Source organism: Sus scrofa, chromosome 14 (assembly GCF_054392235.1).
Source record: "Sus scrofa isolate SSC_HxYL_T2T_F1_AM1 chromosome 14, Sscrofa_HxYL_maternal_Yorkshire_Landrace_v2.0, whole genome shotgun sequence".
NCBI lineage: Eukaryota > Metazoa > Chordata > Mammalia > Artiodactyla > Suidae > Sus > Sus scrofa.
Genome location: NC_139396.1, coordinates 58,708,237 through 58,779,833, shown reverse-complemented (window position 1 = coordinate 58,779,833; position 71,597 = coordinate 58,708,237). Strand labels below are relative to the sequence as shown.

Here is a 71,597-nt window from a genome sequence, read left to right as displayed (position 1 = left end):
ACAGAAAGGTGGGCAAGACCATGAAAGTGTTTAGAGGTTGGTGAATTGCTTGACGCTATGAACCAGGAAGGGTGAGGGCGTGAGTGCCTGGCTGCTTGGTGAGTAAGGAGGATTAACGTTTATGGAGCCTTACAATAAATCAAGGACATAACCTGAGCTGTGTCAAACACCTGACACTCAGTACGACTCTAGCCTTAGCCTCACCTACTTCCACCATCCAGGAAGTTGGTACTGTCATCCACCCATTTTACAGATCAGGAAACTAAAGCACAGAGAGGTCGAGTAACTTATCAAAGGCATAAGGGGAAGAAGTGGCAGGTTTGGGATTCGAATGCAGCCAGACTCTGCATCTAAGCCCTTAGACAATCCTGCAGCAGCCTAGGAAACACTGGCCTTAGGCATCAAGAAGGTGTTCTTGGTCAAAGGCAAATCACAGAAGGTTTGTGGAGCACAGCGACCAGCCAAGGAACCTGTGGGAACTAGGTTAGGAACAGTAGTAGCTTAGGACATGCATTGGCTAAACTGAAACAAACAAAAAAAGGAGGTTCAGGGCAGGAGGTGAGGACTCAGTTCTGTGAGAGGTCAATTTAACTAGCAGTCAACAGCTCTCCTGAGAAGTTCTCAGAAGCGGGAGAGGAGAGACTGACAACTTGGGGGAGAAAATGAGAGAAGCAGTGAGATGCTCGGGAAAAGATAAGGAGGATCTAAGTAAATATTTCGATGCGGGGGTGGGGGTAGGGGTGGGGGGTGGGGGAGCCCAATAATTTTTTTTTTTTTTTTTTTTAATGCCCAGACCTCAGTATGGGAAAATCCATAACCCGGGGTTGTGGAGTATGGGTGGGGAGAAGTCAGATGGAAAAGATAGAGGTATCAGAAGGAAAGGCTAATGGAACCACACGGGAGACATTAAAAGGCAATAAATCTGGCAGCCTGGATGGTATTTGCCCAGGAATTCTGCAGAGGATGGTTAACCCTTAGAAACCTGCTCACCTGGGGCTGGAGCTGGAGGGCACCCACGCAGGCTTCCAACAAGGGGGTTGGATGCATCCTGAGGAGAAGCAGATGGGAGAGGAGATGTGTTTCTAGGCTGACTGCAGGGAGTCTTTGGAGGCAGAAGGGAGCCCTGAATTGTGGAAGGCTGGGCTGGCAAAGGGGCCCCATCACCTCGGCCACTGGGGAACGTTCTCCGGAAGAGTTAATCAGCCCGTGGGAAGGGAGAACCACAGGATATAATTTATTTACCTACTCCCTGACAAAACCCTTCCCAGAAGACTGTGGACGGTAATTCTCTGTAATTATATCTCCTGCGAGGTTCTGTAGGCTCTTAGGCACGTTAACTCATGAGTGCTCACAGCACACCTGTGGCGTGAGGTGGGGACCAACGTCACCAGCCAGATGGGGGAAACTGAGGCTCCCCATGGGAGGAGCAGTGTTAGAACTGTGATTTCCTGTCATGGCTCAGGGGTAACGAACCTGACTAGTATCCATGAGGGTGTGGGTTCGATCCCTGGCCTCGCTCAGTGGGTTAAGGATCTGGCATTGCAGTGAGCTGTGGTGTAGGTTGCTTGGAGCCCATGTCACTGTGGCTGTGGTGTAGGCTGGCAGCTGCAGCTCCTATTTGACCCCTAGCCTGGGAACTTCCATATGCTGCAGGTGTGGCCCTAAAAAGCAAAAAACAAAACAAGACAAAAACAAACAGAAAACTGTGATTTCCTGAGTATCAGGTGCTTAAAGGGAGGGGAGAAAGGGACTAGTCACCATGGTCTGGGTTCAATTTCTCTTTTTCTCTTCGTGATTTAAGGAAAGTCATTCAACCTTTCTGGGCAGTGGTTTCCTGATCTACAAATGAAGGGAGTTGGGTACAATGGACTGAATGGTTCCTGGCTCAAAAGCCTGTTTGCTTGGAAGTTTTACCTCCCCTGGGCCACTGAGAAATATTGTTTGTTGTGTGATGCCGAGGATGGATTTAGGTTAGACTGTAGGCTGAACTGCCACATTGTCCATGTGAGCCAATGGCTTTCAGAGGTGCATCCAAGAGGAAACTTTGCAGCGAACTGAGGCAATCAGTGAGGGACAGCAAAGTGGGGATCCAGGCTGGTTCGAGGACTGGAAGATGGATTGGTGGGTTTCAAGGATGGCTGCAAAAATTCCCTCACAGTTCTTTGCATTGTGTTTTTGCTCCTCCTCCTCCCCAAGAGGATGGGGACTATTTTCCCTCCCCTTGGACTTGGGCTGACCCTGTGACTTGTTTTGACCGGTAGGATGAGTGGACGTGATGCTGCAGGCCCTCTGAGGCTGGACACTCAGAGAGTTCTGTTCTGTGTTCCAGGAGCCACAGAAAGAAGCTCTGACTTGACTGCTGACTTTTGAGAACACGTGTGAAGGAGACAGGTAGGTCTCAGCCTTTAGCTGTTACTGCCAAGCTCCCCATGTATGGAGGAGACTCTTTTGGGGAACCTCATCTCTCAGACCTTTTGCCCCCAGCCCACCCACCAGAAATAACAGGCTGGGCTTCTTTGATGCAGTTACATTTTGGGTGGTTTGTTTCAGAGCCTTGAGTAACAAACCCATCAGAGTGGATACTGGAGGTGTTTCTGGTTTCAGAAATCCTGATTTTTCTGGCCTTTTGATCTAAATGCTGATGCCTCATGCTCTTGATCCAGTTGGCTGGAGACACTTGTAAGCTGTGTCCTTTCACCTCTAAGAGTTTCAAATCCCCTGAATGGATGAATAGCAGCCATGGAAGTCCTTCACGAACCATGAAGCAATCCTAATGTTATTGTTTTGTTTTGTTTTTTGCTTTTTAGGGCCGCACCTGAGGCATGTGGAGGTTCCCAGGCTAGGAGTCAAACCAGAGCTGCAGTTGCCAGCCATGGCCACAGCCACAGCAACTCGGGATCCGAGCTGCGTCTGCAACCTACACCATAGCTCGAGGCAACGCTGGATCCTTAACCCACTGAGCGAGGCCAGGGATCGAACCCACAATCTCATGGTTCCTAGTTGGATTTGTTTCTACTGCACCACAAGGGGAACTCCCAATCCTAATGTGTTGATATGACAAGGGTTATTATTATTTTTTTCTTGCCTCCTTAATGATTGGGTTAAGGAGAGGAATTTAGGTAAAGGGTAGAGGGAAGTTAGAGAAAGGAGGGAAAAGAGAGATGAAAAAGGGGACCACGAATTTACTGAGCACCTACTATGGTGCTAGGTACTGTGTGATCTGCTTTACATCTATTTTCCTGTCCACTCAACAGTCCTATGAGTGAGACATTATTCCCATTGTACAGATGAGCAAAGTGAGGCTCAGGGAGGTTAAGTGGCATATCCAAGGCCTCACAGCCAGGCTGTGACAGAGTTAGGGTGTGATTCAAGGTCTTGGATATGACCATATATAGTCTGTTCTTTACACTGGCCTGAGCTTGTCTGAAGAGAGCTGGAGAGGGGTGGTATAAGATCTTTTTTTGTGTGTGTGTGTCTTTTTTTTGGGGGGAGGGGAGCATACCCAGCGGCATATGGAGGTTCCCAGGCTAGGGGTCAAATCGGAGCTGAGGCGCTGGCCTATACCACAGCCACAGCAACGCCAGATCTGAGCCGGGTCTGCGACCTACACCACAGCTCACAGCAACATTGGATTCTTAACCCACTGAGTGAGGCCAGGGATGGAACCCGCAACCTCAATGTTCCTAGTTGGATTCATTTCCACTGCTCCTCGATGGGAATTCCGAGATCTTTTTTTTTTTTTTTTTTTTTTTTTTGGGCTGTGCCCGCGGCATGTGGATGTTTCCAGGCCAAGGACTTGAACCCACACAAAGGCAGCGACCCAAGTTGCTACAGTGACAGTTCCAGATTCTTAACCCACTACATCACAAGGGAACTCTGATGTAAGATCCTTTGACTTCTGCTTTACCTTTGCCAGAATCTGGTTTGGGGGAGACAATTAGAAATCAGGACCTTTTCTGTTCAGTTCCACCTCTGACTTTAGATCAGACAAGGTCCTTGTTGGAAACAGAATTCATCCCAGATGATGCAACCAGGGGGAGTTTAATATAAGAGCTATTTATGGGGGATGAGTAGGGTTAGTAAAACCAACAAGGGATGCTGAGGTTCTCTGGGGCTGGCGACAGTGGGAGCCATCACAACATTTAGGGCTTCAGGTACCAGGAGGGAGGTGTATGGAGCCATCGAGGGCTGGGACCATGGAGCTGGGCTTTCCAGCATGAGCTTCATTCATGGTGGGTCACTTTCAGGGCAGGGCAGGGCAGGGAATACATACCCTGGCAGGACCCCTCTTAATCCACTCTGCCGCCTATCAGCTGCTGGTGCTGCCCATAAACTGAGCCCAGCCGGAAGCCAGAGGACAAGGAGCTGGTGATGTATCTGCAGGGGTCACCCTGGGTACCAGGCAGAGCAGAGAAGATGCAGCATGCATCTCTGTGTGTGGCAGGGCAGAGAGTAGAGAATAAGGGACACAGATTTTGGCCCACCTCTGTCCTTTTGGACCCTCTGACTGGGAACACATCCAGTGACCTTGAGACTGTTTTCATCAAAGAAAGGGGACTCTTGGGTGCCTTTCAGTAGGTGCACTGGGAATTTCCTGGAACTGCCGCGTGCTCTCCGAGCCCTGCACAGAACACTCTCTCCACCTGTCAGCACCCAGATAGGCTCAAGTGTGTTGCTGTCGCACTTGGAGAGGAATTTGGAGTGTGTGTGTCTCCCAGCCACTCTCCAGTCCCCCTTGAATGGGAGTCTTATTTTAAAGGTAGTGCTTATTTGCTTAATTTGCTGATCTTATTATCAATCGCTGTGTGACTTTCAGGATGTTGTGTGACCTCTCTGGGTCTCAGTATTTTCATCTGTAAAATGGGGGATTATATTGAGAACTGAAGATGAATGTCTGTGTATAGTATTCAAAACAATGCCACATGCCTATTAAGCATACAGAGAATGGTAGTTTCTTTTTTTCTCCTTTATCTCCTCTTCCTTCTTCTTCCATCACAGAGGACAGACAACGTGTATCAGAGAAAACAAGAGAGGGCCTAATGGGGGTATTCTTTTACCAACTTGGAGAAGCACAAAATAACAAATAATGGATTTCACAAATCACAGGACCCTTTCCATGTGTTGTGCATTGTGATGGACTCTTGATATCTTTGGTTTCTAACTTTCACAGAGCTTTGGGAGGTTGATATGTCCATGCCTTCTGTGCCGATCAAGAAACAGAGGCTTAGAGGCTGAATTTGCCCAAGGCCACCCACATAGGAAAGAGCGGGACCAAGATGGAAGCCCAGGTCTTGCTGGGCTCGGGTAAACCCTTTACTGACTACCTACGTCATGCTAGTGGAAGAGGGCAAAGCAATAGGAGGCAGGGGCCCTGCTCTTTGGATTTGAACATGACTGTTTTTTCAGCTGCATCAGAGGCACATGGAAGTTCAAGGGCCAGGGATTGAATCTGAGCTGCTGCTGAGACCTAGGCCCCAAGTGAAGCAAAGATGGATCCTTAATCCACTGTGTGGTGCTAGGCATTGAACCCACGCCTCCACAGGGACCTGAGCTGCCGCAGAAACAATGCCAGGTCCTTAACCTGCCATGCCACAGCAGGAACTCCTTGAACGTGACTTCGACAACAGAGCTATCAACCCCAAGCCACCTCCGTGATGCTCCTCATGATTAAAGATGAGTCCTGGGTGTCCCCTTTTTATTTGAGATAGGCCCATGCTCCACGTATTGAATGGCGGAGGAACCAGGAGACGAGAGGGACCACAAAAAACAGAAGGTGGTAGAGTTCCTGCTGTGGAGCAATGGGACTGTGGCGTCTTGGGAGCACTGGCTCCGGCACAGTGGATTTAGAATCTGGTGTTGCTGCAGATTTGGCTTAGGTTGTGATGGTGGCTTGGATCTGATCCCTGGCCCGGGAACTCCATATGCCTCAGGGCGGCCAAAAATGAAAAGAAGAAGAAAAAGAACAGAAAGTGGTGCTGGGGTAAGCCCACTGGCTGGCATGCAGTCATAGGAATAACTCCTCAGACCTATACCTGTCTTTTTAGAATCCTGTCTTTAAAAAAAAATTACCATATTCGTTTCCTTGGGCTGCCATAACAAGACATCACAACCTGGGAGTCTTTAATAACAGAAATTCATTTTCTCACAGTTCTGGAGGCTGGACGTTCAAGATCAAGGTATGTCTGGGTCAGTTTCCTCTGAGGCTTCTTTCCTTGGCTTCCAGGTGGCTGCCTTGGCACTTTTTTACACGGCTGGGCCCACACGCCCTGCTGTCCCCCAGTCTCCTCTTCTTCTAAGGACATCAGTCAGTTTGGATCAGCATCCATCCAGAAGACGGCATTTAATTTAGTCACCTCTTTAAAGGCCCTGTCTCCAGATACAGTCACATTCTGAGGCCCTGGGGGTGAAGGCTTTAACATATGAATTTGGTGGTGGCAGCAGGGAACACATGCTTCAGCCCATAACAAATGTTATTAGAATTATTATTGTTTTCATAGTTCCAAAATTATATGAGGTTGCACCTTACAACATTGCTGATTATCAACTCTTTGTGACCCATAACAAGGATGATTTCCTTTGAAGCCTGTCCTGGCTTCCCTGTGGGGGACAAAGGCACTCAGACCTCCCCATGGCTGTAGAGCATCACAATGTCCTATGGGAACACCAGCCACAAGTGTGCCAGAAAAACAGTGCATGGAAACGAGAAAACCAGTTAGGATCCCTCAGGTCTAGAACTGGCTCTCTCTTGGCTGTCACACAGGCTGGTTTTCTGGGCGGCAAATCTCCTTCCTTGTCCTTCACTCGCTCACATAGGTTGTGTACAGTGTGGATCCAACCTGTGTTTCCTGCCATTCAGAGGTTCATTGCCAGGGGTGAGGGAGATTAGTTAGGAGTTTGGGATTAACATATACACACTACTGTGTATAAAATAGTCAAACAACAAGGACTTGCTGTAAAGCACAGTGAGCTATACTCACTATCTTGTAATAACTTATTATTATTATTATTATTTTGTCTTTTTGCTATTTCTTGGGCCGCTTCCATGGCATATGGAGGTTCCCAGGCTAGGGGTCGAATCGGAGCTGTAGCCACTGGCCTACGCCAGAGCCACAGCAATGCAGGATCCGAGCCGCGTCTGCAACCTACACCACAGCTCACGGCAACGCCGGATCCTTAACCCACTGAGCAAGGGCAGGGACCGAACCCGCAACCTTATGCTTCCTAGTCGGATTTGTTAATCACTGCGCCACGACGGGAACTCCTTGTAATAACTTATGATGGAAATGAATCTCAACAAGAATATATATAGATACATATATATATATATCTGTATATATATGTATAACTGAATTGCTTTGCTGTACACTTGAAACTAGCATGACATTATAAATCAACTATACTTCAATTAAAAAATGCATTTAAAAAAAAGAGGAGTTCCCATCGTGGCTCAGTGGTTAATCTGACTAAGAACCATGAGTTGCGGGTTCAATCCCTGGCCTCACTCAGTGGGTTAAGGACCTGGCTTTGCTGTGAGCTGTGGTGTAGGTTGCAGATGTGGCTCGGATCCCACATTGCTGTGTCTCTGGTGTGGGCCAGCGGCTATGGTGCCAATTAGACCTCTAGCCAGGGAACCTCCATGTGCCGGAGGGGGGGGCCCTAAAAGGACAAAAGACAAAAAAGAAAAAAAAAAAGAAGTTCACTTTTTTGTTACATCCTTCCTTTCCTCTACTCCGAATAATCTGTGCTCTACAGAGGGTAGTGGCTTTCAGGGTCTAAGCATCTTGCAAATACACATAACTTCTTTAAAGGAGGTGTGGCCATTATCCCCACTTCACAGAGGGGGAAAATGAGGCATTGAGAGATTGCACCACTTCCCTGATTTATACATGCTAGTAAGCGGCAAAGCTGGGCTTTTAACCAGCTGTGCTTGAAATGCTGTTTAGCTGTCTTCTAGATGTCATGCTTTTCCCCTCTGTGCTCCCTAGCCTGTGGCAGGAGCAATGAGTCCAGCTGGGGACACTGGAGTGCAGATGTGATGAGATCCAGCTCAGACAGGTCACCAGGCAGGATCTTCTTTTGCCAGTGTCCATTCAAGGGGCAGAACTGTGTATCTTAGACCAGGATTTCCTCCAGTGCTTGCAGTCTCTTGGGCGCCCTGCGTATCTACGGCCTCTTTCCTAGGGGACTAGAAGTGACAGCTGGGACCTGCTTTGTGACGTGACATCATGGGAATCTGAGAGTGCAGAGGCTCTGAGGTTAACGCCGTGATAGTAATTACTGGCCTCAGAGCATGATGGGAAGGATGGATGAGACAGCTCAGGGAAAGAGTCTGGCATAGGGCCCAGCACTTAGAAGGCACCCAGTGTGGTAGAGATGGCTGGTATTGTTGATTGTCCTGGAATCTGTCAGTTCCTAGGATGAGAACACCAATTCTATGTTTTGGGGGTAACTGATGGAACTTGATTTGCAGGAGGGGTGGGGGGAGGGGTGGGGATGCATTGGGATTTTGCAGAACATGTATTGCCGGCCAGGCACCCCAGGGAACACTTGACATATATCACGTAATCTTTGCTAGCAAGTCTAGGGACCATGACATCTGTGTAACAGATGAGGAGACTGAAGTTTATTGATAAACTTGCTCAGGGTCACTTAGATAGTAAATGGTGATATTGGCTGCCTTGTGGTTTCCTGGTTTCTCCTTCTACTTCTCTCCTCTCCATTCTCAGAATACCAGCCACAGTGGGGAGGGTGTAAATCTAGGTCATGTTATTCCCCTACAAAAATTTCTTCCATGATTTCCCAGGGCAGTTAAAGTACAATTTAAACCCCTCCATGTACCTTGCAAGGCTTTCCATGATTTGGTCTTCGCTAAGCCTTTGGTCTTTATCTCTTGCTTCTCTTTCCACACACACAAAGGTTAAACTATTCTGGTATTTTTTTTTCCCCCTTAACTTTGTTCATTGTATCAGTTGGCTATTGCTGCATAACAAATTATCCCAAACATAAGGCTAAGTCATCTGGGCATGGCTTAGCTGGACAGCTATGGTTCAATATCTCATGAAATTGCCTTTATGATATTGGCTGAGGCTGCAGTCATCTAAAGGCTTGACCAGGGTTATGGGATCCAACTGCAAGATGGCTCATCACACAGGTGATAAATTGGTACTGGCTGTTGGCTGGAAGCTTTAGTTTCTCCCCAAGGGTCTCTCTGTGGGATGTTTGAGTATCTTTAGGACAGCGGGCCAGCTTCCTCCTAGGTAAGAGAATCTAGAGGGAGCAAGGTAGAAGCTATAATATCTTTTATGACCTACCCTTGGAAGTCACACTCCATCCTTTTTGCAATATCCTATTGGTAATGCAAGTTGGCCCTATCTTATGTGGGAGGAGGCTTACACATGGTGTGAATACCAGGAGGCAAGAATCACTGGAGTCACCGTCTTCTTAGCTTTCCTATCCCCTTTTCTTTCTTTTTTCAGGTGGGAGGGTGCATCTGTGGCATAAAGAAGTTCCCAGGCCAGGTACTGAATCCTAGCCACAGCTTCCACCTCCTTTAACCCTCCACAGGGACCCAAGCTGCTGCAGTAAGATTCTTAACCCCTTGAGCCACAGCAGGAGCTCCTCCTATCCCCTTTTCTTTATTTCTTACTCATCCTGTAAACCTCAGCTTTTGAGCCCGTCTCTTTCAGGAAACCTTTTTCAGCTGCCCAATTTATTCCACAACTATTTACTGAACATCTATCAGGTTCCAGACACTGTTCTAAGTACTGGGATAGAGTAGGCAGAGGTCCTATTGGACCTATCTTCAAACATATATTCACAGTCCAGCCCCTTCTTCGTATACCTACTTTTGCCACTGATATTTAATCAACTGTCATTCTTTGATGGTTTGCTATAGTTGCCTCTTAGCTTGTATCCCTGCTCTAGGCTGTTCTCAACAGCTGGAGAGATCCTCCTAAAGCCTATGTCAGAGCAGGTCCCTCTTCTGCTCTAAATCCCCCCATGCCTCCCATCTCATTTGGAAGAAACACAAAAATCCTGACATTGGCCTGATTAGGCCCCTTCTGATCTCTCTGATCTTGTCTACTACTTCCTCTCTCTGTGCTTCTGTTACACTGACCTCCTTGCTGGTCCTAGAACCTGTAGGCACACTCCCACCTCTGCCCTTTGATCTGGTTATTTCCTTCCCCAGCGATGCTCTTTCCCCCAACTGCTGTGAGACTCATTCCTTCATATCTTTCAAGCCTTTGCTCACAGGCTTCCTTCTCACGGAGGCCCTTGCTGTCCACTCCATCCAACACTGCAGCCCTCTTCCTCCCCATTCGTCTTGCCTTGATCTTGTTTTTATCATAGCCATTGTTGCCTTTCCAGAAGCATTTAATGTCCTTACTTACTGTGTTTATTTTTTCAATTATATTTCTTTTCATATCAAAATCTAAGCTCCATGGACATTTTTGTTTATTTTCTTCATCAATATCCCCAGAACCTGGTCTTGTGCCTACTACATGATAGGCTTTCAAAACATTTGTGGGAGAAATGAATAAATCAACTTCTTCTCCCTCCAAATTGGGTGCTCTTTCCATCACCTCTGAATGCTGTTCTGAGTGCCATTTTTTTTGTTCAGTGGGGATGGATTATATCATCTCAGTCAAACTTTTAGCTTTCTCAGAGGGTCCAGTGCAATAATGGACAGAAGAGCGTCATGTAACAAAGTGTTATGCCCATGACCATGACAATGATTACTATTATTCTTTCCCCCAGTCGTGGAGAGGAGCAACCTCCCCACTTTGCTCCCTTTTTGTGCTTTTCAGTACATCCTTCTGGCTGGTTTCTGTCTCCTTTCCTCCTTTTTACCAAGGGAAGCCATGTGGCTGCTTCATCATTTATAGTGGTGGCTGAATAATCAAATTGTTATTGGTCTGGAGGGGGTATGTGTTGGGGAGAGATTTTTGCTAAATTGTTTCTCTTTGGAAAATGTTCATCTCCTGCCCAGTTATGATTTATTTCTGCTGTTGGCAGTCTTGCTTTCTGGAAATTAATTCTTTGGCATGGAAAGCGAAGTTGATGGTGGCAGGGTGTATATATTGTGTGGAGTTCCTTTACGACGTGAGATCTAGATGAAGCACTGGTTTGGGTTTTTTTAGGTATGGCAAGAGAGAGAAGGTGATGTGGGGGTTGAGAATCTCAGGGTGCCCCATATGGGCTCCCAGCCTCTGTCTGAGCTGTAGAGTTCTAACCTCCAGAGTCCAATGGGCCTATGTGCCTGGTCATCTGCTATTTGTGTGAGCCCCTTCACTCCCAGGATCACCTTTGGAAGGTGTTCATGTCCACATTTTGCAGGTGGGAAAATTGAGGCTCGAATTGGTGAAGGACATTGTACCTTCACATGGTTATCTATTGCTCAGACAAGCTACCTCAAATTTAGTGGCCTAAAGACAATTACTTTATTATGCTTATAGATTCTGTGGGTCAGGAATTTGGACAGGGCAGAGCTGGGATGGTCTGTTTCTGTTCCATGATGTCTAAGGCCTCACCTTGGAAGACATAAATGACTGGGAGTAATTTGAACATCTGGGGCGTGGAAGTATCTAAGGCTGCTTTCCTCACATGTCCGGCCCTGGAGCTGGATGACCCAAAGACAGAACTCACCTGGGACAGGTGACTGGAACAACTCCACACAGCAACTTCCTGTAGTTTGCGATCCCTCACACCATGGTGACTGGGTTCCAGGTCAGACTATCTTGAGACTGAACACCTGGAACAAGAGAATCGGATGGAAGCGGAATAGTCTTTTAGGACCTAGTCTTAGAATAGCCTGTGTCACTTGCTAGAATGGAATCCAGGCCTAAAAGCTGACCTGGAAAACCAATGCAAAAACAGAGAGAGGGTGTTTCTGGAGGAACGATATCCCCCACCCCTACCAACTCTGCCAAAGTCTATTTATTGAAAAGGCCACCCTTTGGAGACCCCAGTCCTGTGAGATGGAAAAAGTGTTATCCATTACAATTTTTTGTTTTTTTGGGCAGTAAGGAATAAACTCCAATTCAGTGGTGATCAGGAACAACAATGGTGTAATTCAGGCCAAGTCTAAAGGTTTGGGAATCAGGGGGCCAGTAATGGAAGTCCGAGTCCAGTCCAAAGGCCCAAAAACCAGAAACACTGATGTCCAAGGACAGGAGAAGACAGATGGTCTAGTTCAAACAAAAAGTAAATTTGCCTTTCCTCCACCTTTTTGTTCTATTCATCTCAATGGATTGGATGAAGCCCACTCATACTGGTGAGGGCCATCTTCTTTACTCAGTACTGATTCAAATATTTTTCTCTTCCAGAAACACCCTCATAGACACATTCGGCTCTCTGGGCATCCCTTAGCCTAGTCAAGTTGACACATAAAATTAACCATCACTCCACCTAACTCTGAATCATCATTCCAACTTTTTTTTTTTTTTTTGTCTTTTTAGGACCATGCTCTCCGCATATGAAGGTTCCCAGGCTAGGGGTCGAATTGAAGCTGTAGCCACTGGCTTATGCCACAGCCACAGCAACGCCAGATCCGAGCCGCGTCTGAGACCTACATCACAGCTCATGGCAACACTGGATCCTTAATCCACTGAACAAGGTCAGGGATCAAACCCACATCCTCATGGATCCTAGCTGGGGTCGTTAACCACTGAGCCACAACGGGAATTCCCTCATCATCCCAACTTTTAATCTTTTTTTTTTTTTTTTTTTAAGATAAACAGAGGAAATAAGCAGGGGAAAATATATCTGCTGGGGGAGAGGGGTACAAAATAAATGGAATTGGGCATGGAATTCTAATTGGGTACCCAGAGATGAAGAAGGCAGGGTGCCCAATCTGCTGACAGATGGCTTCCTTGAGGCTGATGAGAGTGGTTTCATTCCCGAGCTAAGTGAGTCTGGTGATGTGACCTTAGGTGCCTGGCCCAGAGAGGGACAGAGACAGGGGCCTCATGGATGGGGCCTGAAAATGTCCTCGAGAGGGGTGCAGGTCTCAGGCAGGGCCAGCTCTCCTGCAGCATAGCCCCCCGCAGAGACTGGATGAGGAGCCTAACCCCCCTCTCCTATTTCTCCACTGCTTCCCCAAAGCAGAGAACAAGCCAAGCCAGTGGGTGTTTTCCTCCCATGGGAGGACCCCTTGCTGGGGCATCTCTCCTTGGTCCTAGTTGGCTGAGAGGGCCACACACAGACACAGAGCTCTCTCTGAAATGGACAGCTAATTGTCTCCAGGCCAGGGAGACCTGCAGAATTAGAGTTTTCCGGATTGGACCGGGGCAAAGAGACCTTGCCCCCGCCCCCAGCCACTCTCATTTCCTTGCCAGCTTTCTAGAAATCCAGGTCAGTTTCAAGGCCTGGGGCTGCAGCCTGCCTGAGCATGGGGTCGCTTCCGAGGTCACTAGCTGGACAAGCAGGTCAATTTTAGCAGGAAACCTACATGTAAGTGATGCTGGCTAAGTCAGGATTCTGCACCAGGGGGTTCTGGCCTCTGCAGTAGCCTGTTTTTTCCCCCTCATTTTATACCCGAAGAGACTGGATCCTCCAGAAACTAACATTTATTAAACAAGCACACTGATCTACGTGCTTCTTAAATGCATGTACATGTCAGGTATGTGGGAGGTGCTTCCAAATAAATACATATCATTTGCCACCCTGACAACCCCGGGGAGACTTTTATTTATCATTTCATTTTATTATGCCAGTATTATTATTTTATTTTATTTTTATTTTTTACAAATTGTCATGTGAAAAGATTTTCCCATTCGAGGGATTCCTATTTCATAGATGAGAAGCTTGAGTGTCAGAGTGGTTAAGGGGCGTGTGAAGGATCATTCAACCAGGAACTGTCAAGCAGGACAGTTCTGTCCTCCCAGTCCAGCCTTTTTCTCCATTTAACCTTGAACCTCTGAACACAAAAGGCCACGGGACAGCGAGTCCTCTTTCTCACCTGGCTTCCTGGTCAGGAAAGGAGGACGCACTGGGCCCTCCCTCCGTCCCACCCAGCCACCCACCTGAGGTGCCATTAAAGTTAATTGTTTTTACTGCCAGTTTAACATCGTCTTGTAAATCTTTTTACGACTTGTGGCCCAGGAACACGGAGCTGTGTGCAGAACTCAGGGATGAAATATAGTTTGAATACATAAGGCTTGGGCCCCACAACTACCTGGAGGTTGTAAGATGGGGGTACCCTCAGCTCTTTCCTGACCCTGTGTCACCTGGGTGACAGTATTCTTCCAGGTGTGGCTATGGCTGCATCTGGAAGGCCTAGATGCTCCACCCATCCACTGCTGGCTGGAGAGGTGTCTCTCTTGACACTTCACTGTGGAAGTCTCCAAAATCTGAGACCCCTCCCCCAAGCACTGGTAAGAGGTCCTGGAGCCTTTGGAAAGGTTGGCTGGAGGGTAGGGTGGGGGGACTCTGGTGCAGAGAGTATGGCACTGCTGGGCACTGGTTATTTCCCAGCCTCAGGCACATGGATAGATTGGCCAAAGCACAAGGCAGGTGTTAGGGGTGTGAGGGTCCTGGAGGCCCAGGTCTTCCCTTGATGGCGATGCTGCCTATTTTTAACCATGATCTGCCAGGGAGAGCCAGTCCTTCCCCCACCATCCCTTTAAGATGTTCCCCCAAGTTATCTGGCTTTTGGGAGAGGTTGGCTTCCATAAATAAAATTTTCCCGGAGTCTCCTTTCTCTCAGTTTCAGTGTCTGGCACCCTTATTCTGTGGCTTAGTCTTTAGATCGCTAAAGCCATGGGTCTCTTACCTTCCCCGGTCGCTGTTAGCATTAAAAGCACTGCCACTACTAACGCGCCCAGAAAAGCACCAGGCAGGCACTAAAGGTCTGTAAATGGTGACATCTTCAGCAATCATGACCAAGCCCAAACGATTATGAGGTACTTACTGTATTCATAGTTTTCTGGTAGGTGCTGGGGATATAGAGAGAAGCCTGGCTTCCTTGATTTTAAGGGGCTTTTAGTCTGGGAGGACGCACAATATTTAGGCGTTATGAACGCAGGAATCAAAGCAGCCCGTAGGGCAGTTGTCCTCCGAATGGATTCCGGGGCCGTCAGTACCCAGAAACCCGTTAGAAATGCAAGTTCTGGAAATGCAAGTTCTCTGGCTTCACCACGGACCTCCGGAGCTCTGGGAGTGGGGTCTGGCAACCCGGTTTTAACCAGCCCTCCAGCGGACTCTCGATGCACAAGAACTACGGTAGAAAGAATACAGGCGCAGGGTTTGGCGGAAGGAGGAGGGTTTGAAGTCCCTTGCTAGTTGTGAGGTTTTGGCCAAGAAATAGGTAGGAAGCTCAGTGGGGGGTGGGAGGGAGGGAAGCAGTGGCGGGGGTGGGGGAGGATTGGAGAGGAGTGGAGAGGGTCTGGAGAAACAGGTTCTAAATCGGTGAAGATGACGACCTGGGGAAATGACCAACACTCTCCTCCACCCGGCATCTGAGGTCAGAGGCCGAATCCCTCCGCGGGACGCACCCTGGGTCAGGAAGGTCAGGAAGGGGTATCAGAACCCGCCCAACCCGGATCTGAAACGTGCAAACCCTGAGTTCAGCCCGACTCTAGTCTCCTCCAGGCAGCCTGTCTTGGGGACACCCTGAGCTCTCCGAGCCTGGGGGATCACTGGGGTTCAACTGAAGCTGGAAGCTGTAGAAGCACCTAGGAAGTGACTGGGGTCCGCATCAGGACTGATTTCTGGCTTTGCGCTCCAGTAAGTGGATAGAAAAAGTGCCTCTCTCGTCCTGTCGGTCTCGGGCACCCGCCGGCTAGGGGCTGCCGGGATTCGGGAGCTGCGGTGGCGGATCTTTTCCGAGAATCTCTCATTTGCGGTGCCTTTGGGCAGTAGGAGCAGGGCTTGAGGTTAATGTCCAGGCTTTTCGTTAAAGCGTCCGAGAATTATCTGGCGAGTAACCCGGCTGTCTGTAGATCTAATGAACTGCACACGAGGCTGAGCGTGGGGACCCTGACCGGGGGAGCCGGGGCGCATAGGGGGTTACTCAGCCCCAGGAGCGCAGAGCGCAGGGCGCACAGCTTTGCATTAGGAATTGACCTTGGCCTTCTCTCAAGTGCAAGCAAGGGGCGATGATGCGAGGATGGGGAGCGGGAGGCGGATTTGGAATGGGGGGATGTCTTGACTCTGGACGGTTCAACAGGCTCTCCAAATGTTCTCTGAGTAAAACCCCAACAAACCCTCGACCTCCAGTGAATGAGCGAGGGATCTAAACCTACCCTACCTTTCAGGACTGAGCTTTTATGGCCTGCCCGCGACATCCAGCTGGGAGGGTTCCCCCCCCGCCCCCCCGCTCCAGGCTTGGTTCGGACCTATCTCCCCACCTCCTCTCGGTTCCCAGTGGGCCAAGCTCGTCAGAGGAAAGGGGCCGAAGGAGCGCTGACCTCCCGGGTTGGAGGAGGTGGAGGTCGAGCCAATTTCCCCCTCTCAGACCTCCCGCCTCCCGCCGGAACCTCCCAGGGGGCAGCGGCCTTTCCCGGCGGCCAAGCCCCCCCCACCCCCCACCCCTCCTCGCCGCAGGCCAGGCTTTGAAGAGCGCGTTTTACGAACTTTTCCATTTTCCTTCTGGAGGCGTGTTTGTTCTTCTCAGTCACCTCGCTCTGTTTTATGAGCTTCAGAGCTGATCTGCACGTTCTTCCCTCCGTGTAATTTCAATTTGAACTCTCCCCGGAGCGGCCCTTTCCCTCTTGTGGCCTGCCAAGTCTTTTGAAGGCTGCACAAACATTCTTCCTCTCTCCCGTCCTGAGAATCTCGGTCTACACCCGCGAGGGCAGGCGGGGGCGGTTACCTCGAAAGTTCCGGTGGATTGGAGCCTTTCAGCAGACGCCTTGAGAGCGTTTGGGAAGATGAACTGGAGGAAAAGAGGGGAAACATTCTAATAGCTGCCGCCACGGTCCCACTTCTTAAGGATTATGATGTGATGTGTGTGCGTGTAAACTTTCCCTAATCCATATTTGAAGTCTTGGGAATGAAGATAGTGGCGAAGCACAAGGATTAGGGGTACGTTGACTGTAAACTTGCATTTTTCTTTTCATTGATCCGCCTCGTTCAGTTTTTTTTTTTTTTTTTTGGTCTTTTGTCTTTTTAGGGCCACGCCCACAGCATATGGGGGTTCCCAGGCTAGGGGTCCAATCAGCTGTAGCCACTCGCCTATGCCACAGCCACAGTAATGCCAGATCGAAGCCGAAGCTGTGACCTACACCACAGCTCACGGCAACACAGGATCGTTAACCCACTGAGCAAGGCCAGGGATCGAACCCAAAACCTCATGGTTTCTAGTCCATTTCCACTGTGCCATGACAGGAAGTCCGCCTCGTTCAATTTTTAGCTGGTTTCCTGACAAGGACCCATTATCCCCTTTTTTACAGATGCGGAAAACTGAGGCTGAACTGTGAGGTCGGTTTCTCAGCCACCTTGTTGGGATTCAAATCCTATTTTTAGTGAAACTTCATAACAATAATTATTAATACTTAATAATTATTAATATAATTAAGTACTTACAGCAATTGCCCTTCCTTTGTTATGCACCTCCTGTGTGCCAGGCACTGTTCTAAGCCAGTTGTTCATTTATTTTTCACAAGTGTGTCCTACAATGACTATGAACTCTGTACTTTCCACGTGGCAGTAAAGACAAGGCACACAGAAGTTGTCACCAGCCTAAAGTCACACAGTGAGGAAGAGCTGGATTCAGGATTTGAACTGGGGGGAGGCAGCCCTAACCACCAGCATCATGCCTCTGGGAGAGCCTTTCATAGCTCTCTCCTGAGTCACATGAAAGAAATCCCAGGCTTACTGACCCTGGGCTGCATTTTTCTCCCCAAGGTCGCTCTGGGGACAAACAGGAAGATGGGGGTGGGATAAGGGGTTATATAAGGCGGTGACTTCAAAGGTGGCCACCACTAGGGTGTATAGCCTTGGCTTTGGGCTGTTGGCCAGGGGCACCAATCTACAAGCTGAGGGCTGTCCACCCTCCATCTCTCACTCCATGTCTTCATAATCCAAGGACTGAGGTCCTGGTAGAGAAAACTGAGGGTAAAGTGGAGGGGCAGGTCTTGACATTGGTGGGGGAGTTGTGTGTGACAGAGATCATAAGCAGAGTGAAAATATTAATAGCAGATATTCTTTATTGAGCACTTACTATGCTATGCATGATGCATCGTTCTTTTTTTATGTGATAGCCCTATGGGTAGGGACTTTCCCTTTAAAAGGCACAGAGAGGTTAAGCCATTTTTTCAAAGTCACAGAGCCAGTCAAGCTGTGGGTTCGGATTTCCAATAGAAAGGAGACTGTCGGAGTGGGCTCACTTCATGTAAATGTGGCACGATTTGGTGGAAGTGGATTCTGACTTTCTTTGATATAAGCTGCAAAACAGATTGAGAGGATCTCAGGACAGTGGGTCCAGCCACCCTCCAAATGGCCTAACAGGCCTGATGAAGGGGTAGAGCTTGATCTACAATCCCACGTGAAGTCAGGAGGGTAAACAAAGATGGGCCCCAATGGCCTGAGGCTTGGCATCTCCCTCCCAGGCCAGGGTGTTGGCCACAGACCTGATGGAGGGGCCTGAGAGAGACTAAGATGGACCTGGGTTTTCCTTTTGTCCTCAGTCTTCTGTGTGACTTTGTGTAAGTTGCTCAACCTCTCTGGGCCTCAGTTACCCCAAATGTAAAATCACAGTGATATAGGGGTTAAAGCATTTAACTACTAAGTCAATGGTGATGATGATGTTCTTAGACTTCATTAGGCCACCATCAAAAACAGATTCAGAGCCAAGCAGAATGAGTTCCCAATCTCAAGGTTCTATGAAATCAGGCTCCCCAGAACTTCTGGAGCATGGGTGGCAGTGGGAGGATCCCTGGATCACTGCAGAAGTGCCCTTTCCTTGGCAAGCACCTCAAAGGCTCCTTGATCGCAACCTAGGGACAGAGTACATGGGCTTCATGTGAGAAGTGGGTTATAACCCCACCAGTGGGATTTCTGAGGCCTCTCATTCTGAGTCCAGAGAACAGGCAGAAGGGGCCGAAGGCTGAAGGTCTTGACTGGAGTAACTAGGCATAGGCTGGGGTCTCTAAGACCCAGAAGCTCTGTGTTCTATTGCCTGCATACATATCAAACCAGAGCGACCTATATGGATACTGGTTTTAGGCCCACATAGACATGGCACACCCCCACTCAACCCATTGTCATCCTCCTCTTCCTCCTCCTCTCTTCTTCCTTTTTCTTCTCCTTATCATTATTATTATTAGGGCCATTACTTAAGGGCCACACTTTTTTTTCTAGCCCCACTATAAGCCAGCTGTGCTGCCACTGAAGTATAACATTGAGAGTCAGACCAGTGAAGACACTTGCCCAAGGTGCTCAGCCAATAAGTGGCCCAGAGACAGAGAAAGACAGATCAGAGAGGAAGAGGCAGAGAGGGGAAGTTAGGAAGCAGGCAATGTGGCAGAGAAAAACGCTCCCATCTCCCTGCCCTGAAGCTGACACAGAGCTGGACCATCCTTGAGATAATCACAGACACCCAAAGACACCTGGGACACAGAATAGTCCCGGGAAGTGGACTGTTCCTGCAGTGAGGGTTATTTCTCTCTCTCTCTTCTTCTTCTTCTTTTTTTTTTTTTTTTTTTTTTTCCGCTTTTTAGGGTCGCACTTTCAGCATGTGGAGGTTACCAGGCTAGGGGTCCAATTGGAGCTACAGCTGCCAGCCACAGCCACAGCCGCAGATCCAAGCTTCATCTGCAACCTACACCACCGGATCCTTAACCCACTGAGCGAGGTCAGGCATTGAACTTGAGTCCTCAAGGGTACTAGTCGGATTTGTTTCTGCTGTGCCATGATGGAAACTCCGAAGGGTATCTCTCATGCTCTGCTCAACTGCTTCAGAAATGTGCCGATGGATGCTTTGGAGCTGATTTATAGATATTTCCACTCCTGGTGACTCCCTGGGGCACTGGGTCTTTTCATTACAGAAATCTCAGTCTTTCCTCTTCTGCTACAGGAAATGGGAGGGTAAGTTATGCCAAGGTGGGAGCTAGTGCCCAGGGGTGGCAGATGGAGGCGGCCTGAGGGCCCATCTGGATGGAGCCTCCTGGGGCCACAGATTCCAGTGCAAGTATCAGCTACACTGGGGAATAGGCACCCAACTGGGGGCTGGAGGCTCAGGGCAGAAAAACCATTGTGCCTCCTGTTGGAGTCAGATGGGGCCCTGGGCATTACTTCACAGACCCGTCTTGAATCAGGGATGGAATCAGGGTGGGGTCAGGGATTGGTTCCTGTCTGGTAGGGCCCTGGCATGGCCTGGGGGAGGGAGGGTGGGGTGGAGGAAGCCGTCGTGGGGGCGTCTCCTTAATGGTCCCAGCCGTGGTGTCATCGGGGGTGGTCCAGCGAGGAGTCTCAGCATTTTTCCACATCGTGGGCTGGAGAGATGGCCCAGCTTGCCGGGCCTGGGAAGAGGAAGGGAAAGCAGGGCCTGGAGGGCGATGCGGGGGTGGGGGGAGCGGAGGAGGAGGGAGCTGCGAACAAAGGGGCCCCGCGCTGGATCGGGCAGGGCCGCTGAGTGACGATCCACAGGCCCGCGTGGTGGGGCGGGCTCCGGGGGAGGCAGGGGGGCGGGGCAAGGGCGCGGGGAGATGCAGAGACGCAAACCCACACGGAAGAGAGCCAGGCAGAGGGTCAGAGATCAACGGCGAGAGGTCTGGGGAGAGAAACAGAAAAGAGGGATGGAGGCGGCCTTGGAGATAGAAGGATGGCGGGATAACAGCGACAGAAGGATATTGAGGCCCACAGAGACATGGGGAGATGGAAGGTAGAGACAAGAGAGACTCTGAGAAAAATAGACTGAGAGAGGCAGAGAAGGAAGCTTTAACCAGGACAGGAGGAGAGAAAATGGAGAGAAAATAAAGACCCAGAATTGATACAGAGACAGAAAGCCACTGTGAGAGAAATCAACCTAGAGAGATAGACAGAGAGGAAGGGAGCAGAGATGGATAAGATGGCAGAGCCAGTCAATGTGATTTGTAGCCGACAGTGGACAGAAAACCAAATCGATGCAAATAGCATTTTGGCAGCAAGGATCTGAGTTTCTCTGTGCTGTGGGTCCTTAGCTGTCCTGGGCCAATTGGTCCTGGGTCAGGGGACATTTACCCCTCAGGACCCAGCATAAGGGACTTTAGCCACAATTAGTAATGGGGTTAGTTTCCTCTCCAGATAAACTGGCTTCTATGGGTGGTTTTTAATGACCTCCCAACCCCAATTTGTTGTTATTGTTGTTTTGTCTTTTCTAGGGCTACACCCAAGACATATGGAGGTTCCCAGGCTAGGGATCTAATTGGAGCTACAGCTGCTAGCCTACGCCACAGCCACAGCAATGTGGGATCCAAGCCGCATCTGCAACCTACACCACAGCTCAAGGCAAAGCCAGATCCTTAACCCACTGAGTGAGGCCGGGGATTGAACCTGCAACTTCATGGTTCCTAGTCAGATTCATTAACCACTGAGCCACGACTGGAACTCCTGTTGTTTTTTGCCTGAGCCTGTGGCATGCAGAAGTTCCTGGGCCAAGGGTCAAACTCAAGTAACGGCTGTAACCAGGGCCACAGGAGTGACAACACCAGATTCTTAACCCACTGAACCACAAGGGAACTCCCATCTTCAATTTCTTTAATTAGTTCAAAATTTATTTTATTTTTATTAAAGTATGGTTGATTTACAGTGCTGTGCCAATCTCTGCTTTACAGCAAAGTGACACAGTCATACATATATATATATATATATATATATATATATATATATATATATACATTCCCTTTCTTATTTTATCTTCAGTCATTATCTACCCTGAGAGACTGAATAGAGTTCCCTGTGCTATACAGTAGGACCTCATTGCTTATCCATTCTAAATGTAATAGTTTGCATCTACCGATCCCAAACTTCCCCTCCATCCCACTCCCTTTCCCCTGCCCCTTGGCAACCGTAAGTCTGTTCTTTATGTCCCTGAGTCTGTTTCTGTTTTGTAGACATCTTCAAAGTTTATGTGTCATCCTGCCACCTCTGGAGTGGGCCTTTGAGCCTGCGCTGCCCCCCAGGCTGTCCGCCCCCAGGCAGGGCCTCAAATGGACACTCATCAGGCCCTCAGGGGAATTTATGTCCAGCTGCAGGGACATGTTTGCACACACGTGTGTGTACAGAATCATACAATCTCCCCCAGATACACACATCTTCATCACATATGTGTGCACACACCCTCATGCAAATCCACCAGACACACAGACATACATACCCCCATCCATTTCACACATTCAATATTTGTTGAGAATCTATCGCTTGCCAAATGTTAGACTGAGCATTAAAGATAGAAAAACAAGGAGTTGCCATTGTGGCTTAGTGGGTTAAGAACCTGACTAGTATCCATGAGGATGCAGGTTTGATCCCTGGCCTCACTTAGTGGGTTAAGGATCCCTAGTTGCTGTGAGCTGTGGTGTAAGTTGTAGACGAGGTTTGGATCTGGTGTTGCCATGGCTGTGGTGAAGGCCAGCAGCTGCAGCATTGATTCAGCCCCTAGTTTGGGTACCTCCTTATGCCACGGGTGCAGTCTTAAAAAGCCCCCCTTCCCCCAAAAAGATAGAAAACAAGAGAGTGGAGGGCATGTCCAACTCTGCCTCTCTAGGTGGGGGTGCCAGGAGGCTGCTGGGACTCTGGGCTCAGGGATTATCTCTCTGTCTTTGGGAATTGTCCAGAGTTGAGGACCTTGATGGAGAGGCCCAGCCTCCCATAGCAGTCAGGGATAACAGCACCCACCTTAGTGCCGGTGAGCTTAGGGCAAGCTGGGGGCCTCCTAGACCATAGATTCTTTGTTCATCTCCAAAGCCTCCCCGCTGATAGAAGAAACCGGAGAACTGGGGGCCCTGCTTGTCCATCAAGTCTCAGAACTGCCCCCCATTTCTGTTTTTTTGGGGAGTCAGGCATAGGTGACTCTCTCCCACTCCCAAGTTTAGAGCCCCACCCTCTACCCCAAAGGAGATCCTGCCAGGAGTGGGGAAAGCAGTTGGATTTCCTTTTGCAGGAGCCCCAGCATCCTGGGAGGGTGTGTGTTTCCCTCCAGCTGGGCTGAGGGTAATGACCAAACCCAGTGGCTGCTTCCAGTGCCAGCTGAGTCTTTCTTTTCATTTCACTACATTTGGCCTAACGATTGGAATAAACTTGGAATAAACGGTTAACATTTACGGAGTGCCCGCCACACCAGGGTGCTTTGCTATGCATTTTGCAAATACTGCCTGATGGCCAGCTTAAAATAGCCTGGTTACATGGGAGGACCTCATGGTGAATCCCATTGTACAGATACAGGCCCCAAGGAGGTGAAGGCGTTTGCCCTGATGGGTATGGCCTGCATTCACACCCAGGAAGTTAAGCATTTGTTGTTGTTGTCTTTTTAGGGCTGCGTTCGTGGCATATGGAAGTTTCCAGGCTAGGGGTCAAATTGGAGCTGTAGCTGCTGGCCTACACCACAGCTCATGGCAACACTGGATCCTTAACCCACAGAGCCGGGTCAGGGATTGAACCTCTGTCCTCATGGATCCTAGTTGGGTTCATTACTGCTGAGCCATGAGGGGAGCTCCCAGAAGTCAAGCATTTTTAACTAACACCCTTATCCTTAGAGCAGATAGTTCTGACCTGTCTCTGCAGCCTCTGGAAATGGGCAAGGTGTGGAAGATTTGTGTGTGTGCATGCGTGCATGGGTATTGTAGGTGGTGTAGATTTCAAGGGGTCAGCCAGGAGCTGCCCTGGGATTCAAACAGCAAGAGGCCCAAACTGGGGAGGACTTTTTGAAGAGCAGCCGTTTCCTCTGACTGCTTTAGGGGCCTTGCCCAAGCCCACCAGCTCCTTTAAAGCTCTGCTTTGGTCCTGCTGCAGGACTGCAAAGCGGCCGGCTCTGCGCCCAGTCTGCCTGCCGTGTAACAAGATAGTTTATATTATACCGCCGAGCAGAAATAAAACTACTGAGTCAAACATTGCAAACAGATGCCGCCGACCAGAGCCCCGGGTCTGCGGCCAGATGCTCTTTTGAGAACCCTAGGAGGGTGAGAGCCTGGGATCTGGTCCCTCCAGACCCTGCAGACTGGGGTGGAGGGGGAGGGTGCCGCCACAATGGGAGCTTTGGGGGCAGGAAGGGGCTTTTGGAAACGGAGGGGAAGGCGATGAAGAAGGAAAGGGGGCCCATCTTTCCTTCCTGGAACCTACTCTTTTCTCATGAATTCAGCAAATTCTAAACTTGTGACCTGCCAGGTTCTCGATTTGAATGGCCTTTCCTCCCGGGAAGAGGTGAAATCCAGGAAGTGTCCTGGAAATCCCCATTAGTTCTCCTAAAATATGCCAAATAAACTTGCTCTAAGTCCCCCAAGCCCCCTTCTAAGAAGAATCTGCCTCTAAGCATTCAAGCGAGTTCTGTCTCCTCACTCCTCTCTCCTGCCCAGCCCCGGCTCTGCAGTCAGCAAGACCTTCTTTAAGCCCCGCAAAGTCATGCTTCTGCTCTCATGCCTTCAGTGGCTCCCCATTGTTCACGGAGAGCTTCTCAAAGAGTCGTCTGAGGAGTGAGTGCCTCAGAGTCCCCTGGGATGGGTGTTAAAAGGCAGATTCGAGGACCACACCCCCGAGCAACACACCTCTTTCGGAGCCTAGGAATCTGCACTGTAAATAATTCAAAGACCTTTCTGGAAGGAAGCAAGGTGTGGTTTGTTTTTTTTTTTGTTTTTTTTTTTTTTTTTTTTTTTTTATGAACACGAAGTTGGAGTTCCCATGTGGCTCTGTGGGTTAAGGATCTGGCGTTGTCATTGCTATGGCTCTGGTCACAGCTGTGGCACAGTTTTGATCCTGGGCCCAGGAACTTCCACATGCTGCAGGCACACCTCCTCCCCTGCTCCTCTGCCCCCTGTCAAATAAGCACTTCGTGGAATCAGTAGAGTGATGTCAAGTAGAAAGAAGTGCGGCCCTCTTCATTCTGTTATTCAGTAGATGTTTTTTTGTTTGCTTGTCTTTTTGCCTTTTCTAGGGCCGCTCCCATGGCACATGGAAGTTCCCAGGCTAGGGATCTAATCGGAGCTGTAGCCACCGGCCTACACCACAGCCATGGCAACTCAGGATCTGAGCCAAGTCTGCAACCTACACCACAGCTCACGGCAACGCCAGATTCTTAACCCACTGTGCAAGGCCAGGGATTGAACCCGAAACCTCATGGTTCCTAGTCAGATTCGTTAACCACTGAGCTGCAATGGGAACTCCTGTTATTCAGTAGATGTTTAGAACACCTACTATGTGCTGGGGACTGTGCTGGGGACTGCGTGCTAGGGATACAGTCTGGACAAGGTAAGTGACATGCTGACTGTTTTGCACTTCCAGTGATTCCAGAGGAAGCAGAGCTGGATGATGGTTGGAAAATTCAAGAAGACATCATGGGGAGGCATGTCAGAATGGAAACGTGGATTATTTACAAGGATTCAGGGGCAGTTCTCCAGATGGAAGGCTGGTGTTAGGAAAGACGCTGAGGTCAGAATTGTGAAATGGGATTGAAGGCACTGACAACTCTGCAGCAGCACAGACTTTGGGGAGAAGGTGAGAAAAGTGAGGAAATGGGAGAATCCCTGCTCTCTCATTCTGCTTATCTTTCCTGCACGCTCAGAAGGTAGGGACCTTACCTCTTGTTGCTGGAAGCCCCCAGAGGTGCCTGCCTTGCTCTGCAAATGTTTGTTGAATGAATGAAAGAAGGGCAGTAGGAGAAGAAAGGGAGATAATAAAACAACAACAGCAAAGGAAGAGAGAGAGAGGAAAGAACAGAAAGAATGAATAAGGAGATAGAAAAGGCAGGAAAGAAGAGGTCCTGTTGTGGCTCAGTGGTTAATGAATCTGACTAGGAACCATGAGGTTCAATCTCTGGCCTTGCTCAGTGGGTTAAGGATCTGGCGCTGCCGTGAGCTGTGGTGTAGGTTGCAGATGTGGCTTGGATCTCACGTTGCTGTGGCTGTGGCATAGGCTGGCAGCTGTAGCTCCGATTAGACCCCTAGCCTGGGAACCTCCATATGCTGTGGGTTCGGCCTTAGAAAAGACAAAAAAAAAAAAAAAAGGCAGGAAAGGGACAGTCTGGCCATTGTATAGTTCACTAGAGGCTATGTGGAGTAGGAGTAAAAATAAAAGCTGTGTGTGTGTGTGTGTGTGTGTGTATTTGTGTGTGCATGCACATGCATGCGAGCATCCATGTAGACAGCAGTAATGCTCTGGAGAATATTGGGGTCTGTTCTTAGAAAGCAAGGAATCTAGGAGGTCCCATTGTGGCTTAATGGAAACAAACCTGGCTAGTATCCATGAGGATGCAGGTTCAATCCCTGGCCTTGCTCAGTGGGTAAAGGATCCCTTGTTGCTGTGGCTGTGGTGTAAGCCGGTAGCTGCAGCTCTCTCTGATTTGACCCCTAGCCTGGGAACCTCCATATGCCGCAGGTGTGGCCCTAAAAAGAAAAAAAAAAAAAAAAGAAGGGGGAGTTCCTGTCATGGCTCAGTGGTTAGCAAATCTGACTAGGAACCATGAGGTTGCGGGTTAGATCCCTGGCCTCACTCGGTAGGTTAAGGATCTGGCATTGCCGTGAGCTGTGGTGTAGGTCGAAAATTTGGCTTGGATCCGCATTGCTGTGGCTGTGGCATAGGCTGGCAGCTGTAGCTCCTATTCGACCCTTAGCCTGGGAACCTCCATATGCCATGGGTGCGGCCCTAAAAAGACAAAAAGACAAAACAAAACAAAAAAACAAGAAAGGCATCTAGGAATACCAAAGGGGCCCAGTCCTTATAGTCCTTTCTCTCCTCAGGGAGGAGGAAGGCAAGGGAGGTTGATATAAAAAGTGGTAGTGAGGAGTTCCCTGGTGGCTCAGCTGATTAAGGATCTGGTGTTGTCATGGCTGTGGCTCTGGTTGCTGCTGTGGTGCAGGTTCAGTCCCTGACCCAGGAATTTCCACATGCTGTGGGCATGGCCAAAAAAAAAAAAAAAAAAAAAATCAGCAATGACCATTAGGGTATAGACGTTGGTTTCAATGAAGGCAGTCACAGGCTGCAAGAGAAAAGGCGGTGTGTGTGTGTGTGTGTGTGTGTGTGTGTGTGTGTGTAACAGGCAGAGATTTTCAAAGCAATCAAAATAACTCTGATTAACACTCTTTCCTACCCTGTTTCTCTCAGACTGATTTCCTCCCGGCCAAGGCCCAGGGCAGACACGCCTGAATGTAACTCTAAGAGGCAGGGGAAGCTTGAGCAATTATTTTTACACTAAAAAAATTTTTCTTTTAAGCCCTCCAAGATACGGGCGTGCTCAGGGCTCTAAGACTCCGCAGAGGCCCTCGCCACCCCATCCCTGAGTGCGCCTTTTTCTCTCCCAGCCCCCACATGGTCTGGCCTCTATCTTCTGCCTGCCTGTGACAGACAGGCCAGGCCAGGCACCCCCAGAGACCACCCCCTCCCCAGCCGGAGGCCTGTCCCCTCTGAAACTGATCCCGGGCCTTTGGATCTAATTTGTTTCTCTGTCTGCCGGGTTTGGGGGGGTCCTGCCTGGAGACGTGGTGGTCACAGGTGACATCAATCATGTCTGCCTCGTCCCTGGGACGGGGATAGGATATCAGAGAGGTGACCAAGCATTTGCCACATGATTCAAATCATCTCAGCATTGATTAATTGGGTTCATCCTGAGTTTCTGAATCATAACAACTGTTTTTCTCCTTCACCTAACGTCAACAGACCCTTAAAGGGGAAGGATCCATTTACCCAAGGCATGTGGTGCATTAAATTGATCAGCTCCTATTAAATGTTAAATGCTGGATGCGTTTTAGACAAACTCGATTTGCTCAAGATACGTTTCAAAGGTTTCGTGATGATTAGACAGCCCTCTCCCCGCCTCGCCCCTTCCTCTCTGGCTTTTCCCGGGACGTGTTTTGGCTTCGGCCTCTGACAGATGGGATGAGGGAATGTGTGGGCTGATGAAGAGGGTCCTTTGGAGGGGGTGGGTGGGGGGCTTGGTGGGGGGAGAACCCCCACAGGCTGTTTAAAAGAGATACAGTTTCTGAAAAGTTTAATAAGGCAGAAAACAATCCCGGATGCCAAATTTGCCTTCCAAAAGCTAAATATCCGGAATGCCTCCTGCCCCTAAACGGAGGAGAAAACAGCATTTCCCGAGCCAAAGAGAGAGAGCAGGATTCTAGAAGAGAGGAATTCTGTTGCTGCACTGGTATGGGTTCTGGAAGCTAGGTGACCCAGGCTGCATGGTCTGGAAGCAAAACCCAGTTCTGATGCGATCCTTCCATGAGAGGAGGGTTGGAAAAAAGAAACTCAAAGCCTCAGCCTGGTTTCCCACCGTCTTTCCTACGTATGAAAAGAGACAGTCGACTGGGCTCCCATCCTACTGGCTGTCTGACCTTGGACAAGTCACTGTGTTTGTCTGAACCTCAGTTTTCTGAGATCTCAGTTCATAGTAATCGGATGAATACTATTCACCGGGCTGTTGAGAAGTTTCACCTAAAAGAAGGACAGTTAGCGAAGTACCTCAGCAAAGGCTGGATGCTCTGTAGACCCTGGACAGATAAAAATGTGTGTATTGGAGGTGAGGATGGTGCCAGAGCAGGGGCACCCTGGGTGCATCTTCCGTGTGGATTCCTCTGGTTCACAAAATTTCAAAATGTCCACGAGCTCCGAGATTTAGTCAAGGGGACATTTTTGGCTGTAATACGTGGTAGGAAACCTGGGCATGGAGATCAGTGTGTAAGTGTGAGCTTGGCAGCCCTCAGCAATGTCGGAAGAGTGAATTGGAAACTGATTAGTGTGTCTGGAAGGTTCTCAGGGACGGTGGAGGCTGTTGACTCCCACATAGCAAACCTCCCAGGCTCCCCCCGCCACGCCCCCATCAGCAGCATTTTCTCTCCCGATACTTGAAATGACCTGGCTTGTCTGTGACCCCAGACTCGATCTCAGTGATGGACAGAAAGGCTTTGAACAGGATTCCCCCAGACCCTGTTCATGGCTCAGGTTGGGGAGACGCACCCCAACCCAGAGCCACATTTCTGTGGCTGCTGGCGTTGCCTTTGCTAAATTGTTTTGTGAAGTAACTGGCTCTCCTGGTGTCCTGGGAGACAGTGAAGGGAACAGACACATCACATGTGGGAGAAAGAGAGGCAGAGGTGGGAAGAGCCCAAAGAGAGACAGAGGGAAACAGGAGACACACACACACACACACACACACACAGACACACACTCAGGAGAGAAAAGGACAGAGAAAAGAAGGGGGGGAAAGGCAGAGAGAGACAGAGAGAACGACACCCCCCACTCCCCACCCAAAAGAAATACAGAGGAAGGGAGTCAGAAGGAGGTCAGAAATACCAGGCTGTACCTGCAAAGAGAAACAGAAACCCAAAGACCCAGTCACTCAGGAGAAAGAGGAAAGAGGAAGAAACAGAGCCAATGACTGGGAAGATACGACACTTGAAAGGTCACTTCTTGAACTAATAGGTGCTTGATTCTTGGGATCCTGACCCTGGTTTCTCTCCCAGAACATGGAATTCCCTATCAGTGTCACTAGGCCTTCAAAGTCCCTTGCTAGCCTGGGGCCCTGGGGGACGCTGCTGGGATATCGCAAATTAGACATCAGGGCTGCAAGGCAGGATTACATCAGGGAGGGATGGACGGTGGGAAGGATCAAAGGCAGCCAGGGCCCTGGATTCATTGGCAGGACTCCCAGTGGGGCCCACAGGCCTGAATTCCTGGCGGAACCCCCGGGAAACATTCTGATGGGCAGATAGAGACGTTCCAGCCGCAAGCTCCCTCCCTCCCCTCTTCCTCTTCCTCCTGCATGTTCCTTGAAATCAGGATCGATGGTTGGTGAATATCAGGGCCTGCTTTTCCAAGGGACCCCAGTTCTTTTTTTTAATGTCTTTTTTCTTTTTTTTTTTAGGGCTACACCCGTGGCATATAGAGGTTTCCAGGCTAGGGGTCCAATCAGAGCTGTAGCCACTGGCCTTCACCACAGCCATGGCAACACCAGATCCGAGCCACGTCTTTGACCTACACCAAAGCTCACGGCAATGCTGAGCGAGGCCAAGGATCGAACCTGCGTCTTCATGGATGCTAGTCATATTCGTTTCCTCTGAGCCATGATGGGAACTCCCAGTTCCTTTTTTAAAACCGGTGTAATTTTTATTGTTAGAAACACAGTACAACATGTAGGAGACTACACAGAGAATTAGTCTATTTACTTGAGGCAGAAATAAAGCAGTAATACACACCCGAAGGAGCGAGGGTGGAGGCATCCCCCTGAACAAGGAGTGCTGGGACCCCAGTCCTTTTTTTTTTTTTTTCCTAATATTTATTTATTTATCTATTTATTTAGCTTTTTAGGGCCACACCCGCGGCATATGGAGGTTCCCAGGCTAGGGGTCCAACCAGAGCTGTAGCTGCCAGCCTACACCATAGCCATAGCAATGCCGGATCCGAGCCGGGTCTGCAACCTACACCACAGCTCACGGCAGCGCCGGATCCTTAACCCACTGAGCGAGGCCAGGGATCGAACCCAAAACCTCATGGTTCCTAGTCGGATTCGTTTCCACTGCACCACGCCGGGAACTCCGGGACCCTAGTTCTTAAGTTTTAGTTCCCTTGCCTGTGAAATGAACATTCTAGTAACCGGCAGGGGCCGCCCTCCAGAGTTGTCTGAAGACCTGGTGGAATGATGTTAAGTGTCCAGGAGGTTGAAGAAGGTGCTGGTTTGGAGGGAGACCCTTGGGATTAAATCGAGCTGCCTTTCCTGAGACGTAGTCTTCTCCTGTGTAAAATGGGGATGGTAGAAAGACCTCTCACTGTGTGGCGGTGGGCTGTAAACCGTTGCCTGTGCTTGGCTGGGCCCAGTGCCTGGTGCCTCGTGAGCACGGGGCACATGGCGGCTCTAGGAGACAGAAGCCAGACTGCCATCCCGGACAGGGGGTAATATACGGCATCGAGCTCCGGCCGAGAATTGAATTCAACGTCAGCTGGAGAATTAGAACATTGTGATTAGAAACAAGAGGGAGAAGGGACAAAACAACCTGTCTTCAAGTGCATGATGACAGAGCACAGACTCTCCTGGCAGCCCCGGGGGGCTGGGGAAGGACAGGGCAGATCATATTAATAACAATAAATTATATCTGCGCTGTGATTTACGGCTCTGATGCGCTTCCCATTATGTACAGTGCCTTAGGAAGGCCAGACTCTCCTGATGGTCACGGCCCTCTCAGTGTCATTGCTGTTATGAGTGACTGTGGCGCGTTGCACGTTATAGTGATGTGGTTTCTCCTAGTTTCCAAATTGGGGAGACTGAGGTTCAGAAGGAGCAAACAACTTGCCCAGGGCAAGAGTCGGATCGGGATTTAAATCCAGGTTTTGTCCTCTTGAGTCTTTTTCTGGCTGCTCCCTAGGAGTTCGACGGTCCCCCTTTCCATGCTGCCGTCCACCAGTGGGGGGTTCTTGGTTCCCTTTCCCAGGCTGAACACTTCCGTGTGGTCTTCCTGTCAGCCAAGGGCGAAGGGGCCCAAAGATCCCTCTTGTTGGACCCTGAGGCTCTCCATCTGCCTAACCAATCAGCCCTCCTTCTCAACTTCTTACGGCGAGGAAAGACTCCCCTCCAGCAGCTGCCCATTGCAGGGCTGGCAGGGGTGACCCTGATGTGGCCTTGAACTCCCAAGTTCCCTCCTTGGCTGGCCTCATGTCTCTCTTTGAACCCAGCAGCAGTCTGCCTGGGTGTTCACCTATTCTCTCCCTCTCACCTCCTCTCCTTTTCTTCAGGAAACCGGCAGCCCTGTCTGCTCCAGACTGAGCTGATTTGGGGACCAGGTTCATTTAGCATTTGCAGAGCGAGCTATTTCAAGAATGTGCAGATTCAGTCCTGGAAATGGCCTAGGAGGAGACTGGGCTTGGCTTCTGAGCAGGAGAACAAATACCCGCCCCCCGCCCCCCTGCGCCCCCGCCTTGCACCCCATCCTGTGATTTCCTTTGTCTCAATCCAAAATCCCCCTTTACATGATCCTGGAGGCTTCTTAATAAAATAGAACTGTAACTTTATCTAAGACGAGTGCAGCACATGTAGAATGGATAAGGTGTAATTAATAACAGAAAATAATGTTTTCCCCCTCCTGACCTTTCACCCCCATATAAGCGTCTTAAGTTTTATGACAGCTGAGCACAAAATGAGTGTGCATGTGCATGTGTGTATGTGTGTGTGTGTGAGAGAGAGAGACAGGGAGAGAGCATATGCATGTGTGTAGGGTGCATGTTTCTCTGTGTGTGTCTGAGCTGAGCCTCTATGTGGGGCCAATGCGTCTGTCTGGTGAGTCTTCACCTAACCCTGGCTGGAACTGGTTTACGTTTCTGGGTAGACTGGCCTCTCTCTGAACCCAGGCACTGCCTGAAACTGATCTGATTTCTTGAAGTCAGGTTTTGGTCTTGATCTCAAAATACACTATCTATTTCTATGCAAAACTTTGGGCAATGCAGGAGCAAAAGAATAAAAAAATAAAGGAGTGAATGTGTGTGTACACATCCACACACACACACGCACACACACATATGCAAGCACCCAGAGTCTTTTGGATGATCTAGTGTATTTCAGAGTCCTAGTGGATTCCGGGGAGGGGTCTTGACAGTCGTGTCCATAGCAGCAGGCAGGAAACCAAGATGAACATTTCTTTGGTTTTGAAGCTGTAAATCCTTGGATATACAAGGGTCTCATGATGGAAAATGCTTTCTCAAGCAATTGCATTTTCCCGCCCTGCCATAGAGCATCATCTTTGCTGTGTGTCTGGGAAAGAACTAAAGAAGTGTGCTTGGCCCAGCTAGACAGGGGCTGGGGGAAGCAGGGGAAGATGTCGGGGGAGCCCCATCTCCAAGTCTCCAGTGGACTGTTGTCTGCAGCCAGAATGGAAGGGCCCTTGAACCGATCCTGTTTGTCTTAATGGTTCCACAACTATGTTCGTTTTGAGTAATACTATCTTGCTTTAAAGGTCACAGGGCTGGCCTGAGCTATTGGTTTCTTGTGATTCATGATGTTTGATGCTCAGCTTTTCGAGACATCCACAGCGCCAACCTCTGGGTTAATGGAAGCCACACCAGCCACGAAGCCAGTAGCTTTGAATCCTCTCCGGCTGGGGATGAGGAGGCGGGCTACCGAGCTGCCCCCTTTTGATCGGTGGCGCTGATGTGAACCAGAGGTCACGCACACGGGGGGCCGGTGTGTTAGTTCTACAGGACAGCGGCAACTGGACGCTCCATAGTCTTTCCCACCCCAGGCCTGGGGAGTTTCGTTTTCCATAGTTGCTTTTCTCTGGGCTGACTTTTCCAGGACCCCTAGGGCACCAGAGGGACATTGTTTGGGGGGGGGGGATCCAGAGACCTAAATCGTTTGAGAAGCCCCCTCTTCTACCCCTCTGGCCTCCCTCCTTCCATCCTCCTTCCTCTGAGCTCATTCTGGCTCAGATAAACCAATTCCTGCTCCCTCAGTGTGCCCCAGCTCCCCGATGTTAGGTGACAGGCTGGATTTGGAGGGAGATCTCTTTCTCCCCGGGGGAGTCATCGGGTTGTTGAGTTCTTTTCCGGGCATGCTTGAACTCTGGAGAGCCCCCAAACTGACAGCCACCTCTGCTAAATTGATCGTATATTATTCTGTCATGATGTCATTCCATCATCCTTCTGCAGAGGCTTTGGCCTGCCATATTTTTATGACTCTTCTTCCAAGAGGGGATCCACGGAGGGCGGGTCAGCATGATTTATCTTCAAGGAGAAGGGAAGGAGAATTCCTTATCTCTGGTATCAGAAGGTGGGATTTCCCTCTTATCACTCTGTCTTTTGCTTTGGGGTTGAAAATGCAGTACCAACTGGTCAGATTAAGCAATTCAGGGCGTTCTTTCAGCTTCCAGTTTCAGCAAGTTGACAATGACCAGAAACGGTGGGCTCGACCGTCTCCTAATTTTACATCCTGCTAGTTATTTAAAAATCACAGTACACCCGTCCTGGGGTTTGTTGCCAGGACCAGAAGATCTTGATGGGATTAACGTCTTTCCCGGGGGAGGTTCTGAGGCTTTGGCAAATGTAAGGAGAGAAGTAGCTCTTCAAAAACAAAACTTGAAAAATTAAACAAGTCATATATATTCATTATGGAAAAAAGTAGAAAAGGCAGATAAGGAAGAAAGAAATTACCTGTAATCCCACCACATGGGTCTAAGTATTCCTATTTCACCATCTATCTTTCCAGTCTTCTGTGGAGGGTAGATGCGTTTTAAATGACAGTACGCTATTACTTATGCTGCTAATGAGAGTTTTTATTAGCAGACATTATAGATACCTATTGAAAAATAGTCAAATAATATGGAAAATAACAAAACCACCGACAACACAGAAAACTCAGATTGCAACCACTATTTACCTTCAGGCATCTATCTTTCTAGATACCTTCTCCGTATAGTTTGATGACCTGCTTTAAAAAAAAACCCTCCACCACATAGAAGGACTTTTCTATGTCAATGCATTTGTCTCTCTACCATTATTTCTTTGTGGTGGAGTTGTGTTCCATTATAAGGATGTACCATGGTTTAGCGAAGACAGCCCAGGCAGCTGGGCAGTTAGATTATTTCCAATTGTTCACAAAAACCTCTTCTCAGGGATTAGTTGATGTGTTGCAAACACTTTATCGGATAGGATACGTGTCCCACCCATAGCCCATCAAACAAAGGTGCACCACTCCCACCAACAACTCTGTATAACTGTTCAACAGAAATTCAAATCCCCTAAGAAGACGTTTAGTAGCAAAAAGCCTGACTAAACAGTAATTCAAACAAGAAGTTTTTTTTTTTTTTTTTTCTCATATGAAGCATAGTCCAGAGGTGTTCTCTGCTGACGTTGATCCAGCTGCCCCATGAGGTCACTGATATCCTTTTTTTTTTTTTTTTTTTTTTTGCCTTTTTAGGGCTGCACCTGCAGCTTATGGAAGTTCCCAGGCTAGGGACTGAATCAGAGCTGTAGCTGCCAGCCTACACCACAGCCACAGCAACAACAGATCTGAGCTGCATCTGCAACCATCTCCGCAGCTCATAGCAACACCAGATCCTTAACCCACTGAGCGAGGCCGGGGTCGAACCAGCATCCTCATGGATAGCTGAGTCATGATGGGCACTCCCGATCCAGCTAGGTTTTTAAATTTATTATTACTATTATTATTATTATTATTTTTATCACTCCACTGTAGTTAGCGTTTGGCCTTTTCCCCTGTGCTTGTTGTCCTCATGTTCAAAAATGGCTGCCTCTGCTCCAAGCATCACATCTGCATGAAGACAGGAGGGAGAGGAGTTCCCTGATGGCCTAGTGGTTAAGAATCCAGCACTGTCACTGCTGTGGTGCAGGTTCAATCCCTGGCCCAAGAGGGAACTTCCACATGCTGAGGGCATGGCCAAAAAGACAGGAAGAGAAAGCGGTAGCACCAGAAGACTTTCCTCTTAAGCCTTTTTTCTTGATAAGGAATCAAAACTCTCCCCCAAATCTTCCCAACAGATCTCTGCTTACATTTTATTGCCCAAACCGTGCCACAGGGACTGCTTTAGCTACCAAGAGGGCAAGGAAGCAAATCTTTTCTTTTTTAGACCCTATGATAGGAGGCAGGAAGGGAAAGGATGTTGGGAATGGATATTGGATCAATTAACCAGGGGTTCACTAGGGCACCTAGAACATTTTCACCCGTGGTGAGGCCTGTTCTGGGGCATTGCCTCCACTTACCCATACTTGGCTGCATTGACTCTGACTTCTTGTATCTCACCTGAGTCCTATCATCTCTAATCCCTGCTTCCAGCTCTTCTCATTTTTGGCTGCCCCCTTGGTTAGGGAGACACGTTTAGACTCCCCCATGCTGGCCATGGCTTTTTACTCAACCTTACCTCTGTGAGCAAGCTGTTCTTTGATCTGTAAAGTGCTGGGTTATTGGAAGGAATTGATCATGTGAGGATGGATTCAGGGCTGGGCTCTGCAGTACAGGGGCCAGGAATTCCTTCTCTGAATTCCCAGCCTCCAGCAGAGAACCTGGCATAATTCATGCTCATTAAACTCAAATAGAGGGAGGGCAGTGGGGCATCTTTTTAAACCCTAGTGACCTCACAAGTCTGACAGAAACAGCTGGCAAAAAAGGGCCTGAGGGAGGTTTTTTCCCCAAGGGGACATTTCTTCAGCGGCCTGTGCCTAACTCTTGATTTGTGATATTTTCCCCAAGAGGAGATATTCTGTGGTATCAAGATTCTGCATCTTTGGGAGTTCCCTGGTGGCAGAGTGGTTAAGGATTTGGCATTGTCACCATTGTTCCCTGGCCTAGGAACTTCCACATGCTGTGAGTACAGCCAGAAAAAAAAGAAAAGAAAAAGAAAAAGATGCTGCATCTTTGCAAACTCTGTTTTCGTGATTAGATATCATGGGTTACATTTGAACTGGACCATATTCCACTTTTCTCTTGGGAAGGCTTTTTTTTTTTTTTTTTTCTCTGCAATCCCAAAGGTCATGAGGTAGGTGAAATCTAACATTGTGTGGAGTGTCTATAACCAGGTTTGCTGTGAATTTGCAGCTTAAAGCCAGATCTAGATCCATTAGGATCATGTCATGATTTTGTTTACCAAAGTGAATCCATGGTCTAGACAGGATGGAAGTGGCTAGAGGTACCTATTCTCCCAGTGTTTGTCAAATAAAACTAGGAGGCAGGGGTGGGGGGTATGGTCATAAAGAAGAAAATATAAACAGGGTGAGAATTAGCATTCTTCCAGAGCCTCTTCTGTGCCATGGCCCTGAGGGAGGACATTTGACACATACTAGCTAACTTAATCCTTGCATCCATCATTTGGTATAGTGTTCTGGTTATTACAGTGTGTAACAAACCAACTTCACATTTAGCAGCTTAAAACAACTCCCAGATTCTGTCATCAGGAATTAGGCCAAGATTGAGAGGGAACAGCTTGTCTCTGCTCCATGAAGGCCCTACAGAGGGATCAGTTGGGAAGGCTCTATGACTGGTGGTGACTTGATGGCTGGAGGCTAGAATTATCTGAAGGCTCTTTTGCTTCCTCTGAAGGATGACTTGAAGATTCATATTGCCAATCAGAGCACCTCCGTGGGCCTCTCCGTGTGGCCTGAGCTTCCTCCCAACATGGCTGCCTCAGTAGAGAACACAGTGGCCCAGGGCTCTAAGGCCAAGTGTTCCAGCAGACACATTAGAAGCCATGTCATCTTTTGTGACCCATCTTATTTTTTTGTTTGTTTTGTTTTTGCTTTTTAGGGCCACACCCACGACCTATGTAGGTTCCCAGGCTAGGGGTCAAATCGGAGCTACAGTTGCTGGCCTACACCAGAGCCACAGCAACAACAGATCCGAGCCATGTCTGCAACCGACACCACAGCTCATGGCAGTGCCAGATCCTTAATCCACTGAGTGAGGCTAGTGATCGAAGCCACAGCCTCATGGTTCCTGGTCAGATTTGTTTCCACTGCTCCATGATGGGAACTCCTGTGACCCATCTTAAAAGAGTATGGCATTATTTCTGCCGTGGCCTATTTGTTGAAATAGTCACAGATTACCCAGATTCAAGGGGAAGGGTCATAGACTCATATTTGGACTCAATGGGTATCAAAGAATTTGGGGGTGGGTTTTAAAAGTGCTGGAGATATATATAATTAAATCCTATTTTACAGACAGAAAAGTGAAATCAGAAAAATTTGATGATCCATTCAAGATAACACAAAGCATGATGTAGGGCCAGAATTGAACCCAGCGCTAATGGAGTAGAGAACCAGCTGCGATGGAAGTTATGCCTTCATTGTATTGATAAGAAGAAATAAGGTCACTTCTGGTTAAGACATCCTTAACAGCTGGTTAAGTACAACCTAAGCTATTGACTGAGGGAGAAACTTACTCCTTGCTGGGAGGCTGCAGGCTATTGAACAAAATATACACGTGGTGAAATCAACTGGGTAAATGATATTGGCAAAATTGGGTGATTCCTCTCACAATGGGGTCACCCTGGTTTTGAGAGGTCAACCAGTTCAGCTCTTAGCCTTTTAGCAGACCTCTCGTAAACCTCAGTGGACTCAGGGGGTTAATCCTCAATCCAGGTTTTGAAGGTAACGACTAATATGTTTGATGTTTACCAGGGACCTTTATACACGGTGTCTCTCTGAGTTGAAGTAGCTCTTAGATCTCTTTTGCCTGCCTGGGATATATTCTCTATCCTGCCAGACAATAGATTACATGGACTGAATGCTTGCAATGCGTTTAGCACAGCATGGGCTGCTGCTTCTTCTCTTTCTTCTTCTTCTCCTCCTTCTTCTTTTTGGCAGCACCCACAGTGTGGGGGAGGTTCTTGGCCACAGATCGAACCTGGGCCACAGCAGTGACTGAGCCTCTGCAGTAACAATGCCAGATGCTTATCCCCCTGAGCCACAGGAGAACTCCCCGAAGGTCACCTAACTTAAAAGGGCACAGTGAAGATTCGGACTTGAGCCAGTGTGGTTACACCCTTATCCAGTACAATGGGTGTGTCCTCACTTAAAGATGTTTGTTGGACTTCCTGTTGTGGCTCAGCAGGTTAAGAACCTGACATAGTGTTAGTGGGGATGTGGGTTCAATCCCTGGCCTCTCTCAGTGGGTTAAGGATCCGCATTGCTGTGAGCTGTGGTGTAGGCTGGCAGCTGTAGCTCTGATTCGACCCTAGCCAGGGAACTTCCATATGCTGTACCTGGGGCCCTAAAAAGCCAAAAAAAAAAAAAAACCCCAAAAAACAAAAAACATGTCCTTTTGGCCAAGTTACTTTCCCAAAGTGAGCATCAGTTTCTTCACCTGTAATTTGGGAGTAATGATAGGATCTACCTTGGAGAGCATTTTGAGGATTCTTTGAGTGAAAAAAAAAAAAAAATAGTACCTAGCACTTAATAAATGACAAATGAGCTGTTACTTTTTCTTGCTACTTGAAAATAAAGAATACGTATTTTTTCTTTTTCTCTTCCTTTCTTTTTAAAAAAAATTATAGTTTATTTTTAAAAAATGGAGCTCTCTCATGGCATAGCGGGTTAAAGACCTGGTGTTGACACTGCAGTGGCTTGGGTCTCTGCTGTGGTGAGGGTCTGATCCCTGGCCCAGGAACTTGTACATGCTATGGGCACAGCATTATTTTTATATATCTTTTATATAGTAGATTTATAATGTGCTAATTTCTGTTGTACAGCAAAGTGGCCTCATTATACACTACATACATTCTTTTTAAAATATTTCTTTCTATTATGGCCTATCCCAGGAGAATGGATACATTTCTGTAGGACCTTGTTGTCTATCCATTTGAAATGTAATAGTTTGCACCTACTAACCCCAAACTCCCAGTCCATCCTTCTCTCTCTCTCTTCCCATTTTGGCAACCACAAGTCTGTTTTCCTTGTCCATGTGTCTGTTTCTATTTTGTAGCTAGGTTCATTTGTGCTGTATTTTAGATTCCACATATAAGTGATAGCATATGGAATTTGTCTGTCTCTTTCTGACTTAGTATGAGAATCTCTAGTTGCATCCATGTTGCTGCAAATGGCATTCTTTCTTTTTTATGGCCAAGTAATATTCCATTGTATATTACTGCAACTACTATGGAAAACATTACAGAGGCTCCTTAGAAGACTAAAAATAGTATTACCATATGGGAGTTCCCACCGTGGCTCAGCTATAATGAACCTCACTAGTATCTATGAGGATGTGGGTTTGATCCCTGGCCTCACTCAGTGGGTTAAGGATCTGGTGTTGCTGTGGTGTAGGTCGAAGATATGGCTTGAATCCCGTGTGGCTGTGGCTGTGGCTGTGGCCAGCAGCTGTAGCTTCAATTTGCACCCTAGCCTAGGAACTTTCATGTGCTGCAGGAGTGGCCCTAAAAAGCAAAAAAAAAAAAAAAGAATTACCATGTGATCCAGCAATTCTACTCCTGGGCATACACCTGGACAAAACTATAATTCAAAAAAGACACATGCCGGAGTTCCCATCGTGGTGCAGTGGTTAATGAATCTGACTAGGAACCATGATGTTGCGGGTTCAATGCCTGGCCTTGCTCAGTGGGTTAAGGATCTGGCATTGCCGTGAGCTATGGTGTGGGTCACAGATGTGGCTCGGATCCTGCATGGCTGTGGCTCTGGCGTAAGACGGTGGCTACAGCTCTGATTGGACCCCTGGCCTAGGAACCTCCATATGCCGCGGGAGCGGCCCCAGAAAAGGCAAAAAGACAAAAAAAAAAAAAAAAAAAAAAAAAGAAAAGGAAAAGGAAAAAGACACGTGCCTCCTAATGTTTATAGCAGCACTATTCACAAAAGCCAAGAGTTGGAAACAACTTCGATGTCCACCAACAGATGGATAGATTAAGGAACATCTTTAATCTCTGCAACCTCAGTGCCTGGCATTTGGAGAATATTTGCTGAATGAATGTCTAATCCTGAAGTACTGTCTTCTACGTGCAAACAGTAGATACCTTAGCCTTCAAAGGTGTCACCGAAGGTCCTGAAGATCCACTTCCCAGCCTGTCTACAGGCTTGTGTGTCCTTGGAAAGTTTAGAGCCTAAAGGAAGCCTCAGGTGGTTTAATGTGCGGAAAATTCCATGGCTATGCTTCCTGGTCCAGATCACCTCTCCCTGCCTTCCCCAGCTGCAGCTCTGCAGACACCACAGAGACAAGAGAAGGGAAAAGTGAAAACAGTTCTGAACGCGACAGTGAATTCAGCTGGTGTATGGGGAAGTGCAATATTCCAAACACGATTAAAACCCAATCAGGGTCCGGAAAAATGCATTAATGTCCCTCAATCACAGAGCAGAGCACATGTGGCGTAGGCATCTCTCTGGGGGCCACTTCTTCAAGGGTTGTCATGATGGCAACGAAGGTCTCCTCTGCAGTGGAACCACTGGCTATTCTGCCCAAGCCTGAACCTCGGAGACCATAATGGCTGGCCTAGGAGGATGCCCAGGGCCACCTCTCTTTGCCTGTGTTTTTAACTCTAGGTATATGTGATTGCCGAAGAGGAGAGATCAGCTGAGTTTACATGAATGGTCACTTATTTTCAGGAAAGAATGGAGTGGTTCACTCATTCAATCAACAAACATTTCATTTGGGGGCAGCTTCTATGAGTCTGGCACTGGGCTACTTCAGGGGTTCTCAGCTGGAGGCAATGTCCCCATAGGACATTGGGCAATGTGTAAATACTCCTTTGGTGGTTATAATATGTGGTGCATCTCATTTACAGAGGCTGGAGATGCTGCAAAACATCTTGAAATGGTCAAGACAGCTTCTGCCACGAGGAATTACCCAGTTCGAAATAGCAATAGTGATGAGCTTGAGAAACCCAGTTGCGGTCCAAGGGACAGATAGCTGAGGTCTCTGCCTGGGCTAGGTTTCTTTCTTTTTTTTTTTCCTTTTTTTGCTTTTTAGGGATGCATTTGCTGCACACGGAAGTTCCCAAGCTAGGGGTTGAATTGGCTACAGCTGCTGGTCTACACCACAGCCACAGCCACAGCCTCTCGAGATCTGAGCCACATCTATGAAGTATATCACAACTCACGGCAACCTCCGATCCTTAATCCACTGAGCGAGGCTAGGTTTCGAACCTGCATCCTCATGGATCCTAGTCGGGTTCATTAACCTCTGAGCCATGAAAGGAACTCCCTGGGCTAGATTTCCTTGAACACAGTCATCTTGATTATTTCTATAAGCAGCTGACTTGGAGATGGGTCCCTTTAAGAAAAACCTTGGTCTTCCCCCCGTCCCAGCATGGGCCTGCTGGTGAGTTGTGTCTGTGGTGTGTGTGTGTGTGTGTGTCCAGAGCCGTGGGGGCGTATATGTTTGGACTTGTTCGGTTGTCTGTTTATGTCTGTGAACATCCGTGGGGCTCTGTTCCTAAGGACGGACTTTTCTGTCATTTCCTTCCCCTGCTTGTCGAAGAAGCATGAGTGGCCGGTTAAGACCTTCTAAGGTTGAATTTGTCACCAGGCAAGATGAAGACATCGTTGAGGATGACCCTTCTGTATTTCCCCGTCTCCGCCCCAACCCCTCACTACTCTCCCTGACCCTACCTTGGCCATAGAACTTGAGGTCAGTAATCCCGCCTCTGAGTCAAAGCTTTGAACTTGGAGTTTAGTTTAGGCTAACTCTGCTGTGCTGGGGTGAGTATGCAGGAAGCTTTAAAAATGGTGTTTCTGAGGAATCAAAGAACAGCCACAGGAGTGATTGATGTAGACTGGGCTTTTTAACTTCATCCCTGTTGGCATTCTGAGCCAGATGATGCAGTGCTGTAGGGGGCCGTCCTGTGCACTGAAGGCTGTTGGGCAGCATCTCTGACTAGCTGTACCCCAGTGCTGAGAACCACAAATGTCTCCAGACACAGCCCAAAGTCCCCTGGAGGCATAAGATCGCTCTCAGTTGAAAACCATTGATCTACAAACACTCAGAACAGAGATGAATCTCACACACTTCATTTTGAACCAAAGGAGCCAGATACTAAAGTGTGATACTGTGGAATTGCATTTATAAGAACAAAGAATGAGACCAGGCAGAGCTAAACATCGTATTGGTTGCCCTTTGGGGAGTTGGGGACAGACAGAGATTGGAAAGGAGCACGACTGAGGACTTTTGGGGACATCTGTGTTTTTTTTTTCAGTCTGGATGCTGGGAAGACTTATGATATATGTGCCTTTCTCTGTGTATTTTACACCTGAATCAAAAGTTGCGTGTGTGTTGAGGGGGAGATTTCTATTAAATGAACGTATTTGGAGAAGCAGAGAAGACTGTCTTAAAAAAAAATCCAAAAGGGACAGGTTTCATCTCCTGCCCAAACCCTGTGGTGGACAGTTTATGAGCAGCTTTGTTTAAATGATTCTTATAGAATTTCTCCAGCTCTTTCTACAGCTGCAGGAATAATAATTCTATGAGGCAATGCTCTGATTGAGAGAACACGTTTTCAGCCTCTACAGACACACACACACACACACACACCCACACACACACCCCAAAACAGAGATGTCACTGGGCTTGTGTTGCATCGAATTTCCTGCCTTTGTGTTCTTCAAGAAGCCCTATGGAGGAGAGTGCGCTGCAAAGCAACATGTGAAATGAACCAATAGGCTGAGTGGAGACTTTGGAAAACAAATGACCCTTTTAATCTGCAGGAGGGAGGAAAAAAGACCATTGACATCAGCAGCAATCAAGCTCCCCTCTTTTCACATATTTAGAGGTCTTGTGCATCGTTCCTAAGTCCTTGTCACCCACTCCCACCCCATCTCAGTCCAGAGGACCCCCTCCCGCCATTATTCTCCTTTTGGCATTTCAGGTCTTAAGGAACAGCCTTGGGGATGCCCCAAACAAAAGCTAAAGGCATTCTCCATTTACTCTAACACTCCCCTTTCAGGGAACCCTGAGGAAGTTTCTGGAAACAAACAGGCCACAGATGTATCTGAGAGACCCTCAGTCTTCCTCTCAAAGACCTCCTTGGGCATCCCTGTTTGGGAAAAGCTGTGTGGACGCTGGCTGCAGCCTCCCCAGCTGGTCAGCATTTATAAAGTGGGGCACATCTGTTCCTGACTGTGAGCATGCAGAAGGGGAGGGGGTCGGGAGAGAGAAGAAACCCCAAACACTAGGACTGATCCCACTTAGTGCCAAGAGAAAATTGCTTCTAAGTTGGAGTCAAGGAGAAGTGCTTCATCAAAATGCCCCTTCCCCACCCCCGCCCCTCCTGCTTCCCACCCCTTTGCCTCTTTCTTTCTTTTGAAAAGTCTCCAGGTTCTAGCCAGTCTCGAGATTTATGATGTGTTTCGCTTTTCCAACACCGTAAGATCGTATTTGGGTGATAAAGAGCTGAGAGGTCTGCAGATAGCCTGTTGGTTGGAAAAGAGGGTACGATGTATAATGAATGCCGTATATTTCATGGTTAGAGATGCCCCCACGTGTGGGGTGACCCATAGGAGCCAAGGAAAGATAAAGCGACAAGCTCAGCGTACCCCCCTCCCCTCGCATGCACAAAGAAGCATCACATGCTTACAACACATGCCCAAGACCCACGGGGTGTGTGCAAGCATGTTCATATGTGACATATAAAACCGGACACAAACGGAGCCCCACGTCCATTGTCAGGCCAGGGTCAGGATACATACCCCGCCCCATCGCTGCTTGCACCTCCCTGCGGCCTCACCTAAAAGCTTCAACCAGCGGGTTCTTCTCCCTTTGGTTTCCCTTGCAGTGCAAGTGTCTTCCAAACACGCAGCCCTAGAGCCCACAAAACACACCCCATCCCGCTTTCTTCTTCAGACCTCCAGGCCCCGTAACAAAGCAGAAACCCTCAGAACCAGCATCTCCCTGGCCGGGTTCAAAGCCTGGCCGAAGACCGTTTGGACACCACCAATTTTGCCTTCACAGCTGCTGCAGTCAACTTTCCGAGGGCCACTTGGCATCCCAAGCGTGTTCCTGGAGACCCTAGGAGACAGAAGGAAAAGACAGATGACTGTGATGGATAAGGCCCTTGACAGCCAGGGCAGAGAACTGGGGTGGGGGTGGGGGTTCTTGGAGAGCCGAAATAAAAACTGGTCCTCAGTCCTCCACCCTTTTCTCCAGGATCTAATTACAGATGTCTTGACATTCCTCCTGCATAGAGTTTCCTTAAAAGATTTGCCAAGAAGAAACATTTGGAAACTGTGTTTTAGGTATAATCCGGCCTGGGAGTCACTTTTGCTTGCTTTGTCGTTAGATGACAGAGCGCTTAATTACAGCGAGCGGGATGTGCACCGCATTCGGAAAACTAGATTATTGACCCACATAAATACAGCCCACGCTGACAATAGCCTTTTGGCAAAACGTGCGTCTCAGATCTCACATTAATTACTGCACAAATATACTTATTGTGGGTACCGAGTTTATGTGACCGAGTCCTCTTGACACATGTTCACAATAAAAACACATTTTTTCCCCCTTCCCCTGACCCTGAGGGGGGGAAAAAAAGATGAACATTTTTCAAGATGCTGTTTTAATGGCATGAAAACTGTCTGCTGAGTGTTCGCTCTTTTGTTCTTTTTCTTTTCTCCTTTTATTAAAAAGCCTTTTAAACCAAGCATTCCTGGCTTGTAATTCCTTTCTTTGCTTTCGCTTTTATGCCGAAGGGGAGACAGATTAGATTAGATTAAAGACCAAGAGACACCTCGTGAAATACATTCCATCTCGAGGCAATTTGGTCGATAGTCAATTTGTATGTGCGTATGTGCATGTGTGCTTGTGTGTGCTTGTGTGTTTCTTCTTGAGGCCAACTGATGGTCTTTTTACAAATCAGGGTTCTGTTTCTAGGAATGCATTTGTTCCTTTAGCTTTTTCCCCTTCAGAAGTCTGCAGCCTTTGATGGTGGCCTGACTTTTAGGGGTCTGCAGCCTGTTGTGGGGGGAGCATTGTAAATCTTCTTAACCCTTCCCTTTAACTTCTCACAATTTCTCAAAGCTTTTCCCAAAGCAGCGGCAGTTTTGTCACCAAAAGCAGATGAAGGAGACAGTCTGTTTCAAAGAGCCTCTGCCACCCCATCAGGCCCCCAGGTTTGCCTGATGATGTCACAGTGGTAACCAAGGCAACACACTGTGACATCACAATCAAAAGGCCACTGACCTTGGCCTGGAATTCAAAGGAAAAGCTGCCCATAAACTTCTAAAGCAGGCAGAAGATAAATATCCTTAGTCATAAAAGAACAAACGAAGTTCGGGGTCGGGGGAAGCTGGCAAAAAAAAAAAAAAAAAAAAAAAAAAAAGAAAAAAGCAGGACTTTTTTTTTTTTTTTTATTTATTTAGAAATACAGTAAAATGCTCTGCCAAGTTTTCCAGGAAGTGCCAGTGGCTAGTCTGATGATGTGAACTAGACTTTAAAACAGAAAGAGGAAAAATGAATGTGCTGAAGAAGGATCATTTACAATATTAGAAATAATCAGGTGAAGCATCCCCCAAACCATAATCCATAAAATGAATCAGAGCAGAGTAAAGCAAGAAGCAAACATCCCTTTCTGAGTGCCAGGGGGAATTAGCTGCCAGGAGGAAGGGGGAAACATGGGAAAGGGATTTATCAAAAAGGGCAAGTCCTCAAAGCAATGGGTCGCCTGGGCTGGATCCTGGAACAGAAAAATGAGGGAAATCTGAATAAAATCTGGAGTTCAGTTAATTCTAATGCCCAGGTGTCGATTTCTTCATTTTTAAGGAACATCCCACGGAAAGGCAAAAGGCTACCATTAGGGGAAACTGGGTGAAGAGTAAACAGGGATTTAAAAAAAATTTTGTATTGAAGTATGGTTGATTTACAGGTTTGTGATAATTTCTGCTGTACAACAGAGTAATTCAGTCATACATATACACACAGCCAATTCTTTTCAGATTCTTTTCCCATGTAGATTATCACCAAATATTGGGAGTTCCCTGGGCTAGGTCCCTGTTGACCAGTGATTCCATATACCACAGTGTGCATGTGCCGATACCAACCCCCCCCATTCATCCCTCCCTGCCACCTGTCCCCCTTGGTAACCAACCACAAGTTTTAAACAGGGATTCTTGTACCATCTTTGCAACTTGTCTGTCAATCTAAAATTGTTGCAAAATAAAAACTTCCCTTTTTTGGAAAAGGAGAAAGTGGGGCATTGTGTGTTACTAATGTGTCTTGGAAAGTCTTTCTTTTTTTGGTTTGGAAATTCTGTGCATCCCTAGAGGGTTTGCAGGCCATGTACCCAGGTGCTGCATTTCCATGGTTGTGAGGAGCATGTGGCATGCAGGTAGATGGCTAGACTCATAGGAAAGAGATAAAAGCTGGAGTTGCCTCTGAACAACTTTAAAAAAGAAAAGAGAGCCCACTGGGCCATCCTTAGTTATTCTTGTCTTCAGAGACTTCCATGGGTCACCTGGTCTAATTTAACAAGTATACTTCTTTCTCCAGACATCCTGAGGGTATGCTGACTACACAGCTTGAGAAGCTGATCTCCAGAGGCCAAGAGGGGTAGGAGAGCAGCACTGAACTGAGAGAGGAGAGCTTGTGTCCCTGCTTTCACATGAACTTGCATGTGGTTTTGGGAAACCAGTTTTCTCTCTATCCCATTCGCCTTCCCTTCTAAAAGGGGACATAGGATGACAGATCACATGTGTTTAGATTACATGTCGGTGCTGTCTTGAATTGATTGGTAGCGACTGGCTGGGGTCAGGGTTCAGTAAGGAGTGTTATGATCCCTTAGTAATGTCTGCCATGGGTGTGGCAGAGAACAGTAGAGGCATGTTTGCCATTCCAGGTCCCTGCACACTTGGGCTTAGCTTTTTTGGTGCCTGCTATACCAGATAGACTTTTGTGCCTCCACCAACATCTGTGTGGGATAGTAGACAGAACACAGTCCCTGGAGTCAGCCATTGGTGGCTTCTAATCCTGGTTTTCCTTCTGCACTGAAGGTCATATGGCCCATGACAATGAACAAATATGAACCACAAGTGTGCCAACCCTGTGTTTAGCCCCTGCCATCTGGAGGTGATAGACAAGTTAACAGGCAATAAAAATGCACTGTGCTAAGTGCTATGATGACAGGAAGAGTGTTCTCAGGGTACCTGAGTAGGAAAACCGACTCACACCTGAGGGGCAGGCAAAGAAGACTTCCTGGAGGAAGTGGTATCTAAGCTGAATTCTTTTTTTTTTTTTTTTAAGGGCCACATCTGTAGCATATGGAGGTTCCCAGGCTAGGGGTTGAATTGGAGCTACAGTTGCTGGCCTATACCACAGCCACAGCCCCACAGGATCCAAGCCTCCTCTGCAACCTACACCACAGCTCATGGCAATGCTGGATCCTTAACCCACTGAGTGAGGCCAGGGATTGAATCTTCAATCTCACGGTTTCTAGTCAGATTCGTTTCCTAAGCTGAATTCTGAAGCATGAGTAGGTATTACTCTGGGGAAGGGAGCAATGGGAGATGAGGATGGTATTTGGATGGGCTCAGATAGTGTGAGGGATTTAGAATTTACTCTGAGGATAATTGGGAGCCACTGAAGAATTTTATTCAAGGGAATTTCATTAGCCAAAATCCCCCTCCCTGTTGTGGCTCAGTGGATTAAGAATCCGATATAGTGTCCAGGAAGATGCAAGTTCGATCCCTGGCCTCGCTCAGTGGGTTAAGAATCTGGTTTTCCGTGAGCTGCAAGTAGGTCACCCGTGCGGCTAGGACCTGATGTGGCTGTGGCTGTGGCTGTGGCCTAGGCTGGCAGCTGCAGCTCCAATTCAACCTCTGGGAACTTCCATACACCATACCTTTGGTCCTAAAAAGCAAAGCAAAACAGAACAAAAACAAACAAGAAGCTAACCTTAAAACATGTCTTTCTGTCTATGGAGATAGATAAGAAATGATGAGGGCTTGCACTAGAAAATGGAGCAGAGGAAAGCAGACCACTGAGAGATGTTCAGGGGTTGACTGAATGTGGGGGCCTCCAGCTAACCCTTCATTTGTTTTGTTTTCTGGCCATTCTTGAGGCATGTGGAAATTCCCAGTCCAGGGGTTGAACCCATGCCACAGCAGTGACCTGAGTTACCCTAATAATGCCGGATCCTTAAACTTGCTGCACCAGAGGGGAACTCCTGGTTTCCTCATTTGAATAAAGTCATTTTCCCCTAGAGTTATTGTGAGGTTTAAATGATATACGTGTGCAATGCTTAGCGTGGTTCCTGGTATACTGTAGGTACACCATAAATGCTAACCATACCCATTACTTCCCAAGACTTGCATGGTATATGGTTTTCACAAAATAAAATGTACTCATTTCAAGGGTAGAGTTCAATGAGTTTTGATAAACGTTCACGTGGGTATGGCCACCAGTACAATCAAGATATAGATCATTCTTCCTCTCTTCCAAAGTGCCCTCCTTCCCCTTCCTGGTCACCTGCCCACCTCCACCCATATGCTCTGGTCCTGGGTGACCACTGATCTGCTTTCTGTCACCATAGATGAACTTGATCATTTCTAGAGTTTTATATTAATGGAATCATCCAGCATGGCCTCTGTTTTGTCTGGCTTCTTTTGCTCAGGATCGTGTTTTCCAGATTCATTTGTGTTGTTGCATGGATCAATGGTTGGTGCCTTTTCTTTGATAAGTAGCATTCCATTACATGCGTGTACTGCCTGTGGATGGACAGTCAGGTTATTTCTAGTTTTCGGCTATTGTGAGTAATACTGATATGAACTGTCAAGGGTAAGTCTTTCTGTGGACGTATGAGTCTGAGAGTTAAATTGCTGTCATGTATGGTAAGTACATGTTAAACTTTTTAACCTAATGTAAACAATATAAGATTAAAACTAAATATAGGAACTAAAACTATATAACTTTTATTTTTTATTTATTTATTTATTTTGCTATTTCTTGGGCCGCTCCCGCGGCATATGGAGGTTCCCAAGCTAGGGGTTGAATCGGAGCTGTAGCTACCGGCCTACGCCAGAGCCACAGCAACACAGGATCCGAGCCGCGTCTGTGACCTACACCACAGCTCACGGCAACGCCAGATCCTTAACCCACTGAGCAAGGGCAGGGACCGAACCCGCAACCTCATGGTTCCGGATTCGTTAACCACTGCGCCACGACGGGAACTCCTATATAACTTTTAGAAGAGAGAACACTAGGAAATCTTTGTGACCTTGGGATAGGCACAAATTTCTTAGAACACAAAAAGCATAAACCATAAAATAAAAATAAATGATAAATTGGACTTTATCAAGACATAAAATGTCTTCTCTTTGAAAGACCCTATTGAGGAGTTCCCATTGTGGCTCAGCAAATTAAGAACCCGACTAGTATCCATGAGGATGTAGGTTCAACCCCTGGCCTCTCTCAGTGGGTTAAGGATCCAGTGTTGCCATGAGCTGTGATGTAGTTTGCAGATATGGCTTGGATCTGGCATTGCTGTGGCTGTGGTGTAGGCTGGCAGGTGTAGCTCCGATTCGATCTCTAGCCTGGGATTTTTCATAGCCATGAGTGCGCTCCCTCCCCCGGCCCCCAAAAAAGAAGGACCCTGTTGAGGAAATGAAAAGGCAAGCCATAATCTGAGAAAAAATTATCTGTAAATCATTTATCTGACAGAGAACATATATCCAGACTATTAAAAGAAGTCCTATGACTTACTAACAAAAAGACAAATGACCCAATTTAAAAATGAGCAGGGAGTTTTCTGGTGGTCTAGTGGTTAGGACTTGGTGCTTTCACAACTATATCCTGGGTTCAATCCCTAATCTGGGAACTGAGATCCACATCAAGCCACAGCATTCCATGGCTAAAATAAAGAATAAATAAAATAGATTAAAAGATGGGTGAAAGAAGGAAATATTTGAGCAGTCAAAAAGCTCATAAAAAATACTCAACACCACTAGTCATCAGGAAAATAAAAATGAAAGCAGTAATGAGATATTACTCTACATCCAACACGATGGCTAAAATTAAAAAGACTGACCATGCCAAGTGTTGGCAAAGATGTGGAGCAACTGGAATGCCCAAGGGGAATGCAGAATGGTACAGCCACTTTGGATGAGTTTGACAGATTCTTTTTTTTTTTTTTTTTTTTGTCTTTTTGCCATTTCTTGGGCCGCTCCCACGGCATATGGGATGTTCCCAGGCTAGGGGTCCAATCGGAGCTGTAGCCGCCGGCCTACGCCAGAGCCACAGCAAGGCGGGATGCGAGCCGTGTCTGCAACCTACACCACAGCTCACGACAACGCTGGATCCTTAACCCACTGAGCAAGGGCAGGGATCGAACCCGCAACCTCATGGTTCCTAGTCAGATTCGTTAACCACTGCGCCACGATGGGAACTCCGAGTTTGACAGATTCTTAAAATAGCCTTTTTTTTTTTTTTTTTTTTTCTGGCGAAAGCATGGAAAAAGTTCTTAAAAATCCTCCAGTGCCTTCCCATGCCTCTAAAATAACATCCAAACTCTGTTTCGTGATCTACATAGCCTACAGTGATCTGGCTCCTGCCATCTTCCAACCTCAATTTGCTTTCTTCTCCCTGAAATTCACTCCCTTTCTGCCATATTGTCCTTTCTTCTGACCTTGAAGCATAGCAAACTTCTTTGCTGTTCCCTCTGCTTTCATACGGTGGTCTCACTGATCAAGTCTCTCCTCAAATGTTGTTCCTTCGGGAAGACATTTGCTTTGCATTAAAAACATCTCCTACCACTTCTTATCCTTTTACCTTCATTTATTTACCTCTGAAAATCTCTCTCTTTTGTCTTTCATATGCACCTTCGGCATATGGAGGTTCCCAGGCTAGAGGTCCAATTGGAGCTGTTGCCATCGGCCTACGCCAGAGCCACAGCAACGCCAGATCTGAATTGCATCTGTGAGCTACACCACAGGTCACGGCAAAGCCGGATCCGTAACCCATTGAACAAGGCCAGGGATCGAACCTGCAACCTCATGGTTTCTAGTCGGATTCATTTCTGCTACACTGCACCACGACGGGAACTCCACCCCTGAAAATCTCATATGTACTTGCTGTCTATTTACCCCCGCTATTCCCACTCTTCCAATCAGAAAGAAAACTACAAGATGGCAGAGATCTTGCTTCTCTAGGCAACGCTGTATCCTGCGACAGAGTTCCTAACACAGGGAGCTCCTGTTGTGGTGCAGCAGAAGTGAATATGACTAGTGTCCTTGAGGATTCAAGTTCAATCCCTGGCTTTGCTCAGTGGGTTAAAGATCCTGCATTGCTGTGAGCTGTGGTGTAGGTTGCAGACGTGGCTTGGATCTGGTGTTGCTGTGGCTGTAGCTGCAGCTCCAATTTGTTTTTTGTTTTGTTTTGTTTTGCTTTTTAGGGCTGCACCTGCGGCATATGGAAGTTCCCAGGCTAGGGGTCGAATTGGAGCTGTAGCTGCTGGCCTATGCCACAGACACAGAAACACAGGGTCTGAGCGGCATCTCCGACTTACACCACAGCTCACGGTGATGCCAGATCCTTAACCCACTGAGCAAGGCCAAGGATCAAATCTGCGTCCTCATGGATGCTAGTCAGATTTGTTAAGCACTCACTGAGCCACGACGGGAACTCCTGCAGCTCCAATTTGACCCTGAGTCTTGGAACTTCCGTATGTTGTAGGTGAGGCCCTAAAAAGCAAAAAACAAAAACAATAAAAAAACAACAAAAAATAAAAAAAAAACAAAGTTCCTAACACAGTAGGACCTTCATAAAGGTTAAACTCCTAAGTGTCTCCCACAGGGACAAAGACAGTGCCACATGGCAGTACTGGGGTGTGAATCAGCTCTGTCTGGCTCTAAAGGCTTGGGTCTACCTACCCCTTCTCAAAGCTCAGTCAAGATGGGGCCAGATTCCTGGAGGACAAGACTCAGATTCCAACCTCAGGATCTGGAATCTCAAGCTAGCCATGGAGGGAGAATTACAGGCATGAAAAAGGCCAAGGTGAGCTCCCAGAATGGGAGGAGCCTGAGGGAAAGCCTGGGGTTTGATGCCTTGGGGCCCACAGGAGCCGGGCTGTGACTTCGTTTGCCCCTCCTCCCTGGGAGTCCGCAAGAGAAACAGGAAAAGTTGTTGAAGCCCTCACTTATTTTCCATACATAGAGAGAAATGTCTTAAGGAGGATTCAGGACTCGGATGGGGTTGAGCATGTGTAGGATGCTGCTTCCGGTTGAGTTGCAGTTGTTAGGGTTTTTTTTTTTTTTTTTTTTTTTTTTTTTTTTTTGTCTTTTTAGGGCAGCACCCGCAGCATATGGAGATTCCTAGGCTAGGGGTCGAATTGGAGCTGCAGCTGCCAGCCCACACCACAACCACAGCAACGCCAGAGCTGTGTCTTCGACCTATACTACAGCTCATGGCAACGCCGGATTGTTAACCCACTGAGCGAGGCCAGGGATTGAACCCGTGTCCTCATGGATACTAGTCAGGTTTGGTAACCACTGAGCCATGACGGGAACTCTCGTTGTCAGGATTTGAGTAAGTGTTAGGGTCTGTCTATCCCACAGAGGGGGACCCTGAGGCCTGAGAGTGCAGGTGGAGAGGGACAGACAAGCCTGGGTTGGGCCTCAGGGTTGGTTGGGCAGAATTTCACCGGATCTTGGTACCATCTTTTCCACTTTCGTCAAAGTGTGAAGGCAGAAAAGCAGGCAATGTTGAAGTGGTTGAGAGCTTGGGGTCAGCCAGACCAAATTTCTTTTTTCTTTGGCTGTGCCCTTGGCAGGTGGAACTTCCCTCCTGGGCCAGGGATCAAACCTGAGTCACAGCAGTGACAATGCTGGATCTTTAACCACTAGGCCATCAGGGAATTCCCAGACCAAATTTCAGATTTGACTCAGCCACTTGGTAGTTGTGAACTTGGGTGAAGACTTTTCCCCCTCTGAGCCTTACTTTGCTCATCTGTGAAATGGGGAGGAAGATACCAACAGCTATGTATCAATTTCATAAATTCCTGAGGAAATAACGTATTGCATGGCTCAGGATCTAGCACATAGCAAGTGCTTAATAAATGGGGCCAATTATGATTATGAAGACTGTGGTCATACCTTCTAGAACTCTAGTGAGGTTAGCAGAGGACTCAGGATTGGAAGAGAACGAAAATGATGGGAGATACCAACTATCTGTTGGTAGCCTGGGAGTCTCTGGAAATCCAAATTCAACACTCAAAGCAAAGACGTCCCCCACCTGGAGGCTCCATTCCCCTGAGCATTGTTCGGTCCCAGGTAATCTATTTTTTGGATGTAGAGAGAACAGTTAAATAGTCATCAAGAGAGCATTGAAAATTAAAGGCCTTTGTGTGTTTAGCATCAGGAACTTGTTTCCATTTCATAAGTGAGACTCTGTGCCAGTAGCTGAACTTCTCAGTGGATCAAATCAGTCAAAATTGGAAGGCTTAGGAGTTTCCATCGTGGCTCAGTGGAAACGAATATGACTGGTATCTATGAGGACGCAGGTTTGATCCCTGGCCTCGCCCAGTGGGTTAAAGATCTGGCATTGCCATGAGCTGAGGTGTAGGTCACAGAGGCAGCTCAGATCTGGCATTGCTGTGGCTGTGGCGTAGACCAGCGGCTACAGCTCTGATTCAACCCCTGGCCTGGGCACCTCCATATGCCGCATGTGCAGACCTAAAAAGACAAAAACAAGAACATTAAAAAAAAAAAAAAAAGGGTGGGGGGAATGGTTTAGCTCTCCCACAGGATTGTGAGGACAATGACATGAAGAGGGTTGGAGAAAAGCATCTGGCCTGGAGGTGGCTCTCGAGAGGTCATGGAGCAGAGGATGCATGTGAGCTGCCCCATGCCCTAGACTGTGCTTTCTGTTTGCCTGAGCAGTTGGAGTTGCTGAAGCTGCCCACTTGGCTCTGGAAGACTGAGAGTCCCACTTGCCTAAAGCGCTCTGGACATGCCCAAACTTGCAGGTGCCATTTTGAATTCAAGAGGCCCTTGACTTAAGGGTGTGAGTTCAGGGAAAGTGCTTTTGTGCAACTTGTAACCCTATCTAGACCCATGCAGATTTCCTTCCCAGCCCAGGGAGGGGAACAGGAATCCTCTAAAGACCTCACCCACCCTTTATCTCATCGGCTCGTCACAATAGTTTGGGAGATAGGCCAGGGAGATACTCATGTGCCCAAGATCCAGGGAGAGATCAGCTGTTGACTTCAAAGAGATGCCTTCTGGCTGCAGGGATGGAGGGTGAGTGATTACAACAACCTTGCAAGCGGCGAGGCCCCCTGGCCCACAGGACTGACAGTCTTGGGCTTTCATTCAAATGAGCAATTGATCAGAGATGGTGATGGTTTTTTTTTTTTTTTTTTTTTGTCTTCATGCAAGTGGAACAAGGAAAGGGCATCATTAAAGTTAAGTTCCAACGGGGTACCACAGGCCCTGTGAGGTAGGGCTAATTGAGACCCATTTGACAGATGAGGAAACAGAGGCTTAAGGCAGTGAAATATCTTGCCCCAGGGCCACCTAGCTGTTAAGATAAGAAAGCAGGAATTGGTCCTTTTCTCTTCTACCTGACACTTCCTCCTTCCACTCTTATTCCAGTCTGTCTTGTATTTAGCACCTGCTATGTGGTTATATGGGGCGGAGGGCACCCAAGACCTCTCTGACCTCCTGTTTACATCACCTTACTCTTGTCCTCTGGATTCCAGCCATCCCACCTTCTCTCCCTTCTTTGGGAAAAAAACCCTGCTCTCTCCTCTCCTTGCTGCTTTTGCTTGGGAGACCCCTTCCTACCCCCTCCCTGATTATCTTTCAGATTTGCACATGCAAGGAAGTCCTTCCTGACCCCAAGAGAAACTCAGATTCTTACTCCCGACCCCATTACATGCCTTGTCCTTTTGCATCATGGAACCTTGGCGCCTCTTGGAAATATACTTGTGGGATTCTTTCATTAAGGTCTGTGGACCATGCCAGACTTTAAGCCCCATGAATGTAGAGAGCTCATCTGTCTTGTCCATGGCTAGTTCCAAACTCAAGAAGACCCCAGCCAAGGGAAAGAATCAAGGACCACACAGGTGAGGAGGAAGACAGAAGACCCAGAAAGGTTGATTGCTTCCAAGATGCCCCCCAAAGAGCCCTTTTCATGCCTCCTGTCCCAGCTACTCTCTGATTCCAGGCAAAGGTGAAGGGCCAGACATTCTCCAGGGCTCCCAGGACGAAGCCAATATGTATTTTGAATGCCATGTGTTTATGTTTTCCCCTTTGAAGACTGCCTGGGAAAGGCTAACAGTCATGGAAGTAACAAACACTTTGCTTTCTCTTCTCTTGCCAAAAGCAATCTTTAATCACCCCACCAAGTAATGGGCTCAGAATAGCATAATGGAAACAAAGTACTTAAAATACTTTCTTGGGTGGATAAACACAGCCGAGGGGAAAAAAAATCTTACAGGCCCAGCCCCATCCTTTTTACCGTACACACGGACTTGGAAGGAAGGAAGAGAAAAAAATCCCTCCTAAACAAACAGGTAATTGTAAATAACGAGAGAACATGCATATTTTTTCGCAGTAGCATGGTGGAAGCTCCATCCTGAGGATAACTGTTTGCTGGATTCCCTCCTCTCCTTTTCTTAAAACCTGTCTCAAAAGACAAAAAAGTAGGTCTGACATAACCAGCCAGCGGGAGGGGATTTTCAAAGAGATTTTGAGCAGCATCTTTCTCAAATCACTTTAGATGTTGGGGGAGGGGGGAGACAAAGATGTGGCGAGGGGGGAGGAGATGGGTGGAGATCTCCATGAAACTGAATGTTTTACTTGTGTTCAGAGGAGGAAATGTGCCGATGCCCACTTGGGCAAAAGCCAAAGCCGGAAGGAAAGTGGCAAATCTCTGGGTTATGGAATCCAGGATGCAGACTCTTAGAGGAATGCTGAGTTTGGTACTAGAGAAAAAGAGATGCACGCTCCGAAGACAGACTCTTGAAATGGCCACCTCCTCCAAGCAGCCCTTCTGCATTTCTGAAGCGGATTGGAATTCATCTCTCTCTACCACGGGATGAAAAAGATAAGAACTAGGAGGCTTCTAAAACTTAAAAACTGTATTATCTTGGCCAGTATTTATTCTTTCTGAGTTTTGGTTTTCCCATCTGTTACGTGGGGACAAAAATACCTTCTTTGTGAGTGTCTTTGGGCATAGAATGAAATACTAGTCTGTGGTCAGCTCCTCACTTGGAGTACTTAGCCTCGTCTGCTCAGACATCAGAATTATGCAAGTGTGTCCCAGGGGAGGGAGATGTGGGCATGGAACTAGCATGTTTTTCCTGGGCTATTGTGTTCTGGCCACTGTCAGACCCTGTTCTGGATATTGTTTCCTGTGTTCCTCACAATAACAGCATTTTCAAGGAGGTATAGTTATTTCCACTTTTCAGATGGGGCAACTGAGGTTCAGAGTGCTTGAGTAATTTGGCCAAGGTCACACAGTAGGTGAGTGAGGTCTGCAGGGAACATCCCCTCATGTCTGATATAATGCCTGGCACATAGTAGGTACTCAATACACACACCTAGCAACAACTGCCATGCCCATTGCTTCCTGAATGTCCATTCCTTGACTGACTGATCATCTGTGAATAACTGGAACTGTTTTTGACATTTCTTTCCCCCATGTTAAATTTGACTGTCAGATATGGACTAGTTAATCATGGAGAAAACCAACATTTTTCAGCACTTGTAAAAAAATTGGTTTGTGCTAAGGTCAATAGGTAGAGCCTGTGTAGGGAAAGACCAAAAAGAGATGGGGGTTGAGGTCATCTTTACCACTGAAAGGCAGTTTATTTACACAGATCATGATTCAGAAGAACTAAGTTGGGAGTCCAGTAGTGATGCTGGTCAGCCCATATGACCCTGGTAGACGGAGGACCGGGGGCACCAGGGATCATTGGACGTTTGATGATGGAGTGATGGAGCGTCTGATGTCCCAGAAGTGTGGCACCTGGGTTTTATGTCTGTAGTTGGGGCAGCCCTGGCAAAAGCTCATGCCTTCTCTCCTGGGTAACCCTCTCTTCTAGACCCTCCCAGCCCTGGAGCAATGTGAAAAGATTCTGGGCTTTGGAATCCAAGAACTGGGCTGGATTCCCCCAGCCCAGATCCTTGTCTGTGGATAAATCAATGTTCTAAGCTATGACTTTTCTCAGTTGTCAAAATAGGCATAGGCTATTTGAGAGCATGAGAGTCAGTGGTTTAGCACAGGACTTACCAAGTCCTCAGTTAAAGCTACTATGGGAAGTTCCTGTCTTGGCTCAGTGGTAATGAACCCAAATAGTATCCATGATGATGTGGGTTCGATCCCTGGCCTCACTCAGTGGGTTAAGGTTCTGGCATTGCTGTGAGCTGTGGTGTAGGTCGCAGATGCAGCCCAATTCCCATGTTGCTGTGGCTGTGGCTGTGGCTGTGGTGTAGGACAGCAGCTGTAGCTCGGATTAGACCCCTAGCCTGGAAACTTCCATATGCCGCAGGTGCGGCCCTAAAAAGACCAAAAAAGATTACTGTGGGTAGTGTCAGCATCCCACACATGGATGCACATGTTTATTAAAATATGGATGGAGTGCTCCCATCTTTTGGGTACTATTCTAGGTGCTGACACAGCACAAGAAACAGTAAGTGCCTGTATTGCTGGGAGGGGAGATAGGCAATAAACAGATAAAAATTGTACCCGCAGGTGATAAAAACCAGGATGCCTAGGGAATTCCCTGGTGTTCTCATGGTTAGGACTTGGCACTTTCACTGCTGTGGTCTGGGTTCAATCCCCGGTCTGGGAACCGAGATCCCACTTCAAGCTGTCGCACGCCGCAGCCAAAAGGAAACAAAACAAAAACCCAGTTCAGGCAAAGGTATGGAGAGTGACGGGAGAAAGGAAGTGCTGTTTTCTATAGTCAGGAGGTGACACTGGGCCAGAGACTGAAGAAAGCAGGGAATCAAGCGTGTGGAATTTAGGGGAACCCTGTTCCAGGCAGAAGGAACAGATGTGCAAAGGCTCTGAATCCGGAACAGGGTTGGCATGTTTGAGGATGAACAAGGAGGCCACCGTGGCTGGAAGTAAAGCCCTTGAGAGGCTTCTTCCATCCCTGAAAATTATTTAGAAGGTAGCAGGTGATGAAACTAGAGAGTTGGGACTGGGGAGGAGACCAGATCCTGTAGATCCTGCAAGGGCGAGTGCTTTGGTTTCTGCATCTGAATAAAATGGGGAAGCTATTTTAAAAAGGAGTGATATATCTCCCTTTTTATTCCCCTTCCCCATTCCACCCCATTTTTTTTTTATTCTGAAAATTTTCGACCACATGGAAAAGCTGAAAAACTGTACGTATATCAAGTACCTATATATATAAAACCACTGAATGGATTCTGCACTTAAAATTCTGTTTGCTTTTTCACACATCTACTTGTGTATTCATCCCTCTGTCCATCAAACATTTCATCTTATTGCTTCGTTGCATTTCAAAAGTAAATTGCAGACATCCAGTGACCTTATCCTCAAACGGTTTGGCATGCATATCACTAATCAGAGTTCAATGTTTGTTTTTAAGGAGAGAATTTACATACAGTGAAGGGCACAAATCTTAAGTGTATCATTCTTTGGATTTTGACAATTTTTGGCATACCTGTGAGGCCCAAATCCCTATCAAGCTAGAATATAATCATTGCAGCCCTCCCTCTTGCCCTGCCCCCAGGCAACTGCTGTTCTGATTTTTCTCCCCATGTATGTTTCGCCTATTCCAGACCTTTATGTAGTCTGGTGTAAGACTTTTTTTGTCTTTTTAGGGTCGCACCCATGGCATATAGAGGTTCCCAGGTTAGGGGTCTAATTGGAGCCACAGCTGCCAGCCTACGCCACAACCACAGCAATGCCAGATCTGAGCCGCATCTGCAACCTACACCACAGCTCATGGCAATGCCGGATCCTTAACCCACATGAGTGAGGCCAGGGATAGAGCCCGAAACCTCATGGTTCCTAGTCGGATTTGTTTCTGCTGTGCCACGACGGGAACTCCCAGGTTTCTTTCACTCAGTGTATTGTATTTGAAATTCATTTCTGCTGTGTAACTTGGATCAGTATGTATATATATATATATATTTTATTGTGGGGTACTATTCCTTTGTATAGCTATACCACAGTTTATCCTTTCTCCTGCTCATGGACACCAGGGCAGTTTCTAGTTTTTAGCTGTCTTACATTTTAAAAAGATCCCTCTGGCTGCGGGGTGGAGAGCAGACTCTTGGGCTAAAAGGCAGAAGCAGTAGGACAGCTGGGAGGCCACTGCCATTGTTCAGGTGAGAGATAATAATTTGGTAGTGGCATTGTTTTGACCACGACATTAACCTCTTTATACACGTTATCTCAGTTAACAAACATCTTTGGAGCTTAGAAAACTCCCTTCCCCTAGAGATAACCCATTCCTTCTGAAGGAAAGACGCGATTGTCATGCTTTCCTTTCATATTCGATCGTGTTAGTCGCTTGAGTCGAAGGTTTTCCAAATCTTCTGAGTTACAAATTTGCAAAGAGGAACCTGGTAACTGGATTCTATCAGTTAAGGCCCTGGGAAGGGGGATGTGAGATTCAAAAGCTCCTCAAAGCCTAGGTCAAATGGGAAATGCCAAGAGACAGATTAAAAGCTCTAAGTAGCTTTCCATCAAGAGGATTGGAGTCGGGGTGGGGTTAGATGGAAAGTTCTAATAATAAAAAACAGCTCATGGCTTTGAATACTTACTGCAAGCCAGACACTGCACTCAGCACTTTCCATACATTGTCTTACATCGGAGGCTTGAATTAGGAATGTTCCCATTTTAGTGAGGCAAGAAAGGATTTGAACCATTGTATCTGATTTCAGAGCTTGCACCATGGCTATACCAATTTCCTTTCCATTGGAAAAGATGAGCAATTTCCATGAACAATTGAGCAAATTGCTTATCTTTCCTCCCCCCGCCACCAATGGACCCAACATTGGTCAGTGTGTTTTCTGAAATCACCATTGAATAGGATACCATTCAAAATGGTGACGTAAGCTGCAAGTGGGGCTCAAAGGAAGCCCCAACTCATCCTAATTTGCCTGGGACTTTCTCCATTTTAGCACTGGAGGTCCCAGACAAACTGGGATGGTCAATTATCTTACTCATGAAGGATGGTCAATGTCCACGTAGACTGTTTCCACGTATGAACTGGATTGAGTAGTGAGCTCTTCATTGACTCTAGGATGATGAGTTTACCCACCATGGTCACTCCTTTCGTCCTGCCCTGCTCAGCTTTAGGGAAACCTCTTTGGCTAAGATCCACTGGAGGTACAATCTTAGCGACTCGTATTGTTGATAAGCTGCTATTTGAGGAAGGTGGCAGAAAAGTGTACCTTTCACTGGAGGGCTGGGGACCATTCAGTGGTTCCTCAATATTAGCTATAAGCTTTGAGTTCCTGAAAGTTTTTTTCTGTCCTCTGCATAGAACAAATTCTTGGAGTTCCCGTCGTGGCGCAGTGGAACCATGAGGTTGCGGGTTCAATCCCTGCCCTTGCTCAGTGGGTTAACGATCCTGGCGTTGCCGTGAGCTGTGGTGTAGGTCGCAGATGTGGCTTGGATCCCGCGTTGCTGTGGTTCTGGTGTAGGCCGGTGGCTACAGCTCCGATTCGACCCCTAGCCTGGGAACCTCCTTATGCTGCTAGAGCGGCCCAAGAAATAGCAAAAAGGACACACACACACACACACACACAAAAAAAAAAAGGAACAAATTCTCTCCATTACAGCTTTGCTCTCTTGACTCCATCACCAAGGGCTGCATTAAGATCACATCATTTTTAGAGTTCCCGTCGTGGCGCAGTGGTTAACGAATCCGACTAAAAACCATGAGGTTGCAGGTTCGGTCCCTGGCCTTGCTCAGTGGGTTAAAGATCTGGTGTTGCTGTGAGCTGTGGTGTAGGTTGCAGACGTGGCTCAGATCCTAGAGTGGCCCCAGAAAAGGCAAAAAGACAAAAAAACAAAAACAAAAAAACCCACAAAAGATCACATCATTTTTTGGCGGGCACAGCCATGCCAGATGGAAGTTTGCTGGCGAGGGATTGAACCAGTGGCAACGCCGGATCTTTTAATGACTAGATCGCCAGTGAACACCTACGAGCAAAATTTGAAAGAAAAAAAAAAGATTTTGACTTGCCATGTGTTAGATAAACTAAAATTGGGGGAAGAGTTTAGACTAACTCATCCTTCTAGCCTAAAACTGTCTTCCTTTCTTTTTTTTTTTTTTTTTTTTATCTCTTTAGGGCCACGCTGGCAGCATACGGAGGTTCCCAGGCTAGGGGTTGAAATGGAGCTGCAGCTGCCGGCCTATACCACAACCACAGCAACGCTGGATCTGACCTGAGTCTGCGACCTATACCACAGCTCATGGCAAGACCAGATCCTTAACCCACCGAGGAATGCCAGGGATCAAACCTGTATCCTCATGGATACTAGTCAGATTCATTTCCACTGAGCCACGATGGGAACTCCAAAACTGTTTTCCTTTCTAATCTTATTTCTTAAATAGTGCTTAGAGCTGTTAACTTGTCTCCATTCTCTACCCAATGTCTTGGATCTGGCTGTCTCCCTTTCAAAATTTCCAGAGGAGCCTTCTGTCAATTATTTCCATTCTTCCCTCCTTCCATCCATTCTTTCCCCACAGCGGGAGTGATCTTCTGAAATGCAGCTCTGATCATCACTGTCCTGATCTTAGCCCTTTAGTGGCTCCCATGGGTGCATACGGTGATGTGCAGATCCTTCCAGACCTGGCCCATGTCGCCCTCTCCAAGCTCTTTTGCCACTGGCTTGTCAAATATTTTATTTTATTAAAAAAATTTTTTTAAGGGCTGCACGTGTGGTATATGGAAGTTCCCAGGTTAGGAGTTGAATTGGAGATGTAGCTGCTGGCCACAGCCACAGCCACAGCCACAGCATCACAGGATCTGAGCCATGTCTGTGACCTACATCACAGCTCACGGCAACGGTGGATCCCCAACCCACTGAGCAAGGCCAGTGATTAAACCTGAGTCCTCATGGATACTCATTAGGTTTGTTTCTGCTGAGCCACAATTGGAACTCCTCAAAAATATTTTAAAGTGTTCCTGCTATCTCTTCCTTGGATATAATTGATTCGAGTTCCTCTGACTCAGTTTCAGATGTTCCGCTCCTGAATGCCCCATTTATTCAAGGATGTGAGATTTTGGGGTGTGAATTACATTCCTGGAGGTTTGTTGTCCCTTGTCCCTCTTGGCTGGTGCCCTAGTGTTGCCCTGAAAGGCAGGGAGGAGAGCTACATCTTGGGGTTCACAGGTGAGGTGACCCGAGCTCCAGTAGAGTGGAATGGCATCCAGAAATCTGGCCAGGAACCCCCTGATGATGCAGAACTTCCATTCGTGGGGCTCCATTGATGTCAGAAAATTCTAGGACTCAGCTCACAACCAAATTAGGTTCTTAAGGCCCAAAGAGGTGCCCAGACTTATCCCCGAAATTGAGTCCTGCTGTCACCCATTGGCCATGGATTTCATCAGCCCTTTGCTTATCACTGGTCAACGTCAGTTCAACCACATGGGACACCACACCACAGTGTTTCTCTGCCTGACCAATCTTGGCCTCTCCCATCGGCTGCTAGAAAAAGCAGTAGATTTGGGGTCTTTGGGGATGTCGACACCCAGTCGGACCCTCAGGGCCTGATTGTTAGACCTTATACTGCATCCCGGGGCCTGTGTGGGGCCTTTGGAAGCTTCACACTGGAGCTCCCTGGTGCATGCAGACTCAGGTCCTGTCCAGTTCACGTGGAAGGGAGAAGAACAAGGGAGAAAACAGGAGCACATCTCACAAAGATAGCAACAAAACCAAAACGTCATGGAGAGAGAGAGAGAAGAAAAAAGAAAAAACCCAGAACAAAGCCAACAGCAACCTCAGCCTATGCTGTCACTGAGCATAAGCTCAATTTATTTGGTTTCTGCTTGGAGATATAGCACAGTTTTTGACGGATGTGCTGTGCATCCCGTCATTAGGGCTGAAAGAAACATCTCAATATAAATGGAAAAATGACAAATTTTAATATCCTCTTTCCTCCTTTAAGCCCTTTGCATATTTTCCACTGCACTAGTCTCTGGTTGCTCACAGTTAAATAGAAATGAATTCTGCAGGTCTTCACTTCCTTTTATTTTTTTTATTTTTTATTTTTTTGCTTTTTAGGACCGCACTCGAGGCATAAGGAAGTTCCTAGGCTAGGGGTCAAATCGGAGCTGCAGCTGCCAGCCTACACCACGGCCACAGCAATGCCAGATCCAAGCCTCATCTGTGACCTATATTGCAGCTCATGGCAATGCCGAATACTTCACCCACTGATCGAGGCCAGGGATCCAGCTCCCATCTTCATGGATACTAGTCAGTTTCATTAGCACTGAGCCACGACAGGAACTCTCCATTCTTGGGACTCTTAATAGGATGGTTAAGAAACTGCCATGTCCTCTTGGTTGGGGTGGCTCCCTACATGGGTGGGATGTTAGCTTAGAGCTTCTGAGGGTCTTCTTCACATGAGGAGAGGGCCTGTTTGAAAGGAAGTCAGTTAATGAGACATGAAGCTGAGTTGGGGAGGAAGTTTTTTTTGTTTTTTGTTTTTTTTTGGTCTTTTTGTCTTTTAGGGCTGCAGCTTCAGTGTATGGAGGTTCCCAGGCTAGGGGTAATCAGAACTGTAGCCTCCGACCTACACCACAGCCACAGCAATGCTGGATCCGAGGCGTGTCTGCAACCTACAGTACAGCTCACGGCAATGCCAGATCCTTAGCCCACTTAGCAAGGCCAGGGATCGAACCTGTGTCCTCATAGATGCCAGTTGGGTTCGCTAACTGCTGAGTCACGAAGGGAACTCCAAAGTTTTCAAAGGCTTGGTTTGAGTGTGTGAGTCCAGCTCTGCTCGAAGCTGTAATCCACTCCTGGACTTTTGAGTTACATTCCCATAGTTCTAAGATCTTGGAGAGAAGGGCTACACCACAGCAGTGAGAATGAGGGCCCAGTGAGACAAGGTGGGACACAGGTAATTGTGTTATTGTGATTTGTGATAAGAAATGTATATTTGGGGAGTTCCCATTGTGGCTCAGTGGGCTAAGAACCCGACTAGTGGAGTTCTTGTGGTGGCACACCAGGGAAGAACCCAACTAGTATCCTAGTATCCAAAGAACCTGACTAGCATCCATGAGGATGTGGGTTTGATCCCTAGCCATGCTCAGTGGGTTAAGGATCTAGCGTTCTTGAGAGCTGCAGTGTAGGTCACAGATGCAGTTTGGGTTTGGCATTGCTGTGGCTATGGCTGTGGCTGGCAGCTGCAGCTACAATTTGACTCCTAGCCTGGAAACATCCATATGCCACAGGGGTGGCCCTAAAAAGCAAAAAAAAAAAAGGGTGTGTATTTGGTCTTCATCCTTGTTTCTGACCCAGAGCTCCTAAAACCCTTGGGATTTCCTAAGTGTGAGAAGGATAAAGGTGTCTTCTGTGAATGAGGTGACTTTTGGAAGCACCTGAGGATGGGGGCTGATCACCCAGAGAACCAACCAGGTGCTTAGAGGGTTGGAACTTCCAGTCTCACCCCCAACCTCTGGGGAGGTGGGGAATGGGGGAAGCTAGAGATTGAGAGTAATTTCCAAATGGCCAGTGATTTAATCAATCTTGCCTATGTAATGAGGCCTCCATAGAAACCCAAAAGGAGAAGATTCTGAGACTTTGGTGAACCTGTGGAGATTTGGGAGGAAGAGTCCCTTTCGAGAGGGCATGGATGCTTTGTGCCCCTTCCCACGTGCCTTGCCCTATGCATCTCTTCCATCTGTTTATTTCAGAGTTATATGCTTTCATAATGAACTGGGGATCTGGTCATCAAATGGGTTTCCTAAATTCTTCAAGTGCTCTAGCAAATTAACCGAACCCATGGAGAGGGTAGTGGGGACCTCTGCTTTATAGTTACTTGGTCAGAAGTATTGGTAACAACCTGGGCCTGTGATAGGGATCTTGAGGTGGGGGGGGTCATTGGCACCCCAAGTTTGTGGGGTGGGTCATTGGCACCCCCAGTTTGTGTCTGGTAGAACAGCAGCACAAGTAACAACCTGATCTTTAGCTAGTGTCTGAAGTGTGGAGGGACAGTCTTGTGGGACTGAGTCCTTAACCTGTGGAATCAGACTCCATCTCCAGATAGTGTCAGAATTGAGGGGTTCTTTGGTTTTTCTTTTTATAATGATTTTAATTTTTTCCATGATAGCTGGTTTAGAGTGTTCTGTCAATTTTCTACTGTACAGCAAGGTGACCCAGTTACACATACGTGTATACATTCTTTTTTCTCCCATTATCATGCTCTGTCATAAATGACTAGACATAGTTCCCAGTACTACACAGCAGGATCTCATTGCTTATCCATTCCAAAGGCAATAGTTTGCATCTATTAACCCCAAATTCCCAATCCATTCCACTCCCTCCCTCTCCCCCTTGGCAGCCACTGGTTTGTTTGTTTTTTGTTTTTTTGTGTGTGATTTTTTGGGTTGCTCCTTGGCATATGGAGTGCCAGAGGCCAGGGATCAGATCCAGACTACACTTGCAACCTAGGCCTGAACTGTGGCAACGCCAGATCCTTAACCCACTGTGCTGGGCCTGGGATTGAATCTGTATCCCAGTGCTCCAGAGATGCTGCTGAATCCCGTTTCACCACAGCAGGAACACCCAGAATTGGGTCAAATTGTAGCACACCCAGCTAGTGTCCAGAGAATTACTCGTTGGTGTGGAAAAACCTCCCTCCTGATGAACTGAAACTGGAACCTGGACATATTTAATATGATAGTGCCAATATATTTGCCCTTTATTTGAACTGTAAAGCTTGCAATTTCATAGTGTTTGACCTAATATTCCCATTTTTTTTTTCAGCTATGGAAACTGAGGCTGAGAGCTATTAAGTTAATGTAGAAAGTGAAAGAATTAAGCCATGTGAGTCCTTCTAGGCCCCAGAGGAAGTGATGGACTAGGAATCAGACATGAGTTCCAGTCTTCTCTCTGCAGCTACGTAACTGAGTGAGTGTAGCTGCATGCCTTCCTGTCTTACTTAGAATTCTCTGCTTGCAAGCAATGAAAGAAACTTTCATTAACATATGCAAAAAAGAAATTTACTGGAAGAATATAAGGAAGCTTGTAGAACAGAAGAACAAAATCTGAAAAAACAGGAGCTGGGGAAGCTGGGTAGCAGGACTCAGCTGAAGACATGAATGAGCTGCAAAGCCTCAGTCCTAGCTGTAATGCGCGTCCCTGCGAGGCAGCATCTGATTGGCTAAGCTTGGGTCCTAGGCCTGCCCTCTGGTAGTGACGTCATGATTGACAACTCCACTATGATTATATCTGGTACAAGAATGTCTGTTTTCCTAAAGCAACATTGAGAAGCTGTTACCCTCATAAGGGCAGGTAAAAATTGCACGGCCCCTCTATTCTTCCCCTTGCGCCAACTCGCTTTTAATCTACAACATGAATGATTGAGCTATAGGGGTCCATATGAGTCCTTTCCGATGTCATACTCAGAAATTCTGATTCAACTAGGCTGAATGAAGCTAGAAAAAGCACATTTCCAAAACTAGGATTTTGCATTATTCTGTGGAAGAAGCCAAAGCTTGTGACACAATTTCCCCAAATCCATCACATTGCTATAAAATGAGTGGAGAACAAGTGGGGCATTTACCCACTGTGGTTAGGTGGTTGTCACCAAACCCCTCTGAGCTTCATTTTCCTCTTTGACAAAATGGGGCTATTCATTGAAGAGTGCTGTGAAGGTGGTAAAAAGAGAGGGCTAGAGAGGGAAACATATTTGCAAAGTATTGAGTGTTTATTATGCACCAGGCCTCGTGCTGAGTGCAAGACCCACAGCCCCAGAGGTCCCATTGTGGCTCAGGGGAAATGAGCCTGACTGGTATCCATGAGGACTTGGGTTTGATTCCTGGCCTCGCTCAGTGGGTTAAGGATCCGGCATTGCCAGGAGCTGTGGTGTAGGTTGCAGATGAGGCTTGGATCCCACGTTGCTGTGGCTGTGGTGTAGGACAGCAGCTATAGCTCGGATTAGACCCCTAGCTTGGGAACTTCCATATGCTGCAGGTGCAGCCCTAAAAAGCAAAAAACAAAACAAACAACCAAAAAAACCCCCAAACCCCATGGCCTCTTGAAGACATTTCCCAGCACAAGTGAGAAAGATACCCAGCACACATCAGGGGCTCCATGAAGGCTCCTTCCCTTTGCCTCCCAGGCGATGGCGTGACCTCCTGAAGCCTTTTTTCCCCTTTCCACTCTGTTCTGCCAGCCCAGTCTTCGGATGAAATTCTGAAGCTTAAGGATGCTTTTGCAGCAAGTAGCAAGTGTGTCAATGTCCCTCTCCCCCTTTCTTCCTACCTCCAGGCTGGACACCTGGTGAAGAGATCCGGTGTGAGTTTACGGGTAGAGAGGGAAATTCAAACTTTCGGTGTGCGGAAGTTTCTGGAATCACTCAGATAATGTATTGGGAGGGTGGAATCCCCCCTCCCCATCACCCTGCTTCCTTTTTAAAAGGGCGAGATAACTGGGCTACAATGGACGTGTTTGAAGCCGGCCAGCTGTGGGCTGCCCAGCTGACAGAGGCCACAGCTGGAGCAGGAACAGTGGCTGGGTTTCTTCCAGCTGCAAACGAAGGGGTCAACACCTTGAAGGGGAAAAGAAAAAAAAAAGTCCAGGCATCAGCTGGTGGAAACGGTCCCGGAGTTCATAATAACTAAAAGGAAAGCAAGGATTTTTTTTTTTTTTTATTGTTTTAATTGGCAGCTGTCTTTGGATTCTGGTTTAAGAGAGTTTGGAGATTGGAACCCAGACAGGTGTGTGCGTGCGTGCATGTGTGTGTGTGTGTATGCGCGAGCGCGAAGTGTGAGCATGCACACGTGCAGGAAGGAAGGTGGAAGAAAGCAAAGCTGGTTGCCTGTGAATGTGCGACTGGAAAAAGCCAGGAGGGAAAGAGGCAGCTGTGTGTGTGTTGGCAGGGGAGGGAGGGCGACGGCCATCTTTTGTGTGTGAAAGAGAAATTGATAGCGGGAATTGCAGGGCCGAGAGAACGTTCTTTATTGTGCATGTGCACAAAGACCTATGAAAATGGAAAAAACGTGGATGAAAGAGCAGGAAAGGACCTGAACGAGAGACGGAGGAAACCAGGCGGGGTGCGTGAGATTGCAGGAGACAGACCCGGAGCCAATGTGCCGTGAACAGGGCACCATCGGCTCTCTCCTGGCCTTCCAGAAATAGTTTCCGGGAACCGTGGCGCTTTCCCTGCCCCAGCTCTTGGGCCAGCGGCGGGGAGATAAACCGCCCGCGTAGCTTGTCTTGGCGGCCTCTCAGCTGACACTGCTGACAGGCTGCTTTGATCTCGGGTTATCAGGGCCTAACCCTGTGCCCTGGGCCTGCTCTGCCAGCTCCCACCCGCCGCTCACCTCTGCCGAAAGGGCATTCCCTAAGGTCAGGGTTGGGAGGGGCGGCCCGGCTCTCTTGCCTGGTTGGCCTTGGAGCCTGGGTGCTTGATGCAATCAGGGCACCATCTTTTAGTCTCAGAGCAGCGATGAAAAGAGGGCCCAACTGGGGAAAATAATCTTTTGAAGTGGAGCCCACACAAAATGACACCCGCCAGGCAGGACAGAGCCTGTCCCCATGCTGCCCGGGCCTTCCCCCTGCGTGAGTGGTGACAGGAAAAAAAACAGGGGTGGCAGCCCAAACACTTGCATTCTCGTCTTAAGATTGGTGCTGAGTCACTGGGTGACCTTGGGCCAGTCCTACTTCTTTCTCTCTGGACCTGAGTTTCCATCTCCCATCTTGTGAAATTAAAGTGCTTGTGTATCTCTGGAGATCTTTTTTCAAACACAGTCGCGTGCAGAAATCCCTTTTGTAAAGCAGATCAAAGGAGACTGGGGTGGGATGAAGGGGCTAGGACCAGCCAGGACCCCAACACTTCTGCTCTAGTTAGCGAGTTAGCTTCCAGGGCTACTGTAACAAAGTACAAATGGGGTGTGAGTGGCAGGGGGTGGGGGGGTTGCTTAAAACGACAGAAATTTATCATCTAATGGTTCTGAAGGCCAGAAGTCCAAGGTCAAGGTGTTGACAGGGCCATGCTCCTTCCTCACCTCCTCCAGCTTTTGCCTTCTCCTCCAAATGCTGTCAGGAATCTTTGTCACTCCTTGGCTTATGGTGGCATCGTTCCGATTGACCACCTTCCTGTAGCCTTCTTGCCGGGGCTCTTCACATCATCTTCCCTGTGCACGTGTCTCTGTTTCCAAATTTCCTTTCTTTCCAAATGGAAATGTGGTTGATGTACAATATTACACGAGGTTCAGGTGTGCTGAGAAGTGATTTGACCTCGGCACACGTTATGAAACGATCACTGTGATTAAGTCTAGTAATTTGTCCCCATATAAGTTTATTCCATGGGGGATACTGTGACCTGCAGGTGCTACGTTGCCTCCTGGGCTTCAGCAGTCATGGAAGCCCGGGGCTGATTAAAGGCATTACTGGGTGGTCTGTTGGCTGCGGAGATAGCTGGAGATGGTAACACAGCCGGTGGTCTCTTTGGGGACTACTAAGCCTCAGAGAAATGAAAACTCCCAAAGCCACACAACTATAATGTCAATGGGGCTGTTATTCACCATTCTACTAATATTGAGTGAGGGAATGAGCCCTAGATGTGAGGGTTCATATGTTGAAACCTAATGCCCTACGTGAGGGTATTAGGAAGTGGAGGCTTTGCAAGTGCTTAGGTCATGAGGGGACCCTCCCCCATGAATGGGATTTAGTGCCCTTAGAAAAGAGACCCCACAGAGCTCCCTTGCCATTTCCACCACGTGAAGACACAGTGAGAAGATGCTGTCTGTGAACCAGGAAGAAGGCCCTCCTCGGCTACCACACCAAATCGGCCAGCAGCATGATCTGGGACTCCTCAACCTTCACAACTATGAGAAATACATTTTTGTTGTTGTTGTTGTTGTTGTTTTGCCATTTTGTTGGGCCGCTCCTGTGGCATATGGAGGTTCCCAGGCTAGGGGTCGAATTGGAGCTGTAGCCACCAGCCTATGCCGGAGCCACAACAATGCGGGATCCGAGCCGCGTCTGCAAACTACACCACAGCTTGGGGCAACACCAGATCCTTAACCCACTGAGCAAGGCCAGGGATTGAACCCGCAACCTCGTGGTTCCTAGTCGGATTCATTAACCACTGAGCCATGACGGGAACTCCAATAAATGTTGTTTTTAAGCAAAAACAACGACAACAACAACAAAACCCCACATTTATTACATGGGAGTTTCCACTGTGGTAAAGTGGGTTAAGGATCCATCTTATCTCTGTGGAGGTGCGTGTTCCATCCCCTGTCCCATGCAGTGGGTTAAGGATCCAGTGTTGCTGCAGCCGTGGCATGGGTTGCAGCTCTGGCTTAGATTCGATCCCCATGGCAGTTTCCATATGCCACGGGGGCAGCCAAAAAAGAAAAAAAAAATTATTACGATACTATTGACCATATTTCTTGTGCTGTTTATTACATCCCATGGCTTATTTATAACTGGAGGTTTGTACCTCTTAATCTTCTTTACCTATTTTGCACCCTCCACCCTTCTCCTCTCTGGCAACCACTGTTTGGTTCTCTGGAGTATGTTTTTGCTTCATTTATTTGTTTTGTCTTTTAGATTCCGCATAGAAGTAAGATCAAATGGTATTTATCTTTCTCTGTTTGACTTATTTCACTCTAGATTCATCCGTGTTGTTCCAAATGGCAAGACTGAGTTTTTCTTATGGCTGAGTAATATTCCATTGTGTGTGTGTTACATAGGTAAATACATATATCACATCCTCTTCCATTCATCCATCCATGGACACTTTCATATCTTGGCTCTTGTAAATAATGCTGCAATGAACTTTTGAGCACATGTCTCTTTTCAAATTGTTCTTTTGTTTTCTTTGTGTAAACACCCAGAAATGAAATTACTGGATCTTAGGGTAGTTCTATTTTTACTTTTGAAAACCTTC

General features: G+C 47.6%; 2 long non-coding RNA genes across 2 annotated transcripts; both read left to right on the top strand.

The window, feature by feature from the left end:
• Positions 1 to 15,490: 15,490 nt before the first annotated feature.
• LOC110256791 (uncharacterized) lies at positions 15,491 to 44,679 on the top strand. Its single transcript, XR_002338787.2, has 3 exons — positions 15,491 to 15,726; positions 25,411 to 25,623; positions 44,390 to 44,679. It is a non-coding gene; the product is annotated as an uncharacterized LOC110256791 (long non-coding RNA).
• On the top strand, positions 27,022 to 34,218 carry LOC146396583 (uncharacterized). Its single transcript, XR_014826198.1, has 2 exons — positions 27,022 to 30,006; positions 30,450 to 34,218. It is a non-coding gene; the product is annotated as an uncharacterized LOC146396583 (long non-coding RNA).
• Positions 44,680 to 71,597: the final 26,918 nt, after the last annotated feature.